General features: G+C 41.6%; 1 long non-coding RNA gene and 1 other non-coding gene across 4 annotated transcripts; one reads left to right on the top strand and one right to left on the bottom strand.

Annotated features, from left to right (window-relative positions):
* Window positions 1-26185: 26185 nt before the first annotated feature.
* LOC136400383 (uncharacterized) lies at window positions 26186-28326 on the bottom strand. Of its 3 annotated transcripts, none has more exons than XR_010750296.1 (4): window positions 28259-28273; window positions 26879-28163; window positions 26458-26774; window positions 26186-26417 (listed from the first exon to the last, which is right to left on the bottom strand). It is a non-coding gene; the product is annotated as an uncharacterized lncRNA (long non-coding RNA). The 3 variants fall into 3 exon arrangements; XR_010750297.1 differs by having other exon boundaries at window positions 26186-26397; window positions 26438-26774; XR_010750295.1 differs by lacking the exons at window positions 26186-26417; window positions 28259-28273 and adding an exon at window positions 28312-28326 and having other exon boundaries at window positions 26610-26774.
* Window positions 28327-38428: 10102 nt separating this feature from the next.
* On the top strand, window positions 38429-38547 carry LOC136401499 (5S ribosomal RNA). Its single transcript, XR_010750533.1, has one exon. It is a non-coding gene; the product is annotated as a 5S ribosomal RNA (ribosomal RNA).
* The last annotated feature ends 33542 nt before the right edge of the window (window positions 38548-72089 follow it).

A 72089-nucleotide genomic window follows, 5' to 3' on the forward strand; every position in this document is an offset into this window, starting at 1 on the left:
ATCATACCTTTGTGTGTGGGACTTACAGGGGTTCCTGAGATCGTTTTTCTGTCTCTAGTTGTAGAACTTGTTGAAATTTTGGGGAGAGGTATTGGGAGTGTTCCTCACAGCACCATTTCTCTGATGTCACCCTCAAACTTATAATTATATATATATGAAAATAAAATGCTATTTTTACAATACAAAATGCATACAAAGATCTTGCTCAAAAAAATACAAAAAAAACACACAATTTTTCAAATGAAGAAACTGTATGGTGAGGAGAAATTGGGCAAAGTACAATATAAATACTTTTACATTTAAGATGACCTGAGTTAAAAATATTTCAAGAAATAGAGAGTACAACCTGATCTGTGGTGGTGCAATGAATAGGCATTGACCCTGAATGCTGAGGTTGCAATTTGAAACCCCAAGGTCGCCAGCTTGACCATGGGGTGATCAACAAGACCCAAACATTGGCTTGAATGCAAAGGTCATGGTCTTAAAGCCCAAAGTTGCTAGGGGCTTGAGGCCCTTCTTCCCCCCTCACCCACCCATCCTCGTGCAGGCAAATACAAGAATCAATCAACGCGGAACTAAAATGAAGAAATGATGACTCAATGCTTCTCTCTCTCTTCCTCTCTCTCCCTTCCTATCTTTAAAAAAAAGAAAAGAAAGAGTACAATATAACTATAAAGGAAATAAGTATAAGTAATTGCAGAAGCAAAAATATGTGAGCAATTAACCTCTTACAGTAAACCAGGTAAATTTTCACTGAAGAGACGATACTTAAATACAGTCTTGAAGAATTAATATGCACTTACTAATATGCAATCGTTTATTTGGCTTGCCTATGTTCCTCAAACCCTTCACATTTCTAAGGAAAGTTGTCAATACCAGCCCTTGACAAGTTTCTGGGAGATGACTTCTGAACTCTTGGAATTTTATACCTAATCACTTCTTGGCCTTTTGCCTAAACTCAACTGTAGTATGTGTAAAATATTACACCCGGTAAGAATGTTTCTATATGCCTGAGGTCTTGGGACATGCTGTATTCAGTTAGATCTCTGGGGTGATTTAAGTTCAAGGAGATAGTGTCAGTTCTGTGGAGGCTGAACCCTAATGTGACTTACCACTCCCCCCAAAAAAGACCATAGATATGAAGGCTCAGGTGAGTTTTCCTGGTTGGAAATACTGCTATAAATTGTCCCCACATTGTACTAATAGAATTAAGCATCTTCATGTGCAACTCTACTGAAAGGAGATACTTGAAAGCTTGTGCTTGCTTCCTCTTGGACTTCACACCATGCACCATTTCTCTTTGCTAATTTCAATATGTGTCCTTTCACTGTAATAAAACACAACTATGAACATAACAGTTTTCTGAATACAGTGAGTCCTAGCCAATCATTGAGACTGAGGGTGGACTGGGGACCCCTAACACAACTAGGAAAAAAAATACAGTATGTAAACTAAGAAAAGCAGAGGTAAAATTTTCAAATAAAAGAATTGAGTCTATAATAAATAAAAATATAATTAAATATACATTTCCATATATCATACATATACATGTATATATACATATACATAAATGGAAAAAGTTAAGAAATTTGCAACATCTAAATTAAGGAATAATTTTGTTGAAAAATACAAATGATGAAAAGACAGTCTGTTCTGAGCATAAAAACACCCAATATTACAAAAGTATCCATTTTACCTATATAAATGAGTGACTTGATAAAAGTAATATCAGGTGTTTTGGAACTTTTAAACTTAATAAGATGATTCTCAGAGTTTTTACATTTTTACATCCATCTGGCAAGCTGACATCACTGTAAATGACAACAAAAATTCATCTTTTTCTCATTTCAATTTCCTATTGAAGTAACATTACGGAATTTAGAAGATACACAATACTCAAAACAATTCAGGTAGAAAAGGGGGCAAGGCACACAAATCAGAATTTAAGTAATTTCAAGAAGTTTACATGCAAAAGAATATCTGAATATTGCAGAAGAAACCCAACCAGAGTACACAAGGAGTGGCAGAATACATCTTAGAAAGACTCTTATTTGCCATAAAGATTTTTATAAAGAAGCTAAATTCAGAAATTTGAGGTATAAAATGAAGTCCCAAAGAGACACAAGGGAAAGAAAGTAAAGTCTGTAAACATTAGCAAATCCTACCTTTTTTTAAATTTAGTGAGAAGAGGGGAGGTAGAGACAGACTCCTGCATTCACTGTGATCAGAATCCACCCAGAAAGGCCACTAGGGGCAATGCTCTGCACATACAGGGCCTTTGCTACATTGCAACTGGAGCCATTTTTTAGTGCCCCAGGCAGAAACCAAGGAGCCATCCTCAGCTCCTGGGGACAACTCACTTTAATGAAGCAGGAGGGGAGGAGAAAAAGTGAAGTGAGAGGGGGAGATGTGGAGAAGAAGATGAGTGCTTCTCCTGTGTGCCCTGACCTGGAATTGAACTAAATGTCTATATGCCGGGTCAATGCTCTACTGTGCCAACCAGCCAGGGTCACCATTTGCATTTATAAATAAGTATACCATTGTAATAAGTGTAGATCAGATGAATTTGCCCCTAACTTAACCTATCTCAGTTTGCCAGTTGTCATGGTTAAGTTTTGATGATTATATAAAAATGAAACCCAAAATCCAAAACCAAGGTTTCTGACCAGTTTTATGTATAAAGTCCCTAATAACTGATTCCTTTACTTCAAAGCTCAAGTTTTGAGAGTTCCATTCATGCCTATTACATTAATTTCTTTTAACTGCCAATTCACTAAAATATATTATTATGGAAAAAGATAGTGAGGAAGACTTTTTTTTTGAAAGACAGAGAGAGGAGAGAGAGGGAGGCAGTGAGGGAGAGAGAGGGAGGGAGAGAGAAAGGAAGAGAGAAATGAGAAGCATCAATTTGTAATTGTAGCACTTTGGTCATTTATTGATTACTTCTCATATGTGCATTGATGGGGGCGGGCTACAGCAGAGCGAGTGATCCCTTGCTCAAGCCAGCAAACTTAGGCTTAAGTCATTGACATCTGGGCTCAAGCCGGAGACAATGGGATCATATCAATGATCCCATGATCAAGCTGGTGATGCACTCAAGACAACTACCTTGGTGTTTCAAACCTGGACCCTCAGTATCCAGGTCAACACTCTATCCACTGTGCCACCACCAGTTAGGCAGAAGACTCTTCTTAACAGACCAAAACACACAAATCTACAAACTACTTTATCTCCACTGTGTTAAAAAAATTTATTTTCAGTAAATTTACTGGTGGCTTTTCATTCAAGATGGACAACTAAGCAGATGTGGAAAGACCATCTGACTTCCAACTCAAACACAGAAATGTCTACTATATAACAAATGATAGTTAAACAAATATATAATTAAGTCTGCATCCAAGGAGGCAAAGTTTCAAAGTTCCAAAAACAAAAGGAAAACTCACAGCCCAAGTGGTGAGGCACTGATGTCAGTGGATCACCAGGGTTATCGGTACTACTGTTGGAAATAGGACAAAGCTTTAAAGGTAAAACTAAACTCCCTTCATAAGCCACAGGGCAGGCTAAAATCCTTGTCATCCCTGCAGTCATCCACAAGAAGTCAGAATGCCAAACAAGCTTCATGTATAGATATATAATCAAAGTTTATCAGCACAGTACAAAGAAACTGATCTTGATTAGTAAGAAGCTGATCTACGAGCTTCCAAGCACATAAACTTAGAGAAATTTGGAAGAGTGACACAGCACACCTAGAGGGTATAAAATAGCCACACCCTTTCTCACACACCTTGTCTTATGCTCCTCTCCATCTGGCTGTTCTTGAGTCACATCCTTTTCAACAAACAGGTAAAGTTCATGTAGGGATACAACCTCCAACCCTGAATCTTTATATCCTGGCACCAGTTTTCCTGAGACTCAGAAACACTGAATGGAAAACTGGGAGTATATCTAACATAACTAGAAAGAACCCAAGTAACCTAGCCCATAATTCTAGTCATTTTTCCCAAGGCTGAAGTCAACACTTCTGTTTTCTATTTTATGTTATTTAAAATTCATCTTTAATCAACTCAGAACTCCAAACAAAATGTCCACAAAGCAGAAGTCATTAGCTATGCCTCATATCTCTTTTGCTTCTTGTATTGCCTATTTAAGTGAATTCACAGTCATTCAACAACAACCAAAAGAAAAAAAAAAGCAAGCAGCTTTTCTAAAACCATATACAAACACAAAACCATCTCATTAAAACAACTTCAAACCCAGGGTACAAATGGGGTTTCCACTGAGAATAAGTTGTAAATAAAACTACAATGCTAATGAAGAAACCACTATTATTAGAGTGATTCAACAAACACAACAAAACAACAAGTAACAACCTAAATCACAGAAATAAAGCAGTCTGAAAAAGACTTCAAATATGTGTAAAATGTTCAGGATTATGAAAGAATAATCTATGAAAGTTGGTAGATATGAAAAAGAATCAAAAAGAAAATATTCTCATTGAATAAACTCAAAACACAGGTTAAATAGTAAGCAAGAGATAAATGAAAATAAAATTATCAAGGTAGAAGATAGATATGAAGAAATTATATAGAATTTGGCACAGAGATAAGGAGAGATGAAAACTACAAAGGAAGTTAAAGAACTGAATGAGAAACTCCAGCATATGTCAAATAGAAGTTCTAAAAATTCATGAAAAAAATGAGGCAAAGATGCTATTTAAAAAATAATGGCCAAAATTTTCACAACTGAAGAAATAAGTCCTCAAATTGTAATTCAAGTTTTAAGCAGAATAATTAAAAATAAATCCACACTTAAACAAAACAAAGATGGAGCAAAACCCCTACTAGCAAATAACTGCTAGTATTAAAATAAAATCAAGACTAACAGCAGAACTGGTTAGTAAAAAAAAAAACAGCAAAATAAATAGCAGGCAAAATCCAAGATGGTGGCAAAGTAGGTGTATGTTACACTCACCTCCTGCCAGGAGTTACAACTAAATTTAAGGACAATCATTCTGAATAACCAACTCTAGACTAAATGAAGAGTAATCTTATAACCTCCTGAGACACAAAGGTCACAGTCTCACACCAGGCTCCCCATCCCAGAGTTCCAGAGCAAGCAAGAGAAGTCCCCATAACTTTTGGTGTAAAAAAACAGGAGGGGTTGAGGTTGAGGTTGAGTATTGAGGCAGAGGAAAAAGAGGGCTGCTGGTGTCCCAGAAAGTTTCTCTTAAAGAGTCTGAACACCCCAAACATTTACTTAAACTCACACCTTCTGAGTTCCAGCACTGGGGCAGTGCTAGAAAGGCACAAGAGACGTAAGGGGAAGAAATGAATTGGACAGCATCAAGGCAAAAGCTGGAGAAACAGCCTTCTCCCAGGCAGAAGTGCTGGCAGAGATTATTATTGTTTCTTTGATAAACCCTTCTCCCACAGAGAGTCCAGCAGATGGCATATCTGAATCTTCACCAATATGGTCACAAGTTTGCCCTGCCCTGCTGATTTCCTGAGGCCACTCCACCCAATTTGTGGGCCCAGCCTAGGTGTTTCAAGTGGCTTCTCCATATGAATTTCCTGTCTTGGTTCATGCCTCAGATTTTTCTAAAATCTCAAACAGACAGCACCTGGCCTCAGCATGCCTATACATCTTGCTAAGTAGCCCCAGGTCCTGCACTAGTAGCAGCCAATGGTTTGCAGCTTTGTCTCTTGCCCAGACAACTCCAAGTCCAGCACAAGTAGCAGACATCTGCAAATCACTTTCTATTGTGTGTGTGTGTGACACAGATAGAGAGAGACAGAGAGAGGGACAGATAGGGACAGACAGAAAGGGAGAGAAATGAGAAGCATCAACTCTTCGTTGTGGCACCATACTTGTTCATTGATTGCCTTCTCATACGTGCTTTGACTATGAGGCTACAGCAGACCAAGTGAACCCTGGCTCAAAGCAGCAACCTTGGGCTCAAGCTGGTGAGCTTGCTCAAATCAGATGAGCCTATGCTCAAGCTGTGGACCTTGAGGTTTCTAACCTGGGTCCTCCACATCCCGGTCTAATGCTGTATCCACTGCACCACCACCTGGTCAGGCTGAAAATCACTTTGCAGCTCATACCAGGTGGCCCTTGGGAAGAACACAGGTGGTGGCTGATTTTGGCCTAAACCTCCCAGGGATCCCCAGGGACAGTACACCCAGTGGACAGCTTCAGACCATATGGAAGCATTACCACCCAGCCACATTCACAAGTTACAAACTAAAGGGGGAGACTCAGCAGGCACCAGAGCCCTATTGATGTTACAGTAAGTCCTGCTCTGTTGGGTGGGCTTCTGCATAGCTTATCCTCCACAGTAGGAGGTCAGTGGCTGCAGTCAGTTCTTGCAGCAAATTAGATCTACCTGTGGGTAACTCCCTTCTCCACTGACATGCCAACAACAATCAAAGCTCAACTGTAAGATAGCATGACCTGTGATGGCACAGTGGATGAAGTGTCAACCTGGAATGCTGAGGTAGCTAGTTTGAAAACCCGGGCTTGCCTGGTCAAGGCACATATGGAAGTTGATGCTTCCTGCTCATCCCCTACCTTCTCTCTTTCTTTCTCTCTCCCCTCTCTAAAATGAATAAATTAAAAAAATTTTTTTTAAATAAATAAAAGCTCAACTATAAGAGGAGACTGTACACAGCCCACACAGGAGGGGGAGGTGCATCCGAGTGCCTAGCTTGGGTGATCAGGGAATCTGTGCATCTAGACCCTATAGAACACCTACTACATTAGGCTACTCTACCAATCCTGAAAGATGTAGCAGCTCTACCTAATACAAAGAAACAAGCAGGGAGGCTGCCAAAATGAAGAGACAAAGAAACATGTCCCAAATCAAAGAACAGAACAAAACTCCAGAAAAAGAACTAAACAAAATGAAGAGAAGCAATCTACTAAATACAGAGTACAAAACCCTGGTCATTAGTATGCTCAATGAACTTAGAACTTCAAACATAAAAATGACCATTTTGAAATAAAGGATACACTAACTGAAATTAAGAATAACTTACAGAGAATCAAAGTAGATGAAGCTGAGACTCTAATTAGAGATTTGGAATATAAGGAAGCAAAAAATATCCAATCAGAACAGCAAAAAGAATCCAAATAAATAAAGATTGTGTAAGAAGCCTCTGCGACAACTTCAAGTGTACTAACATTAGCATCATGAGGGTGCTGGAAAGAGAGGAGAAAGAAATTAAAAAGATACTTGAAAAAATTACAGATAACTTCCCTAACTTGAGGAAGAAAATAGACAAGTCCAGGAAACATAGCAAGTCCCAAACAAGATGAACCTAAAGAAGCCCACACCAAGACACATAATTAAAATGAACAAAATTAAAGAATAGAACAGAATCTTAAAAGCATCAAGAGAAAAGCTGTTAATCATATAATAGTTCTGTTTTTAGTTTTTTGAGGAACAACCATACTTTCTTCCATAATGGTTGTATTACTTTACATTCTCACCAACAGTAGATGAGGATTCCTTTTTCTCCACAGCCTCTCCAACACTTGCTATTACCTGTCCAGTTGATAATAGCTAGTCTAACAGGTATGAGGTGGTATCTCATTGCAGTTTTGATTTGCATTTTTTTAATAACTAATGAAGATAAGCATCTTTTCATATATCTGTTGGTTATTTGTATTTCTTACTGGGAGAAGTGTCTGTTCAGGTCCTCTTTTCATTTTTTTTATTGGATTGTTTGTTTGTTGCCGAGTTTTATGAGTTCTTTGTATATTTTGGATATTAGGCTCTTATCTGAGCTGTTGTTTGAAAATATCATCTCCCATTTAGTTGGCTATCTGTTTGTTTTGTTATCAGTTTCTCTTGCTATGCAAAAGCTTCTTAGTCTGATGTAGTCCCATTCATTTATTTTTGCCTTTACTTCCCTTGCCTTTGGAGTCAACATCATAAAATGCTCCTTAAAACCAAGATCCATGAGCTTAGTACCTATGTTTTCTTCCAAGTACTTTATTGTTTCAGAGCTTCTATTTAGGTCTTTGATCCATTTTGAATTAATTTTAGTACAAAGGGACAAACTATAGTCGAGTTTTATTCTTTTGCATGTGGCCTTCTAGTTTTCCTAGCAGCATTTGTTGAAGAGGCTTTCTTTTCTTCATTTTGTGTTGTTGGCCCCTATTTGAAAATTATTCCTCTCCTGGGTATATACCCCCAAAACTTAAAAACGTTGGTACATAAAGACACATGCAGCCCCATGTTCATTGCAGCATTGTTCACAGTGGCCAAGACATGGCAACAACCAAAAAGCCCTTCAAAAGATAACTGGATAAAAAAGATAAAAAAGTATATATGTGGTACATATATACTATGGAATACTACTCAGTCATAAGAAATTATGACATTGGATCATTTACAACAAAATGGATGGATCTTGATAACATTATATAGAGTTAAATAAGTAAATCAGAAGAAATTAAGAACTGCATGATTCCATACATAGGTGGGACATAAAAACGAGACTAAGAGACATGGACAACAATGTAGTGGTTACCCATGGTGGGGAGGGAGGAGAGGGAGGCAGAGGGGGAAGGGGAGGGGTACAAAGAAAACTAGATAGAAGGTGACGGAGGACAATTTGACTTTGGGTGGCAGGTATTCAACATAATTGAATGACAAGATAAGCTGGAGATGTTTTCTTTGAACATATGTACCCTGATTTATTAATGGCACCTCATTAAAATTAATAGAAAAAGAAAAGCACTTAGTTACCTACAAAGTAGCTTCCATAAGATTGTCAGCTGATTTCTCAACAGAAACTTTGCAGACCAGAAGGTATTGGCAAGAAATGTTCAAAGTGATGAAAAGCAAGAATGTAAAACCAAGACTACTCAATTCAGCAAAGCTATAATTTAAAAACAGAGGACAGATAAAGAGTTTCCCAGAAAAGAAATAGCTAAGAGGTCATCAACAGTATTATATGAAATATTAAAGGGTCTTCTTTAAGAAGAAAAAGAAAGATGAAAATATAAACAATAAATTAGCAATACATATCAACAGGTAAATCTAAAAAACAAAGTAAACAAACAAGCAGAATAGAAACAAACTGATAGATAGAAAGAGCATTTTGATGGTTGCCAGATGAGAGGAGAGCTGAGAGGATGGGTGAAAAAGGTGAAGGGATTAAGAAATATAAACTAGTTATTATAGAAGAATCATGGTGATGTCAAATACAGCATACAGAATATAGTCAATAATATTTTAATAACTATGTATGGTGTTAGAGAGGTACAAGATTTATCAGGATAATCACTTAGCAAGTAATGTAATGTCTAATCACTGGGGACTCCACCTAAAACTAATATAATAATATATGTCAATTGTAACTAAAAAATAAAAACAATTAATTTGAAAAAAATGCATATAAAGAAATAAAGAACACAGGTATGGATAAATTACATAGGTGAATATACAACACAGTCTAGACCTATTATTTTTTTCTTTAACTGATTCAAAAAAGAAAACTGCATAAAACAATAATAGTACAAAGGAGAAGACAAAAAATGGAGTTATAGTGGAGTAAGGGGATATCACCAAATCATAACTCAAATTGACAGAAATCAAAGTGTATCAAAAATGGTAAATACATGGAAGTTACTATAAAAGATTCTATTTTTTCCCTTACTTTTCTACACTTTCTTTAAAACCATAAGAGTTATCAATAATAAATATAATGGTATTGCTGGATTTATAACATATATACTACTCACAAGAATTGGGGGATATGTAAAAATGAATATGAACCAATAAAAAAGCATTTGATTTTTTTAATTAAACAAGAACATCAAAAAAGCAAATGACAAGTCAAAGAAAGCTGTTTGATTACACAAATGACATGCAAAACCAACTGTTATCTTATTGGTAAAAATGCATTATACAAAAGGCTGAAATTTAGTGGAGTATCTGCATGTTCCCTGATCCTCTAATTTTTGTGAACAGTATATAAATAGGCCAAAGTAGGGAGGAGGAAAGGAGCCATACTAAACAAAGTTTCTATATCTTACTGAAATCAAATCAGTATAACCTGAAATAGACTGTGATAAACTAATATACATAATATATACTGAAATTCCTACAGCAATTACTAACATTAACACTAAGAGTTAAAAAAACACCAAAAAACCCCTTTAATAGAACACTAGAAAAGATCTATTTAATACAGCCCTGACCGGGTAGCTCAGTTTGGTTAGAGTACCATTCCAATAAAGCCAATGTTTCTGATTCTATCCCTGGTCTGGACACATAAAAGAATCAATCAATGATTGCATGAATGAGTGGAGCAACAAGTCAATGTTTCTCTCTCTCAAATCAGTCAATAAATTAATCTTTTTAAAGAAAGAAAACATCTAAGACATAAGAAGATAAATAAGAACCAAGGAACAACAAAAAAATATCTGAGTTACATTAGAAAACAAACACATATCTGATAGTATCAATAATAACAGTAAAGAATGAATTAAACACTCTATTCAAAAGGCAGAAGTTGCCAGACTAGGTATAAAAATATATTAATTATACACTTCTACAAGAAACACACTTTAGATCAAAGACACAAATAGGATGAAAAAAAGATGGAAAAAATCTACTGCTCACAAAAATTAGAGGATATTTCAAAATGAATATGAAGCTATAAAATATCCCCTAATTTTTGTGAGCTGTGTATGTCATAGAGCCTGACCAGGTGGTGGTGCAGTGGATAGAGCATCAGACTGGGGTGTGAAGGACCCAGGTTCAAAACCCTGAAGTCACCAGTTTGAGCACGTGCTCACCTGCTTGAGCGTGGGGTCGCCAGCTTGAGCATGGGATTATAAACATGACCCTATGGTCGTTCACTTGAGCCCAATGGTCACTGGCTTGAGCAAGGGGTCACTTGCTCTGCTGTAGACCTCCTCCCCTCTCATTAAGGCACAGATGAGAAAGCAATCAAAAAACAACATGATGCTGCAGTGAAGAATTGATGCTTCTCATCTCTCTCCTTTTCTTCTGTCTGTCCCTCTCTGTCTTTCTGTCCCCCCCCCCCCAAAATGTCATGGAAATAGTAGCTACACTGGAGCTATACTGATATATGATTAGTTTTTAACAAAGAAAACTAAACATTTTATGATGATAAAAATGTCAATTTTCAAAAAGATGTAATTATAATCATATGGTACTCTTAATAAGACAGCTCCAAAATATATAAAGAAAAAACTGGTAGAATTAAGGAATACATAAAACAAAGCATGAACATAAATACAAGAGTGGAGGAAGAAACCATAGAAGCTCACTATCTGTGAGACAATATCAAGTGGTTTAATATACAACCAACCCTTGAACAATTCAGGGTTAGAGGTATCAACTCTTGCACAGTTGAAAATCATATATAACTTTAGACTCTATGGCCCTTAGTATCTTCAGATTCAACCAACCAGATTCAAAATAGTATTTTCAATCCACAGTTAGACATCTTCAAAAGGAAATGTGAAAATACTATTTTCCACCCAGAGCTGGTTGAATCCATGGATATGAAACCTGTGAATAGGAAGGGCCAATTTGATTTATTGAAAATAAATCCACATATAAGTAGACCCATGCAATTAAAAACTGTGTTGTTCAAGGATCATCTGTATGTATAATTGGAGGAGTCCCAGAGGGAAAGTGACAAAAAATAATCAGAAAACTATTTTTCTTTTTGTATTTTTCTGAAGCTGGAAATGGGGAGAGACAGTCAGACAGACTCCCGCATGCGCCCGACCGAGATCCACCTGGCACGCCCACCAGGGGCGACGCTTTGCCCACCAGGGGGCGATGCTCTGCCCCTCTGGGGCCTCACTCTGTTGCGACCAGAGCCACTCTAGCGCCTGGGGCAGAGACCAAGGAGCCATCCCAGCGCCCAGGCCATCTTTGCTCCAATGGAGCCTCGGCTGCGGGAGGGGAAGAGAGAGACAGAGAGGAAGGAGAGGGGGAGGGGTAGAGAAGCAAATGGGCGCTTCTCCTGTGTGCCCTGGCCCGGAATTGAACCGGGACCTCTGCACGCCAGGCCAACGCTCTACCACTGAGCCAGCCAGCCAGGGCCCAGAAAACTACTTTTTTAAACGGCCTTTTTTATCAACTAGAACAAAACAATAATCCAGAGATGTGAGGCTCTCAATAATGTCTGAGGATAATACCTCTAAACAAAACCATGCCAAAGCACATCATAAAATCAAACTACTAAAAACCAATAATAAAAAGTAAATATTAGAAGCAGAAAAGTAAAAAGCATTACATATAAAAGAACAAAGATAACAATGACCTATCATCAGAACCTATGTAAACCAGAGACTAATGGAGTAACATCTTTAAAACAGTGAAAGCAAGAAAACCCACACACATGAATTATCAAACCAACCCAAGTGATAAACTTTGGGAGGAAAAAGTAACAGCAGAGATTGCAGATATCAGTAAATAAATATAAAATGAATGTTTAATGTAACAAAAACAAAATACTATTAATATAATGAAGGAAAAAATATAAAAATAATTTCAAAGAGAACAGTAATCTAGAAACAAAAACAACTAAATGATAAAAATTTAAAGTATTCAAATGAAAGGAGACCATGATAAAAATAAAAGTATATTGAAATTTTTCATATACTTTTTAAATGGGATTAAAAAAGAAAAACAAAAAGGAAATAATGATACAATTTAAGAGCTATTTATATATTCCAGGTTTTTAAAAATACATTGTTTGGCATGTCCTTAGACTACTGAGAAAACGTAATGTTGTATTTTGTTATCAAAACGAATAAAAAAACTTCCAATTTAAAAGGCAATAATTTTTACAATCCATATCCAGATTATGATCCAATAAAAAAATTTTAAAAGTTAAAATACAAACTGAAATAGAGATTAGCATACCATTTGGAAAAAACAACCATTTAAAAAAATCCAAATCAAACTTCTTTTATGGAAAAGTAATGTTTAAATAACAGACCAGCCAGCATTCCATCATTATTTAAGTTCATCTAGAATGAGAGTATAGATGGAAAATCTCAATTCATTTCATAAAGCCCATTATTTTAATATTCAGAGTTGACAAAGACAATAGAAAAGAAAAAAACTGCAGACCATTCTAATATTGATTCTATATTTCTAAATATAATGTGAGTAATTAACCTAGTAATCTGTCAAAAAAAATATGATTAACCAAGCTTTACATCAAGAATTCAACTATTCGCCTGACCAGGTGGTGGCGCAGTGGATGGAGCGTCGGACTGGGATGCAGAAGGACCCAGGTTCAAGACCCCGAGGTCGCCGGCTTGAGCGTGGGCTCATCTGGCTTGAGCAAAGAACTCACCAGCTTGGACCCAGGGTCACTGGCTCCAGCAGGGGGTTACTCGGTCTGCTGAAGGCCCGCGGTCAGGGCACGTGTGAGAAAGCAGTCAATGAACAGCTAAGAAGTCGCAACGCGCAACGAGAAACTGATGATTGATGCTTCTCATCTCTCTCCGTTCCTGTCTGTCTGTCCCTGTCTATCTCTGCCTCTGTAAAAAAAAAAAAAAAGAATTCAACTATTCAACAGCAGAAACATTAACAAAGTAATCCTATCAAAACAACTAAAGGAGAAAGCCATATGGTTATTATATAAATACTAAAATGGCATATGATAAAATTTAGATATTAATTAAAAGTCTGAGAAACTTAAATATGAAAAGAATTATTTGCCCCCCCCCCCAAAATCAAACAACATTCAAACCAGCCAAACATTTAAAACTTTTAAAGTCAGAAACCAAGCACCACTTATCAAAGAGGCAAATATAACAAAATAAATAATGACACAGACTCTGGAACCAGACCAATTAGGTTTCAATTCCAAGCCCAACCCCTTCTGAGTTATGTGGCTTTAGGTTAGTAGTTTCTTAACACTGGAGTCTCAATACAAATGGGGGTGATAATAATAGTACCTATCTTAAGATATGTTGAAAAACTGCATATGTTAATAACTGTAAAATTTGACACACAGTAAGTACTCAAAAAGTGTTAGCTATTATTAGTTACCATTTGTATCAAAAATTTTAGAACATCGCTTTGTAATTAATGGAACTTTTCACAATAAGAAAATGTGCTATATCTACACTGTCCAATGTAGTAGCCAATACAATAGTTGTCAATTGAGCACTTGGAAAGGGGCTTTGAATGTACAAAAGAAAAAATAAACAGCTAGCCAACTTCAGCTAATGAAAGAATGGAAAACAAATCCTCTTTTCAAAGCACAGATCTAAAACTGGACAAAACGGTCACATACACACAACAGTGCTCACTCTATAAAAATCACTAGAATTTCAGGTAAAAACAGTGGGAGGCACTGGCCTTTCACCTGAGGATGATCTTATGATTCCCCACTCCCACCCCGACATGGCAGCCTAACCAGTGGTGGTACAGTAGATAGAGCATCAACCAGAAACACTGAGGTGCCTGGTTGGAAACCTTGAGGTCACAACCTTGAGCATGGGATCAGCAATATAATCTCAAGGTTGCTGGCTTGAGCCCAAGGTTGCTGGCTCAACATAAGCACCCCAGTCAAGGCACATATGAGAAGCAATCAATGAACAACTAAAGTCAAGCAATTATGAGTTGATGCTTCTCATACCTCTCCTTCCTCTCTCTGTCCTTCCCATTATCTCTCTCTCTTTCTCTGAAAAAAAAATTAAAAATTTTTTAAATTAAAACTTAAATATGCTTACCAATATAGATATAAAAATATATAAGGTGATAGATGCTTTAATTGAATAGATAAAATTCTTTCACAATGAATATGTATATCAAATCATGATGTAAACTTTTTACTGAATTAGAGAAGAAGAGGGAGGGGAAGGTGGAAAAGGGAGAAGAGGAGGGAAAAGGTGTAACAGGGAGAGGGGAGAGGAGGGAGAGGGAAGGAGGGAGATAGAGAGAGAGACTCGTTGTTTCACTTACTTACATTTATTTGTTGATTCCTGTATGTGCCCTGACCAGAGATTGAACCCACAACTTTGGCATTATCAGAATGATGCTCCAACCAAATGATCCACCCACCAGAGCTAAACTTTAAATATCTTAAAATTTTGTCAATTATACCTCAATAATACTAGAAAGAAGAGGAAAAATCCTCAATATCTCCACTGACCTGAACTTAAATAAAAAAAACTTTAATTAAGCCAACTTTATTTTTTACATAAACTACTAAAAAATCTCCTACCACCTGCATGTCAATGGGTAGTAGTAACAAGCAGCTGAACTTCTACCCCTACTTAGCAATAACAAAAATAGGTGGTAAGAGGTGGGGCAAATTATCACTTAGCTTTCTCTCCCCTTTTCTGGTATGCTAGGGTCTCTAAGGGAGCCAAGATCCCACCACTCTCCTGCAGCAGAAAGCTGGCATGAGTAATTCCAATGCTTCTTCATCCCTGGTGTCAGAGGGACTCTGTGGAACTGAGCTTATGTGCAACAAATCTGTATGAGTTAATATCCCATTTTTGTTGAGAAAAACCAAGAAGGAGATAAAATTCCATCTCATCCATTTGCAGCAAGGCGGTGAGAGTAAGCACTCCACTTATTCTGGGATAACGTCAGCAGGGCCCAATGAGAAGCTGAACATATGCACCTACCTGGCCAATATGTCTTCAACAAGAAGACTGCTTACTAAAAAAGATTAAACAGAATTTCTGGGGTCCAGCCCCAAGGAGAATCCAGGGGTCCCAGAGGAAGAGATGGTTTTAGCATGAAACCAGTGAGAGAGCCGAATTCTTTAGCATTCACTGCCAGGCAAGTCCACCAATGGCTAGTATAGCTTTATTTTTATACACACACACTAATTACAATCACATGGTATACCGAATACATTGATTAATAATTGTTTTTGTTTCACTATGGTTACATATTTCTAGGCAATGGTTAGTATATTTCTATAAGCTATAAATCAGGTGGTAAGTCATTCTAAGTACAGTTATAAAATAATTTGAGCAGCAACAACAATTTGGTCACAAGCTTCTAAAAGGTCAATATTGATTAATAGACTCTATTTTATCTAAGGGTCTATTGTCTAGTCAAATTTTATTTGTCTACTTTATTTATATACTAGTTAAGTTCTAACTTTATTTTTCTCAGAGTGTTCCACCACCTGCAGGTCAGGTATGCAAGAAGAAAGAAAAGTTTCTCTGCTTGACCACGTGAAAAGGCTAGGGAGGTAAAGTAATGGATTAAGTGAAGGCTGAAAGGTGCTTTTGTGTATAGTTACTGTTTCCTACCTATTCATAATTCACAATCTATTTTTTCTAACATGATTTATAGGAGGGAATTTTTCTTTGGACTTAACCCTTTTTTGGGGATATCATAGTCAGTCTCTTATATACATGAGCCCAGGTAAAGGGGCTTTATAGGCTTCTTTGTGGAACTCACACCCTCTGTCTCATTTTTAGAGAAATTACTGTGAATTTGCAGGGAAAGCATGGTGCTATTATCCCTGTGCCATAAATGATAGCACATACACACAGAAAAGGGTGGATAAAAAACCAAATTAATTCAAAATGTTAAAGGGGGAAGTATCATTGTGCCTCTTCTTTCTATGACTATGTCAACCAGCGGTTGTTGATCTTCTTTGCTGTGACTATTTCAACCAGAAGCTGTTGATAAGCTTCTGACACAGAATCTCAACTATCAGAATATAATATCTAAAATGTACACAACACTCAAAAATCACTGTCAAACAAAAAACAGAAAAGTAATTAAATGAGAAAAGACAGTTATTCTAAGAACACATAGTAAAAAAAAAATTCAACAAAATCTACTAAATATTGGTTTTTAGAAAAATTTCTGTGGTACTGAAGCCACAACCTACCCCCCATTGAATCATCATTATGAACACGACACTCCAGGTAGATATGGCCAAAAAAGCCTCCCCCACCAGCTCCACAGGTAGCAGGCCACCAACATTTCTCCTCCCACACAGCGCTGGATTGCAAAAGCCAATAAATCTAAGGCAGTGTGTCCAAGGAATCAAAACTCCCTTCCTCCATGTAGTCCCAACACATAGTGCACAGCTGTCATTTTTTTTAGGCACAAAAAGACAAAAATGCTGGGGTAACTGGCTCAATTGCTTATAGGGCAGTGGTCCCATGCCTAATGAGAAGCAAGCCATTAAGATCAGAGGCTCCTCTACAACTACATTTGGGTGCTGAAGTTGGCTCTGTGGAGCCTCCACCTCAGGTAATAAAAATAGTTCACTTGCAAGCATGGCCCCAAATGGCCAGAGCATCAGTCCCAGACAGAAGTTGTCCAGTGAATCTCAGTCCAAGCACATGCTAGAGTCTGTCTTTTTATCTCCCCTCTCTTACTTGGGAAAGAAGAAAAAAAGTAAATTTAATGTGATGACATTGATCAACAAGAGCACACAGAGTTTCAGTGAACCTTTTTTTCTTTCTTTTTTTTCAAGAGGAGAGGAGATAGAAAGACAGACTCCCACAGGTGCCCCAACTGGGATCTATTCAACAACTCCCACCTGAGGCCAATGCTCTGTCCCTCTGGGCCATTCTTGCAAATGAGCTATTTTTAATGCCTGAGGCAAAGGCTCCATTAAACTGTCCTCAGTTCCCCAGAGTGAGACACTTAAACCAATGGAACCATGGTTGCAGGAGTGCATGAGGGGAACAGAAAGAGAGAGCGAAAGAGAAAAGGGGGAGGAGTGCAAAAGCATATGGTCACTTCTCCTGTGTTCCCTGACAAGGAATTAAACCTGGGACATGTACACCCTGGCCTGATGGTCTACCACAGAGAAAACAGGTCAGTGTCTTGTTGAATATTTCTATTGCCCTTAAGCTTCTGACTGCACAGTGGGCTTACCACCTAAAGTCAATTTGTTTTCCATCATTATATATTTGTCCTCCATTTCTCCCTTTGACCCACCCTCTCTCCCAAATAACCATTTTATTCTTATCTATGTCTATGAGTCTCAGTTTTATATCCCACCTATGTGAGATATATATTTCTTTCTTTTTATGCCCCTACTTCAAGGACCTCTTGCTCTAATAACCACTTTATATTTATTTCTGTCCATAAGCCTTAGTGTTATATCCCACTTATGTGTGAAATCATATAGTTCTTAGCTTTTTCTGATTCATTTATTTCACATACAATAGCATAATGTTCTTAATGTTCATCCATTTCTTTAAAAAACAATAAATTATCAAATTTGTACAAAACTACAAAGGACCCCCAAATAGTCAAAGCAGTCCTGAGAAGAAGAAAGAAAGATGAAGGTATTATATTACCTCACTGCTAAGTATACTACAGAACCATGATAATCAAAACAGCATAATACTGGCAAAATAAATAAATGAGAAAGTAATTCAGTAATTAATTGGACACAGAAAAATGAAGCAGAATCAAAAGCCCAGAAATAAACCCCTTATATATGGGCAAATACATTTCTTTTTACAAAATAGTTTAAGACACACAATAAAGGGGGGGAAAGCCTCTTGAATTAACAGTGTTAGATTATTTTAAAGCCACATGCAAAACATGATACTTGACTACAGTTTCTCACTATGCATAAAAATTTATTTAACATAAATCAAAGATTTAAATATAGGATCTGAAACAACAAAATACAGAGAAAAATAGTTAGATTCTAAATACCTAAACCTCAGCCATAAAGAACTTTTTATAAATTTGATTCCAGGGAGAAGAAAGGTAAGTGCAAAAATAAATGTCTAGAACATTATCAAATCTAAAAGCTTCTGCACAGCTAAAAAAAACTGACAACAATAAGGAAAAAGGCAACCTATTTAAAAAAAAGATGATACTCATAAACAATAGCTCTGAAAGCAGGTAATATTCAAAATATATAAAGAACTCACAAGGCTCAACAATAAACAAACAATTCAATTAAAAAATAGAGAACCTAAACAGACACTTCTCTCATGAAGACATACAAACAATAAAGAGATGTACAAAAAGATGCATATCAAAACTATGAGATGCCACTTCACAATTGATAGATTGGCTGTTATCAACAAAAGAGGTAATAAAAAGTTTGGAGTGGTTGTGGAGGAAATAGGACCCTGTTTCACAGTTGGTGAAAATGTAAACTGGATCTGACTTGTGGTGGTGCAGTGAAGAAAGTGTCACCCTGGAACACTGAGGTCGCCAGTTGAAAACACTGGGTTTGCTTGGTCAAGGCACATATGAGAGTTGATGCCTCCTCCTCCCCTCTTCTTTCTATCTCTCTCTCTCTCTTCTCTCAAAAATAAATAAATAAAATCTTATTTAAAAAGGAAAATGTAAATTGCTATAGCCATTATGAAAGACAGTATGGTGTTTTCTCAAAATGTAAGTATACAGTTGCCATATGCCCTAGCTGTTGGTTTTTGGTAAATGCCTGTTGTCATGTTAAGGAAGTTCTTTTCTAGTCCTAGTTTGTTGAGTGTTTTAGCACAAAACCCCCATTTACTCCTCTTTGTTCCACCTCCTTCCTTTGGTATCCACTTAACTTCTGTCTATGTCTGTTAATTTAAGTATCTCTGCCACATATATGTGCAATCATATAGTCCTTAACTTTCTCTGACTTCCTTATTTTGCTTCTTAAAATAGTCTCTTGGTTTATTCATGTTGTTTATTGCATATGCATAAGTATGACTCAGTAGTATTTAATCATACATAGGTATTACATCTTTTTTGTTCAATGTTTTATTAAGGGACTTTTTGGCCTGACCAGGTGGTGGCACAGTGGATAGAGCATTGGACTGGGATGCGGAGGACCCAGGTTCAAGACCCTGAGGTCACCAACTGGAGCGCAGGCTCATCTGATTTGAGAAAAGCTCACCAGCTTGGACCCAAGGTCGCTGGCTTGAGCAAGGGGTTATTCAGTCTGCTGTAGCCCCACAGTCAAGGCACATATGAGAAAGCAATCAATGATCAACTAGGGTGTCACAACAAAAAACTAATGATTGATGCTTCTTATCTCTCTGCGTTCTCATCTGTCTGTCCCTATCTATCCCTCTCTCTGACTCTCTCTCTGTCTCTGTAAAAAATAAAAAAAAGAGAGAGACTCTTTGGTTGTTTCCATGTATTGGCCACCATGAAAAATGCTGCATTGAAAATGGAAGTGCATTTGTTTGCATATAAATGATTTTTAAGTATTTCTTTAGATGGTCATGTGCTTTCCCCCCTTCATTCTATTAACACAGTAAATTATATTAATAGGTTTTTGTATGTGAGCCATGCCTGCAGTTTGGAGTGTGGTGAGATAGATGGGGGCAGGATGGACTGTCTCCATTGTGCCCAGAGTGGTGGCAACATAGGGCAGAAGGAAGGGGGTGTATGGGCGGAGTGTGGTTTCCAGATGAATAGTTCACATGCTATAAATATGAAACTTATGTGTTTTTATGAAACAAGGTCACCCCATTACATTAAATTTCTACATAAAAGGGGTAAAGCATAAATATTTTTAAAATATTAGAATGGTTAGGCCTTGTATTAACTCATAGAACAATTATTATCTTCAAGTAGAATACAGGCCATTTTAGGCCTTCCTGAGCCCACTACTCAGAAACAGCTCTGAACATTCCTAGAATTAAGTGGATATTGCCAGTTATAGAATGTAAAATATAAAAAAAAGGCCAGGCCTCTCTATAAGGTTTTAAAGTAAAATGATCAACAAGGGTCAACTAGTTTAAGTTAGGAAAGAGAATAACAGAGGGCTTTTGAAGTACTAAAAGAAGCTCTCACCAGCCCTAAGCTGACCAAAGTTAGAAAAGCTCTTCCAATGACATATTACAGAAAAAGAGGGAATAGCATTAGGCATTGAACTCAGACCTTGGTTCTTATAGAAGAGTCCAAAAGTTAGAAATTTGCTTCAGTAATAGTAGCTTTTTAGTTTTAATGACTAGATTATGGAAGAGTTAAGAAACAGTTAATCTGCTTGCTATTCTCTGCTAATGGGTCCCTGGCAAATTAACTCTGGGTTTTGTTACTTTGGGGAAATTTCTGTTTTTACCTGACAGAATATTGTATCCTGTCACAGGAGATTTGTATTCGGCTACAAAGGTGAGAAGACCCAAATGAAAGAGTAATGGTTCATGCTATGTGCACTTTCATCCTTCCACTACCAATACGTAAATCATCCTAAATTAGGCATGATGTAAGGTGCCCTGGCGATTCATAGAGCCCTTGAAAATGACAACAGAAGATGCTTAGTAAATAGGTGCTATTTCCTAGATGTTCCTGAAATGGCAACAGAGAAGAGCATTTACTGAATGTACACAATGGAGTGTGTGCAGTGTTCCCATTCAGAGAGCATGAGTCTTGTCTCAGCAACTCTGAATTCTCTGAGTGTTTGTAACTTTTTTTTGAGAGAGTATAGAACTCTGGCATATTGTATCTGGACCTTGTGATTGTGAGGATGTGTCCCACTTGAGAAAGGAAGGAGTCCGGTCATGTCTAGTTTGAATTCTCTTGAGTATGTGGCCTGGTCTCTTAGAGTTGGGGACTTTTTCACATCAGCTCAGGGTTCTTGTAGTGAAATGTGGACCCATCTGAGATTATGGTTTACTTCTACACCATCTTTTGGTCATGTACCTGTGCAAAAGTGCCCACCCTGAGTCATTTGGGGGTCCTGTGATGTTAGCTCTCAATCATCACAGATAGTGACATAAATAAAAGCTGTAGTGACTGGACACTCCTCTCTTTTAGGCATGACCCTTTCCACCATTACACATGAAAGAGTGGGACATGCAATCACTAAAGCTTTTATTTCTGAGTGTTGGAAAAAGGGTCCTGCCACATCAGCACTGGATTGATATATGATTATCAGATCTTTGCTTCTTAGGATTGAGAAGATTGTTTCCTATAGTAATCAAAGACCTCTTTGGAAAAACAGAAATCAGTAACATAATTTAAAAAATCATAGTATCTTTGCTTTACAGCCAGAAAAAATTATATATAATATCTTATCTGGTGCTACACAGTATAGAAAAAGTTTATTTTTTTAACAAAGTAAAATAGAACCAAATTTTCATCTATATCAGGTTCATGTTTGTATCTCTTAAATTAATTAAATTAATTTTAATCTTACTCAGCTTATCTATATATAAATTTTTTTTCTCTTATTTCTCCTCAAAAATCTTCTAGCACTTTTTCTTTTATAGTCAGCTTTTGTCCTTTAAAAAAAAGTCTTTATTATTCTGAAACAACAATCCTTACTTTAAGACAAAACTAATTCCCTTTCTCTCAAAAATTTATCCCAGTATATCATACATTTTAATTCAATTAGATCATATCTTTGTTTTATTTTATACAGAGTTCATTTTGTTATTGATTTTTCTGTAGCTTTACTGATATATATTAGTATTCTAAACCTTTAAGAAAATTTTAATTCTGGTAAAAACTAAAATTAAGTAATTGTATCTGTTATGCCAGTATTCTTTACATTAATATTCATAAACAAATTCAATCTAGTTGTTGGTTGAGCTGTATTTACTCGTAGCACAATTATTTTTAATATTTTACAAGACATATTTACTAATTGTTGCATATATGCTTAGTTTGTTTGTAATATAAAGCAAAGCATAAATAAACTTATTAGGCCCTGGCCAGTTGGCTCAGTGGTAGAGCGTCGGCCTAGCGTGCAGGGGACCTAGGTTCGATTCCTGGCCAGGGCACATAGGAGAAGCGCCCATTTGCTTCTCCACCCCTCCCTCCTTCCTCTCTGTCTCTCTCTTCCCCTCCTGCAGCCAAGGCTCCATTGGAGCAAAGATGGCCCGGGTGCTGGGGATGGCTCCTTAGCCTCTGCCCCAGGTGCTAAAGTGGCTCTGGTCACGGCAGAGCGACGCCCCAGAGGGGCAGAGCATCGCCCCCTGGTGGGCAGAGCGTCACCCCTGGTGGGCGTGCTGGGTGGATCCCGGTTGGGCGCATGCGGGAGTCTGTCTGACTGTCTCTCCCCGTTTCCAGCTTCAGAAAAATACAAAAAAAATAATAATAATAAACTTATTAATTCCAATTCTCACACAAACTCTCACTGCCTTACACCACAAAAAAATCTTTTAAAAAACTCACAATGTTATATACCAGAACATTTCTCTGCTGGTCCTCTGTATATTGACTCCTTCTGGTCTTACCTTTTTCTCTCAGTTCCATGGCAATGCCTCCCAAGTGGCTGCTGGAGCAATTTAAATTGCCTCAGCATGACCAGAGGAAGCAGACACTATCTCAGGTGCATTTTCTGATAAGGTAAAGCTTATCCTAAATGTGCACCATGATAAAAATGTGCAAGTGCCATGTGGGTCAGAGAGGCAGCTCAGGTACCCTATGCCTGCTTAAGGGGCAGATTAACCTACATCTCACTCAGTTTAGTGGCTGACTCCTTCTAGCAGTTTCTGCTTAAATCCATTAAATTTGTGAAACATCAAGCTGAACTGGAGCAACATACACCATGATTTCTAAAGAAGTCAAAACACAATTGGAAACTATAAACCTCAGAAAATGAAGTGTTACAGTATTCAAATAACTCCGCATTAAAAATGGGCATATAGAGGTGACGTCACGGAAATGGCGCCGTGAGCAGCGCGTCCGACAGATCTCCCCAAAATCTCAACAAATTTATCAACTAGAAACAGAAAAATTGCCCTGGCCGGTTGGCTCAGTGGTAGAGCGTCGGCCTAGCGTGCGGAGGACCTGGGTTCGATTCCCGGCCAGGGCACACAGGAGAAGCGCCCATTTGCTTCTCCACCCCTCCGCCGCGCTTTCCTCTCTGTCTCTCTCTTCCCCTCCCGCAGCCGAGGCTCCATTGGAGCAAAGATGGCCCGGGCGCTGGGGATGGCTCTGTGGCCTCTGCCCCAGGCGCTAGAGTGGCTCTGGTCGCAACATGGCGACGCCCAGGATGGGCAGAGCATCGCCCCCTGGTGGGCAAAGCATCGCCCCTGGTGGGCGTGCCGGGTGGATCCCGGTCGGGCGCATGCGGGAGTCTGTCTGACTGTCTCTCCCTGTTTCCAGCTTCAGAAAAATGAAAAAAAAAAAAAAAAAAAAAAGAAACAGAAAAATTTATCCTCGGAGCATCCCGGAGTTCCACACACACACTGAAAGCGAAAGGACTGTTGCCGAGGAGGGAATATGCCTGTGGTGAGTCAACCCACATGTGCAGCTGCCCGCGCTGCGTCCCGGGGAGTGCCGGCAACCACCGGCGTGCTCTGAGAAGCCGCGCACGCGCGCGCCCCGAGCCGCATCCCGGGGAGTGCCGACCACCACTGGCGTGCTCTGAGAAGCCGTGCGCGCACCCCGTGCCGCAGTCCGGGAGGGGCGCCAAACCTGTCTTTCCTAGTCAGGAGATTCTCTCCGTGGATGGGGCACCTCACCCAGCCATTCGAGCTAACAATCAAGCGTTGGGGGAGGGGCGCGCAGGCAGCCTGAAATACTCTCTGGAGCACAGCTGCGGATCCAATCACTGAAATTAGCTTAACTCACGAAATCTACGCACCCACGGGGCTCTAATTGATAAGATCTCTCCCAGTTCAGCGATCCAAGACAAGAGGCATAATATTTTTCAGTGCCTTTCGCTAAAGGGGCGGGGGCAACTTCTGATTGACAGAGCCTCCATATTCAGGGATATACCTAACAAGAGGGACTTGGCAGATATTAAGATCTATATAGCAAGCAGTGAATAGTGCATCTTCTTTCCAGCCAAAACAGGCTACAAAGTGTGGAAAGCCTGGGTTGAGTGGTCCAACTGAATGGTAGGCGCTGAACAGTCACCTTGACAACAATTGACTCCCAGCCCCACCTGATTACGCTGGAGGCTCTGACTGCCAGAGCCTTACCCAGAGCCTTGAGCTGAGTGAGGATAGAGTGGGGATTTCCCAGCTCTTTGAGCCTCTTACTCCCCAGACAGAAGCAGTGGCAGCCTCATAGCTGGATCAACAGGCTGCTAATTCAGGAAGGGGAGATTAGGGGAGAGACTCCAGGAAAGCAAACTCTCTCTCATTGTTGGACTCTACAAATGCCAACAAGCCTTGACTACCAGCGAGACTAAAGCCAAATATATGACATTGCCATAGAATCCCATCAACTGCAAATCCCTACCTAAGCGTGACACAGGGGCAGAACCTGGGGTACAGAGTCACTAACCAGGAAGAGGGAGAGAAAAGAAAAAGGAAGAAGTTAACCTCTCAAAATCAAGAAAAATCCACAGACTTTATAACTTGTTTCACTAATTCTTTGTTGTTGTTGTTTCTCTCTTCTTTCTTATTGCGTTTATTTGTATTTCCTCCATGTTACATCCCAGGAGACAGACCACAGCCAATCTCACTGGAGCCTCCATCTGTTACATCCTGGCGAGATAGGCCACAGCAGACACAAAGTGAATTTTATAAGTTTTATTGCAGACCTGCACAGGGACTGCAGGCAACCCATGCAAGGGAGCACTGCAGCCCCCCAAACCTGCACAGGGATGCAGGTAACCCACACAGGGGAACACTGCAGCCCCCCAAACCTGCGCAGCCAACAAACTGCGCAGGGACTGCAGCCCCCCAAACCTGCACAGGGACTGCAGGCAACCCATGCAAGGGAGCACTGCAGCCCCCCAAACCTGCGCAGGGACTGCAGGTAACCCACACAGGGGAACACTGCAGCCCCCCAAACCTGCGCAGCCAACAAACTGCGCAGGGACTGCAGGCAACCCACACCTCCATTTGGAGACTGGAGCACTGCAGCCAACCAAACCTGCGCAGCCAACAAACTGCGCAGGGACTGCAGCCCCCCAAACCTGCACAGGGACTGCAGCCAACCAAACCTGCGCAGCCAACAAACTGCGCAGGGACTGCAGCCCCCCAAACCTGCACAGGGACTGCAGCTCCGAGCTTCTAAAATGGCTCCTTTTTATAGGGTGGCTATCTAGGATGAGCAAGCATCATACAGAAGCTGATGTGGCTGTTAGTCATTGGCTAGGGAGGTCGTGCGCAGTTACAGGGGGGGTATTACTCAGTGGAGAATTTCAAACATAAACTTCTGATAAGGGTCTCTGACTCAATGCAGGATGTTGCTGAACTCTTTGTTCTCAGCGTCACAGGGACCTTGTACACTCTTGGCAGCCCCAGCATGTCAGTACTCCCTGAATCTAACATTCCCCCAATCTCTTTTGGGTATAAATCAAATCCTTGATTCTTCATCAGTGGGGAGAATGGTATAAGGCTAGGGCTCATGAGAATTTTCTACTTTAGCTGTAGCTATAAGCTAATTGGGTCAGGGGTCCTCCCTAGTATGTGCTGGCACGCTGATAGTGTGCCCTTAGTACTACAAGCTTTACGGACTAATTTCTTTCTGCCTTGCATTTTTCTTCTCTGTACTAACTTCTTACAACTTGCACAAACCTTCTGCAACTTACACAAACCTTCTGCAACTTACACAAACCTTCTGCAACTTACATAAACCTTCAACTTTTATGCACTTTCTTATCCAGGAATAACTGGCCTTCATAAGAACTTACTTTTTCCTTTCCTTTTCAAAAGTACCTCTACACCTTATACCTTCTATTATCAAAACCATACAATTCCTTTTTAATTCATCAGAACTGTTAATTCCCAAAAACCTTAACCTTCAGCAAAGACTAAGTTAGTACTAAGTAATCCTCTTTTAAAGATTGCTTTTTGGAGGTGTCCCTTTCATAAGTAGCCTATTGGACACATGACCAATATTCACAGATTATTCTATAGTGGTAGCTATGAGCACATACATAACTTTCATTTACCTTATAGCTTCTCTCTCAGCCAAGGGACTTACACCCCTTTCTGTATGACTCATAGCAGTACATGCATCAAACCTCTTAAGATGACTTACTTGGCTTTCCTTTACCTTAGTTTCCCTCCCTCCCCAAAGTCTCCATGTGTGGACCAGTTAACTTCTGGTTTGTGGCTGAAGCAGGGCATGCTGTCCTTCTCAGGGTCAGCTTACAAGGGTTGGCGAGGTCAGTCTTCGCTGTCCACAAAGGTGTCTCTGCTGGGAATGCAAGCTTCAGCTGGCTGCAGTGGACCCAGGCGGGTATGCCTTCTACCTTGGCAGTAGTGGGGGTGCTCAGGATCATGGTGTCTGGACCCGTCTAGGTGGGAGTCAGTCCTTGGGTGATGTACTGCTAGAAGTGCCTCTTGGACAGTCTTTGAACAGTTTGCTGAGTAACCTATAAAACCTGTAAGTACTTAGGGAAAGGGTGTTACATTTCTACACTTTGCAGTTAGAGTTTAAGTCCTAGTGACTACTGCTTCTAGCTGGAATTAGCAGCAGGTCCCAGCCTATAATAGGCATGGGGCATTGAGATAAGAGAAATAAAGGAGACACTAAACATAAAGCAATAAAACAAGACTGTCAATACCCACAGTAGAGATCTTTGAGGGATAAATAAAACTTAAATATTCAAGCAAGGCATAGTAGATGGCCCTTGTGTTTACAAGAAATGAGATTAGCTTATCTGCTACTTGGAAGAAATACCTTAGGCTCGTGAACGATGTCCTTAGGCCTTCAGTGGCAATTCCCAGCACGCTGGGCAAGGTCAGGTCACAGGTAGCTGGAGCAGGGCTAGAAGAGACTGAACCCTCCCTCCATGGAGCAAGGGGGCAGCTTACCTTCTTATGTCCCTCTTTCCACAGCACAGACGTGTCCCTTGATGGGGCCGGGAAGCCTGGCAGGCTTCAGTTCAATGACCTTTCTTTCCACTCTGGAGCAGGGCCTTGATGAAAGCTATGAAGCCCCTTAGGGCGCTGGAGCCAAAAGTTGGTATTTCCTGACTTCTTTTGGGCCTTATTTGCCTTTTCTGTTACTTCCTTGGTCATTATAGACCTTAAAAGCCATGCTCAGAAGATCTCACTGAGGGGCTTGACAAACAGTCTCAAGACTCCAAATGTTTCAAATCAGCCAAATTCAGTTTCCAAATGGCAACTGCCAGAGGCTGGCCAGCTACCAACGTCTGCTGCAGCCCACTCCATGAGGAGGGGTCTTACATGGTCTATCTCGCTGGGGGCCTCCATCTGTTACATCCCAGCAAGAGAGACTACAGCAGACACAAAGTGAATTTTATAAGTTTTATTGCAGACCTGCACAGGGACTGCAGGCAACCCATGCAAGGGAGCACTGCAGCCCCCCAAACCTGCACAGGGATGCAGGTAACCCACACAGGGGAACACTGCAGCCCCCCAAACCTGCACAGCCAACAAACTGTGCAGGGACTGCAGCCCCCCAAACCTACATAGGGACTGCAGGCAACCCATGCAAGGGAGCACTGCAGCCCCCCAAACCTGCGCAGGGACTGCAGGTAACCCACACAGGGGAACACTGCAGCCCCCCAAACCTGCGCAGCCAACAAACTGTGCAGGGACTGCAGGCAACCCACGCCTCCATTCAGAGACTGGAGCACTGCAGCCAACCAAACCTGCGCAGCCAACAAACTGCGCAGGGACTGCAGCCCCCCAAACCTGCACAGGGACTGCAGCCAACCAAACCTGCGCAGCCAACAAACTGCGCAGGGACTGCAGCCCCCCAAACCTGCACAGGGACTGCAGCTCCGAGCTTCTAAAATGGCTCCTTTTTATAGGGTGGCTATCTAGGATGAGCAAGCATCATACAGAAGCTGATGTGGCTGTTAGTCATTGGCTAGGGAGGTCGTGCGCAGTTACAGGGGGGGTATTACTCAGTGGAGAATTTCAAACATAAACTTCTGATAAGGGTCTCTGACTCAATGCAGGATGTTGCTGAACTCTTTGTTCTCAGCGTCACAGGGACCTTGTACACTCTTGGCAGCCCCAGCATGTCAGTACTCCCTGAATCTAACACTCCACCTTGGTCCTTTTATTCTCTGCCCATCTTATGCTACCCTTTTCTTGAACTACACTACCCATGAGTGTTACATTTTATTTCTTTTCTTCATCCTTACTCTCCCTTAGGGTTACACTCCAAAACCCTTAACTCTCACTCTCTCCCCTTTTGTTTTCTTTTGTTTTTTTTCCTTTCCTTTTTTTCTTCCTTCATTTCTCTCTTTTTCTTATTTTTTCCTTTCTATTCGTTCCTTCTTTTCTCCTTTTACTTTTCCTCTCATTTAATCCTCAATCACGAACAAATTATTTAATTTGGGACTCAAGTTTTTTTGTTTTTGTTGTTTGTTTTTTTTTCTTTTCTGCTTTTGTTCTTGGTTTTCCTTTATTTGTTTGTTTTTGTGGCATTTTGGGTACTTTTTACATTGCTTTTTAACTCACTAGCATTCCTCCCAACCCAAAGTCTCCATTGTATTTAGTCTTCACTCCACTTAATACAACAGATTTTTACTTATTATTTTTATTTTTTTCTTCTTTAAATATTATTTTTTCTCTCCTTTTTTCTGTTTCCCTCTTATCCCTCTCATTATATCTCTTAGTCGACCATCACTTAAAAGCAAATCATTTTATGCTTGTCTAAGATATCCTCCTTTTTTTTTTTCTTTTTTTTTTTCATTTAGTAGGTCCCTACTCCCTTTTTTGCCCCTTGAACTCTTCACCCCAAATCAGGCCCTCCGTTATAGGCAGTTTTTGTTCCATTTAGCATAATATAATTCACAGGTCATCATGATATTTACCTAAAGAGGTGAGAGGAGGGGAGGAGAAGAAAGAAAAAAGGGAGAAATAATAAATCATTACTTTTTTGTGTGTGTGGAGTGTTTTTCCTTTTTTTTTTTTTTTTCCTTTTTTTTCCCCCTTTTTATTCTTTCTTAATTCTAATTAACAATATCAACAAGACCACCTTCAGATGCCAATAAGAAAAAGGAAATCGAATATTATGGATACAAAAGATAGAGAGGTAACACAAATAGATGTGGAAAAATCTATGGAGAAAAGATTTAACATACTGGAAGCCTTGGAGCCAAATGACAGAGAATTTAAAATAGAAATCTTAAAAATACTCAGAGATATACAAGAAAACACAGAAAGGCAATTTAGGGAGCTCAGAAAACAACTCAATGAACACAAAGAATATATGTCCAAGGAAATTGAAACTATAAAAACAAATCAAACAGAAATTAAAAACTCAATTCACGAACTGAAAAACGAGATAACAAGCTTAGCTAATAGAACAGCCCAGATAGAAGATAGGATTAGTGAAATAGAAGACAAGCAACTTGAGGCACAACAGAGAGAAGAAGAAAGAGACTCAAAAATAATAAAAAACGAGAAAGCCCTACAGGAATTGTCTGACTCCATCAGAAAGAATAACATAAGAATAATAGGTATATCACAGGGAGAAGAGAAAGAAAATGGAATGGAGAATATACTCAAACAAATAATAGATGAGAACTTCCCAAGCCTGTGGAAAGAACTAAAGCCTCAAATTCAAGAAGCAAACAAAACACCGAGTTTTCTTAACCCCAACAAACCCATTCCAAGGCACATCATAATGAAGATGACACAAACCAATGACAAAGAAAAAATTCTCAAGGCAGCCAGGGAAAAGAAGAATACAACATATAAAGGAAGACCTATTAGATTATTATCAGACTTCTCAGCAGAAACTCTACAAGCTAGAAGAGAGTGGACCCCAATATTCAAAGCCCTGAAAGAGAGAAACTTTCAGCCAAGAATACTATACCCATCAAAGCTATCCTTCAAGTACGAAGGAGATATAAAAATATTCACAAATACAGAAAAGATGAGAGAATTTATCATCAGAAAGCCCCCACTCCAGGAAATACTAAAGGGGGTTTTCCAACCAGATTCAAAGAACAAAAGAAAACAAAACCACAAGTAACAGCTCCACCAAGAAAACAATAAAACCAAACTTAAACTGTGACAACAAAAGAAAAAAAAAAGGGGGAGAAAGGATGAAGATTAACAGTAGCAAAGGACGATGAAGTGCAGAAATACTCATAAGAAAGGGTACTACAATGAATATGGTAGGTACCCTTTTCATTACTTAATGGTAACCACCCTTGAAAAAACCACCACAAAAACACTTGACTTAAAAAAGGTAGCAACAGAAGAAAGAAGTATGGAATACAAACAAACAAAAACAAACAATAGAAAAACAAAAGAGAAGAATCAAACAAGATACAAAACTAACAGAAAGCAATTTATAAAATGGCAGTAGGGAACCCACAAGTGTCAATAATTACACTAAATGTAAATGGATTAAACTTACCAATAAAAAGACAAAGAGTAGCAGAATGGATTTAAAAAGAAAATCCAACTATATGCTGCCTACAAGAAACTCATCTAAGCAACAAGGATAAAAACAAATTCAAAGTGAAAGGCTGGAAAACAATACTCCAAGCAAACAACACCCAAAAAAAAGCAGGTGTAGCAATACTCATATCTGATAATGCTGACTACAAGACAGAAAAAGTACTCAGAGACAGAAATGGTCATTTCATAATGATTAAGGGGACCATCATCAAGAAGACATAACAATCCTTAATATATATGCACCAAACTAAGGAGCACCAAAATATATAAGACAGCTACTTATTGACCTTAAAACAAAAACTGACAAAAATACAATCATACTTGGAGACCTCAATACACCGCTGATGGCTCTAGATCGGTCATCCAAACAGAGAATCAATAAAGATATAGTGGCCTTAAACGAAATACTACAACACCTGGATATGATAGACATCTACAGGACACTTCATCCCAAAGCGACAGAGTATACATTTTTCTCTAGTGTACATGGAACATTCTCAAGAATTGATCAAGACAATATCAGCAAATTTAGAAAAATTGAAATTGTACCAAGCATATTCTCTGATCATAAAGCCTTGAAACTAGAATTCAACTGTAAAAAAGAGGGGGAAAAACCCACAAAATTATGGAAACTAAACAACATACTTCTAAAAAATGAATGGGTCAAAGAAGAAATAAACGCAGAGATCAAAAGATATATACAGACAAATGAAAATGAAAATACGACATATCAGAATCTCTGGGATGCAGCAAAAGCAGTGATAAGAGGAAAGTTCATATCACTTCAGGCCTATATGAACAAACAAGAGAGAGCCGAAGTAAACCACTTAACTTCACACCTTAAGGAGCTAGAAAAAGAAGAACAAAGACAACCCAAAACCAGCCGAAGAAAGGAGATAATAAAAATCAGAGCAGAAATAAACGAAATAGAGAACAGAAAAACTATAGAAAAAATCAATAAAACAAGGAGCTGGTTCTTTGAAAAGATCAACAAAATTGACAAACCCTTGGCAAGATTCACCAAGGAAAAAAGACACAGGACTCAAATAAATAAAATCCAAAATGAAAGAGGAGAAATCACCACAGACATCATAGATATACAAAGAATTATTGTAGAATACTATGAAAAACTATATGCCACCAAATACAACAATCTAGAAGAAATGGATAAATTCCCAGAACAATACAACCTTCCTAAACTGAGTCATGAAGAAGTAGAAAACCTAAACAGACCAATCAGCAGGGAGGAAATAGAAAAAACTATTAAAAACCTCCCCAAAAATAAAAGTCCAGGCCCAGACGGTTATACTAGTGAATTCTATCATACATTCAAAGAAGACTTGGTTCCTATTCTACTCAAAGTCTTCCAAAAAATTGAAGAAGAAACAATACTTCCAAACACATTTTATGAGGCCAACATAACCCTCATACCAAAACCAGGCAAGGATGGCACAAAGAAAGAAAACTACAGACCAATATCTCTAATGAATACAGATGCTAAAATACTAAACAAAATACTGGCAAATCGAATACAACAACATATTAAAAAAATAATACATCATGATCAAGTGGGATTCATCCCAGAATCTCAAGGATGGTTCAACATATGTAAAACGGTTAATGTAATACACCATATCAACAAAACAAAGAACAAAAACCATATGATCTTATCAATAGATGCAGAAAAGGCTTTCGATAAAATACAACACAATTTTATGTTTAAGACTCTCAACAAAATGGGTATAGAAGGAAAATATCTGAACATGATAAAGGCCATATATGATAAACCATCAGCCAACATCATATTAAATGGCGTAAAACTGAGGACTTTCCACCTTAAATCAGGAACAAGACAGGGTTGTCCACTCTCTCCACTCTTATTTAACGTGGTGCTAGAAGTTCTGGCCAGAGCAATCAGACAAGACAAAGAAATAAAAGGCATCCATATCGGAAAAGAAGAAGTAAAGGTATCACTTTTTGCTGATGATATGATCCTATACATCGAAAACCCAAAGGACTCCACAAAAAGATTACTAGAAACAATAAACCAATACAGTAAGGTCGTAGGATACAAAATCAACATACAAAAGTTCATAGCCTTTCTATATGCCAACAATGAAATATTAGAAAACGAACTCAAAAAAATAATCCTCTTCACGATTGCAACAAAAAAATAAAATACCTAGGAATAAACATAACAAAGAATGTAAAGGACCTATATAACGAAAACTACAAGGCATTGCTAAGAGAAATAGAAAAAGACACAATGAGATGGAAAAATATTCCTTGTTCTTGGATAGGAAGAATAAATATAATTAAAATGGCCATATTACCCAAAGTAATATATAAATTTAATGCAATTCCCATCAAAATTCCTATGACATTTTTTAAAGAAATGGAACAAAAAATCATAAGATTTATATGGAACTATAAAAAACCCCAAATAGCTAAAGCAATCCTAAGGAAAAAGAATGAAGTTGGGGGCATTACAATACCTGACTTTAAACTATATTATAGGGCCACAATAATCAAAACTGTATGGTATTGGCAGAAAAATAGACACTCAGACCAATGGAACAGAATAGAAAGCCCAGAAATAAAACCACATATATATGGTCAAATAATCTTTGATAAGGGGGCCAACAACACAAAATGGAGAAAAGAAAGCCTCTTCAACAAATGGTGTTGGGAAAACTGGAAAGCCACATGCAAAAGAATGAAACTCGACTACAGCCTGTCCCCGTGTACTAAAATTAATTCAAAATGGATCAAAGACCTAAATATAAGATCTGAAACAATAAAGTACATAGAAGAAGACATAGGTACTAAACTCATGGACCTGGGTTTTAAAGAACATTTTATGAACTTGACTCCAATGGCAAGAGAAGTGAAGGCAAAGATAAATGAATGGGACTACATCAGAATAAAAAGTTTTTGCTCAGCAAGAGAAACTGATATCAAAATAAACAGACAGCCAACTAAATGGGAACTGATATTTTCAAACAATAGCTCAGATAAGGGCCTAATATCCAAAATTTACAAAGAACTCATAAAACTCAACAACAAAGAAACAAACAATCCAATAAAAAAATGGGAAGAGGACATGGACAGAGACTTCTCCCAGGAAGAAATACAAATGGCCAACAGATATATGAAAAGATGCTCAGCTTCATTAGTTATTAGAGAAATGCAAATCAAAACTACAATGAGATACCACCTCACCCCTGTTAGATTAGCTATTATCAACAAGACGGGTAATAGCAAATGTTGGAGAGGCTGTGGAGAAAAAGGAACCCTCATACAATGTTGGTGGGAATGTAAAGTAGTACAACCATTATGGAGGAAAGTATGGTGGTTCCTCAAAAAACTGCAAATAGAACCTTATGACCCAGCAATCCCTCTACTGGGTATATACCCCAAAACCTCCGAATCATTGATACGTAAAGACACATGTAGCCCCATGTTCATAGCAGCACTGTTCACAGTGGGCAAGACATGGAAACAACCAAAAAGCCCTTCAATAGAAGACTGGATAAAGAAGATGTGGCACATATACACTATGGAATACTACTCAGCCATAAGAAATGATGACATTAGATCATTTATAGCAAAATGGTGGGATCTTGATAACATTATACGGAGTGAAATAAGTAAATCAGAAAAAAACAAGAACTACATGATTCCATACATTGGTGGAACATAAAAACGAGACTAAGAGACATGGACAAGAGGGTGGTGGTTACCAGGGGTGGGGGGAGGGAGGACACAGGAGGGAGGGAGGGAGAGATTTAGGGGGAGGGGGAGGGGCACAGAGAAAACTAGATAGAGGGTGACGGAGGACAATCTGACTCTGGACGAGGGGTATGCAACATAATTTAATGACAAGATAACCTAGACATGTTTTCTTTGAATATATGTACCCTGAATTATTAATGTCATCCCATTAACATTAATAAAAATTTATAAAAAAAATGGGCATATAAAAATGCTTCATGTCACAACTCAGTAGAAAAATGAAAATTAAAACCACTATGAGACATTACTTCACACCTGTCAGAAGGGCTTTCACTAACAAATCAATGAACAACCAGAGATGGTGAGGGTGTGGAGGAAGGGTACCCTTCTCCAGCATTGCCTACATGCAATTTTTCATTTTCTGCTCCCCTTTTCAGACATCCACAATTCCACTTTAGCATATACGGCTGCAACACAGAAAGACTATAAACACATTGATGCACTGCTAAAATCCGGAAGACTCCCTTGGTCCTACCACAGTTCTGTGACATGAGTTTTCTTATTTTGTTTTTTTTGTTTTGTTTTGTTTTGGGTTTTTTTTTTGCATAAGCCAGACAAACAAGAGAGGTAATTTAGTAAGTTTTTCAGAGTAAATCCAGTTGAACTCTCAGCCAAATTCAATTCTTCATCAGCAAATGGCTATGTTTTGGTGCCACTAACAACTTATTAAAGTTGGAAGCCCTGGTAATTAGAATCACCAGCAGCTAATGCTGTTTAACTTTGCTCACAATTCCTTTCACCAAGGGAAAGTAAACACACAAACTTCTTTCACTATGCAGCACACAGTCCTTTTGCCCATCCAACTTCACTCACTCCAATTCTCACTTCCCGTGAATCATTCTCCATTCTGTCCTCAAATCTGGCAAATTCTCCATTCCCTAAATATCTATTCTTATTATATGTAAAGTCTGCCTTACACCCTTCCCCATTTATTTCTAGATGAACACCTCCCAAATCTTACACACAAACATCATAGGTTCAATACTCTCCATTCCCAACCTCTTCAGAACATCTCTCACAAGGGTCCAGTCATCCTTCCAAAGACATGCCACAACCATTTTCCTCTTTAAACCTGGTCTCTCCATCACCAACCTGTCATGAACAAAGCCTCACTCTCACCTCTGATTTTATAACACCTTTATTTGGCCCAATCTTAGCCCTTGTTTATAATTTTCTCTATGCCCTACTCTACACACTCTCACAGTTGCCACCACCCATGACACTCCTCAAACATACTGCTCCTTTACCTGGCTGAGTTTCAATCACTTCCTAGTCTTGAAAATTTTAAGCTGGAATTTACCACCACAATCCTTCCACTTTTCTTTCCCAAGCTCTTGTGGCACTCAAGCCATTTCACAGAATCCCCCTTCTCACTTCAACTGTCTCACTGCTGCCATGTTGAAAGAGTTCATCAGCATCAGCTGCAGTCAATCCTTTTATCCATGCCTTCAGCACTTAATAGGGTGGGAAGAAAATAAAATAAAGGTCAGGTGTGTTGGGAGAACTAGACCTAATGAATGGTTCAACTGGATTTTCTTCTTTCTTTCTTTCTTTCTTTCTTTCTTTCTTTCTTTCTTTCTTTCTTTCTTTCTTTCTTTCTTTCATTTACTTTCCTTTTCTTTTCTTCTTTTCTCTTAGCAAGAGGCAGTGAGATTAAAACAGGGAACAATATTAAGCTGTTTCTGTACATTCCCTTACTGGGAATCAAACCAGAAACCTCTGCAATTTTGTATGATGTCCTAACCATTCCAGCTATTTGTCCAGTTCTTAATTATTTATTTTTATTGATTTTTTTATAGAAACAGAAAGAGAAAGGGAGAGAGAAGGGAGGGGTAAGCAAACTTTGTTGTGCCACTTAATCATTCATTAATTGGTTGCTTCCCCTTTATTGCCCTGACAGGAGATCAAACTGGTAAACTTCAAATTTCAGAACAATGCTTTAACCCACAGAGATGTGGGGAAAACTGATTCATTAGGCTTGCTCCCTGGTTTCCTGGCTGTAAGCACTTTGCACAATTATTGCACTAGCATATGGAGAAAAGCCACGTGTGTGTCTATAAAAAGGTATGGGTGCCTTCTCTCAGGGCTGATTCGGCTAGATTGCTTTCCTACCACTGTGAGGTTTGGTTTCCTGATTCCCCCAGCTGCCACCAATAGGAGCAGTTTTCCTGATCCCTCCCCCTCCACTGAAAAAAGCAGGATTTTCTTTGGTTATTTTCTCTCTTGTCTCTGTAGGCCTCCAATAAATGGGTATGGCTTGACACTTTTTGAGTCCACAGTTTCTCTACCATCTGCCTGAATTCAGTAAAAACCTGCTTGGCTTCAACCAACAGACTTACATTTGGCATAGAGGGCAAGATTTGGATCAGATCAGTGTGGAGATGCCAACAACCTTGAAGGGTGGGGTAGAGGAGTTGTCTTTGTTCTGTAGCATATGGATCTCCATGGCTGTATTTTTGGGTGCCATCGACTGGGTGCTTTTTACAGCCCTGGATAAAAAAAAATGAGAGCTCTGTGTGAGAGGCTGCCTGAGGTCAAAAGCTCCAGTATGAGCTGCAGACTGAATGCCAACAACAGCATGAGCTAGAACAGTCACTGGAGAAAGAGTTTCAGATTCAAAAACTGCTAGTCAGGCTAGAGGCTGAGAACCAGTGATGGCTTGAACTGGAATGAATGTTGGAAATGGGGGTTGACCTCTCTCAAGAACTGCAGTGTGAAATGCAGGCTGAGCACCAAAGGTGCCTGGAACTGGAACTGGGCTGTCGCCTATGATTGCACATGCTGAGCTGCCTCACTGCTCCTCCATGCCACCAAGCACACCAGCTGCCCAAGAGCAGGGTCTTACCACTCCCCTTAATCACTGGGCACTGGGTGTGCAACTAACTTCAGACTCCTCTGCAAACTGGTCTTGCAGCGTGACCTTGGCTGCCTAGCTGGGAGAGGCAGATCTCCCACATTCCAGAGAGCACGCCTTCAACTGGGGTCGAGGTGTCTCTTCCACCCCCACACAAAGTTGGGTGCTCACAGAGCCGCCACTTTGGCCACTCGTTACCTAGCAAGCGGAGGAGGCCTGGGAACACATCCCTGCACAGCTGCCCAGGCAGCTGACACTGGCCCTTGTCCTTCCATCCCCAGCCTTCCCCCGACCACACCTCTGCAAGTTGCTGTGACACTGAGACCCCTGACCCTTGCTCCAGTTCCCACCATCTGGGTGGGTGGGCACACCTTCATTCTCCAGGAATAATGACAGGACACTGAGGAGGTTCTCTTGGCAGCCCACAGGAAATGGTAGCAGAGCTTGTGGTAGTGCCTAACATGGGGCCTGGCATGCCCAGGCACCTAGGACGCAAAGCAGTGCAGACACCTGGAGGCCAGGCATTTCTTCTTGGGCCACTGGAGGTGGCTGTCAGGCATCTATGGCCATACCACCCTGAACACGCCTGGTCTCCTCTGATCTCAAAAGCTAAGCAGGGTCAGGCCTGGTTAGTACCTGGATGGGAGACCGCCTGGGAATACCGGGTGCTGTAGGTTTTTGCCTCCCCTCACCCCCTTTTTTCCTGTTGCCTTGGCCACTGGGTCACATATCCTACACATGCCCAAGGCACAGCACTTCGAGGTGGCCTTGGCCACTTTGCGAAACCTGGCAGTTCACTCAGGTGTTTGCTGGTTGCCCATGAGCACCGGGCCTGAGCTGCTTCCTCCCCTCCTCTGCCCCATCATGTACATTAGCTGCCCAGGAGTCGGGTCCTGCCATTCCCATCTATCCCTGGGCGCCTGGTGTGCAGCTAACTCCAGGTTCCTCTTCAAACTGGTCTGGTCCCTGATGCGGCGACCTCAGCTGTCCAAGGGAAGTTGAGGCGGGGGAAGAAACCAGTGCCGTGCAGAGCTTGTGCTAGTGTGAACGACACAGGGGGCCCAGACATGCCTACTCACATGAGGTACAGAGCACTGAGGAGACCTGGAGGCCAGGTGTTTCTTCTTGGGCCACCAGAAGGCTGCCGTCAGTGGTCTGTGTCATATCACCGTGAACTCGCCTGATTTCACGTGACCTTGTGAGGGTACGCAGGGGCAGGCCCCATTAGTACCTGAACAGGAGAACCGCCTTATAATACAGGGGCGTTTCAGGCTTTCGCCTCCACCCACCTTTTCTTTATTTTTAGGTTTGTGGGTTTTTGTTTTGTTTTGTTTTTTCTTTTTGCTTTGGTCATAGGGTCGCGTGTCCCCACACATGCTGGGGGCACATGGAGAGAGCCACTGCATCCGAATGCATCCAGCCTACTTGCAGCTGAGAGCCAAGGAAGGGCCCTCCACTGCCTTGAGTGCCAGCTCACTCACTGAAACAACTGAAAGGCTGTTTGTGGCATTGACCCCAGAAGCAGGGTAAGCATGGACACAGTGGATAGTGTCAGACTGGGATAACAAAGGACCCAGGTGCAAAGCCCCAAGAGATCTCCAGGCTGAAAACAGGCTTGGAGTCATTTTGTCTCTATCAGTGCACAATGTCACACCTGGCCCAAACTTGATCTATGTCTGTGTTTTTCTTCATCTTCCTTTGCCGCCACTCAGGTCTTCAATTCCCCACGCAGGTAGAGGCAGGTATAGCACTTCGAGGTGGCTCTAGCCACTGCCCCAGCCTGATTGTCCACCCCTACCTGGGGCTGTCGCTTACGAGCACAGGTGCTGAGATGCCCCCACCTCTCCTCCATGCCAAGAACACACCAGCTTCCCAGGACCTGGGTCCTGCCACTCCCTGTATCACTGGGCACCAGGTATGCAACTAACTCCAGGCATCTCCACAAACTGGTCCTTGCTGCGTGACCTTGGCCACCCAGCAAGAAGAGGAGGATCTCCCACCTTCCAGAGAGGAGGCCTTCACTTGGGGCCAGGCATCTCTTTTGCCTCCATATAGAGTTGGGGGCTCACAGCGCTGCCACTTATGCAAATGGAGGAGTCCTGGGAACACACTTCTGCACTGCTGCCCAGGCACCTGACACTGGCCCTAGCAACAGGGATGAAACAGATGGCACAGGGAGCTTGTGGGAGTGCCTAACAGGGGCCTGGCATGCTCAGGCATTAACAGTGTGGGTGTTGAAGGCAGAATGTTGAGGAGCCTCCTGGCCAGGCTTTTCTCATCAGGTTGAGTGGATGATTGATGGCTTAAGTGTTGTCTTTTTCTGCATCTCCCTCTTTCTCTTTCTTTGCCTTTCCTTTCTAAACTGAATAAAAAAATGAAAAAAATCTAAAACAAAAATAAGAAGTTTCTTTTTATTTTTACTTTTTAATTCTAGGCCTTTAATATAGCTTCTGCTGTGTAATCCCTCATGAATTTTTTTTTTAATTTTTATTAATGTTTAATTTATTGTGTTTGGATTCAAGTTTCCCATTGAACATAACTCCCTCACCCCAAACCCCTGTGTCCCTTTTTATACCTCCTTTGCCCCCCTTCCCTCTAGGACTTGCTGTCCTGCTATGTATATCTGTGTTATGTATATATAGTTTCACCAATCTTCCTACCCTCTCTGATTCCATCTCTTCATCCCCTTCTCTCTGACTGCTGTCCCTCTGGTCCCTGTGACTCTGCCTCTGCCTCTATTCATTCCTCAGTTCACTTTGTCCATTAGATTTCACATATATGTGAGATTATATAATATTTTTCTTTTTTTGCTTGGCTTATTTCACATAGCAGAATAATCTCCACGTCGATCTATGCTGTCACAAAAGGTAAGATTTCCTTTTTTCTCACTGCCACATCTGGGTCAGATGTGAGGAGATTTTTCATTAGCATACCACTCTAGCAAAGGTTTTTAGGTCCTGAAATAATGCATTCTGCAGCTGGCCCCTGAATGTGCCAGCCCTGGGCCTCCCAAGCAGGAACCTAACACAGACCAGTGGGAGACACTGCCCGTAACTGGCCCCCTTTCAACTTGGGACCTTCATCAATTTCTGACCTCATGATTCTTTTTGCTGCAGAGTTTGAAAATAATCTTTTAGAACCTTCCCTCCCCTGCCAGGTTTTGTGAAAACTTTTGCAGAATCGCCTAACATTTTAGAAGTTTTTAGCCCTGGCCGGTTTGCTCAGTGGTAGACCATCGGCCTGGCGTGCTGGAGTCCCAGGTTCGATTCCCGGCCAGGGCACACAGGAGAACCGCCCATCTGCTTCTCCACCCCTCCCCCTCTCCTTCCTCTCTGTCTCTCTCTTCCCCTCCCACAGCCAAGGCTCCACTGGAGCAAAGTTTGCCCCCGCGCTGAGGATGGCTCTGTGGCCTCTGCCTCAGGCACTAGAATGGCTCTGATTGCGGCAGAGCGACGCCCCAAGATGGGCAGAGCGACGCCCCAAGATGAGCAGAGCGACACCCCAAGATGGGCAGAGCGTCGTCCCCTGGGGGGCATGCCGGGTGGATCCCGGTCGGGCGCATGAGGGAGTCTATGTCTGACTGCCTCCCCGTTTCCAGCTTCGGGAAAATACCAAAAAAAAAAAAAAAAAAAATTTAAAAAAAAAAAAAGAAGTTTTTAGTATTTTGTTTTTTAGCAAATATTTTAAATTTTAAAAAAATCTTGGTCAATGTATTAATTATGGAGTCAAAGAAGTTATTGGGTTTTTTTTTTCAAGAATCTTAAATTAAAACTATAATTTTTTTTCAGGCTTACTAATGTGCAGATCTTCATTGCTTTTTAGTTTTTCACAGTTTGGTGGGAGCACTGATTCTTAGCCTATCTACCTGCTGATGGAGAGTGTCTTTGTTCATTATGGCTTAAAGCCTAACCTGTGGTTCTCTGGAGAGAGCCCCTGTCTCTGAATTCTTCTGGCCTATGTGCAGCTGGGAGCAGAGGAAAGGCCCTGCTTATCCTTGAGTGACCTGGCAGGGCAAGGTCACTTAAACAACTTGAAGGCTGTTCATGGTATTGACACCAAAAGCAGGGCAACAGGCACACAGTGCTACCACAGACTAAATATGTCCTCATATGCTTGTAGGATAGAGTGTTTCATAGTTATCAGCTCTACTCCCCTAGCACAATAGCCTGTTGTTTAAGCATATAAAATCAATGAGTTTTCCAGGCTTGGTGTCATTGTGTCTCCATCAGAGCACAATGTCCCACCTTACCCAAACTCTATCTATGTCTTTGTGTTTTTCTTTTATCCTCCATTGCCCCCACTCAGGTCTTCACTTCCCTGTGCTGGTTGTGGCAGTTTTCTGTATACCCATCCCCCCATGTTTTCATAGCTTAATTGAGCCCTGTAACTTCATGCTCATCATCTACACCACGATGAAGCACCATGATTGTGCATTCATGTTTAACAATGAGGCCACCTACTACATATGTCAATATCAGAGCCCTGAGCAGATAAATTTCTGCAGAGAGCTGCTGTCCAGTTGAACCTGAATCACAAGCCTCAAGGTTTCCACTGTAACTCCAGTGGGAGCAGGTCCAGGTTTTCTGGGTCTCTTAAATCAGGGAAGCCACTGCTTGGTTGCCTTCCTTTACTGAGCCCAGAAGTAGAATGTTTCCCCACCAGAGCCCTGGTAGGTGATAAAAACCACCTACCACCTTCACCTTCTCCCTGAATGGTTTTCCTGGATTTGGCAGAAAAGACAGAGGACCACAGCACTGTGGTTGTTCAGGGAGGGGGCTAGGTGAGCTGGTGTACTGACTCCGTTTTGGTGGTTTATAAAACATGACTCAGTGGCTTCTACAACAGCAATTAGTGTTACATGTGAAACAAAAAACATTATTAATGGCCAGGAGAAATGTCTTTCTGCTGAGTGATGCTGAAGGAGGTGGTTTTATGTTAAGGTCTGGAGTTCTTTCTCTGTGTCATTGGCTTCCTTGGTCTCAGTCTTGCCTTTAAATGATGCTTTAGAAAGTGTTTTGGTGGAAAACCTCAGAGAGGTGACAAGGGTCTGTGCCTCCCTGATCAGCAAGCCTGTGGAGAGAAAAGAAAATGAAGGTGGCACAATCAGGGTGCCAGGGCCTTAGGCTCCTTGGCATGTCTTGATCACCAAGTGGCATGTGCCCATAGGCTCTGCTCCCACTAGCCCTGGAAGACTCTGATGTGGGGCAAACAAAGGCAGCCCAGGCTTTGGCCAAACTCACCATCACCTCTAAGCCAGAGATGATGTTTCCTGGGAGGAGGGTGTATGTCTTCCTGCTCCAGCTCTGGCCCCTCTTCCACTCATCACTGGGTTCTAATGGCCTCTGATCTGGGCTCTGACTCCTTCTTAGGACCAACAGAAAGTGGCTGGAATAGGGAGGGCAGCCTTCTGTTTGCATGGACTGCCACCTGCTGAGTTAGTGGGGTTGGTGGGGCCTAGGATATGTAGTCTTGACTAGTAGAGTGCATTTCGCAGATCTGTGAAGTAGTCTGGTCTCTTGTCTCTGTTACACCCCAACTGCTCAGTCCTTTAAAAATCAAGATGCTCATAGCTTGAATAAACTTGGCAGGGATCAGTGAGAGGCTTCAATAAGATTTCCTGAGATGTGAGGCCTGGGCAGGGTGTTAAGGTATAGATTATTCCCACTGAAGTACATTACACTTTGAAAAGCACTTTCTGGTCATTGCTCTGAGTCTGTATCATTTAGCTGAGTGGACCATTCCATGAGAACAATTTACTTAACCATAATAGTGCAAGTTATAGAGTCATACGGTCTGTGTTTGAATCCTGGTTTCTCTGGTTACTAGTGTATAACTTCAAGCAAATTACTTAATCTCTCCATACCTCAGTTTTCCCCTCTGTGAAATAGGATGGTTATAGTATCTACCTCATGTAATTGTGATGAGGAGAATTAAATGAGAAAATACATGTAAAAGTACTTAGTACAAAGGTGTCTGGCTTCAGACATGTGCCCAATCAATGCACATTAGCAATTACTACTAATTGTGACATTTACTACAAACTCACTCCTCAGCCTTGGTTTTCTCATCCACAAACTTCTTATGATAGTCACACCTGCACCTTCAGCATCGGGCTGTGTGAAAGCTAAGTCAGCCTAAGAGCTGGGTCAGGGGAAGTGCTCAAATTGTAGGTGTTAACATCACCATCACCAGCAGCATTGTCTCCTAAATTCTAGTTCAGACCATTTTTCATGGTTTTATGTTGTCTTCTAGGCCTGGTTAGAAGTCTGAAAACCACTGGAGCTCACAGCTAGTGCAAGAGGGTGTTTGGAAAATTCTCAGCCCAGGGCTGGCTTGAATGAGAACATGGTGGTGGAGGCTCTGATGGTGCCAACACTGCCATCCTTGGTTCTGCAGGCAGGAGATTCTAAAAAGGAAGGCTGTGCCCTAGATTGAGGTCTACATGTTCAAGGACCATGAGCTGATCTGTCACACAGCCACAGAGTGCATATGTAACTTGGCCATGAGCCCCTGGATGGGCTTTTCCCCAGGTGAACTCATGTACTTCATTATCTGGTCACAGGTATAAGACCAGTCTTTGAAGCCAAGGGCAATGACTGGCTGCAGCTGCTGGTGCTGTACAGTGGGGAAGACAATTAGCTGCTGTGCTAGGTGGCTATTGGGGCCTGGCTATGCTCACTTTCTCTGTGCAGCTACACCCCAAGTGGTCAGTCCCTCTACTCTTTGAGGGAGTGGAGGTGGGCCAGGACTCACTCAGCAGTGGTAGTGGTTGGTAGGGGGAGTCCAGGGTGGATGGGTGTGCCCCTGCCAGGTTCAGCCTGTTTCTCAGTGTTCACTCTATCCTGTTTCCTACAGACCACCCACTGGCTAGAGATCCTGCAGGCTCTGCTTCTGAGCTTCAACTTGGTGCTGTAGCACTGGAACACCATGGTGGTGTTAAACATGATGGAGGTCCCATGAGAAACCTGCTAGCATCCTGATATAAAGCCAGGTATGAGAGGTCCTTGTCCATACTGGCAAGCAGCGAGGTGGGCCCTGTCATGAGGGCAGCTGTGGCTTTTCTGAGGAAATCAGTGGAATTTGGGCTCATAAAAACCAACCAAGATGGCGAATAAGGGGCTGTCTTGTGCACACAGTGTGCATTACAGCACAAGGAACTAGGATATGCAGCTTTGGCCACTAAGTCCTACACCTCCCAGCCCTCTGGCCTCTTCTCCCCAGCTGCACTTTGATGTCCTTTGTCTTGAGTCAGGGGCCATGCTCATCACATGCCTGCTCTGCCATCACTGCCTCCAGGCTCACGCAGCAGGACTTTGCCTGTACTACTGTAGACATCTGGGAAAAGAAAAGGCACCTCCTAACTCAGTGGAGAGCTCCAGCTTTGAGAACACATCCAGGAGCCTCACCAGCAGTAAATATTGTCTGAGCCCACCAGCAGGACTGCCTCAGAATGTCTAATATAGGTGTGTGGAACTCAAAATTGTGCCCTGTCTGTGGTCTGCAGAAAGATTGGTCATGGGTCACTCTCTGGAGCAGGATTTGGACAGGATGATTGCACAGGTAAGTCACATACACAAAGAAATCACGTGGATTCCTCACCTCATGCCACTGAGTCACTGCTTAATCCTGTTGGAGGCTTGGGGGTAAGCCTAGAAAGTTAACTAATATACAAATTGGTTTAGACTCCTAGGTGCTAGCCAAGCTCATTGGCTCAATGGGATAAATAACACGTCCCAAGCCAATGAGAGGTACCACCACAGATGCGCCCGCCTCTTCCAGCTGCTTCCCAACAGGCAGCAGTCCTGCAAGTGATGGTGATTGAGATTGGAGGTGGCAATTTATTCCTGTTCCAGACCCTCTTCTTTACTTCTGCAGTGGACATACACTCACCGGATGTACCTCCACATAGCACCCAAGGTTGCAGTGGCACAGTGAAGGACTTGGGACTGGTTCCAAGAAACTTGGACTGGACAGCCAGCCACAGCAGGGGCCCTAGGTACAGAGGTAAGCACCACCCTCCATGGGGAATTGGCCCTAAGGCATTGTGGCAGCCAATGGGCACCTCACACAAGGTGCAGGACTTCCATTCTTTTCCACTGGCTGGTGTCAGCTAGGTCCTGGTCTAGCTACTACTTCCTGGGAAGCTGCTTCATGCTCCTGCCTTTTCTTTCTCAAGACTGCCCATGGGAACGAGCTGCCTGAGGGGGCATAGGGCACAGGGTCAAGGTCAAAGTCAGTGGCCTCCTTGAGTTGGAATTAGACACAAAACGGGTTAGGAATATAGGAGTCAAGAAACTTTAATCTCAGGAGAGACCCAGAATTTGACTTCAAAGGCTTAAAAATGCCTGTGAAATTCTGACTAACTTCAATGCTGAACTGAGAAAGTGCATTGATTGCTGTGTGAGCACTAGACTGCCTCTGTCTCACCATTGATGTGTGAGCTCCTGGAGGCAGAAAGTCCCCCTCTTTGGCACAGAGTAAAGGATTAATAAATGCCTGTGGAATAAATAAATGACTAGATGGATCCAGTTGAAACTGTGTCCAACTGGACAGGGCACTGAAAACCCAATAAGTATCCGTGGTCATATTTATCAACTCAAAGTACTGAATGTAGTAAGCTAGTATGGTGTGCCAGCCCTTGGACCCTTTATCTGCATCTATTCTAAACAATTCCACAAGATAGGTACAAACATCCCTTTTCCTACCCCCACCTTTGTAAATATGAAAATTGAGCTGAACTCAGAGACTTAATTTAAGTGAATTAGCTGAGGACACAAGGCCCTGTTAGGTGCAGAAGCAAATGTGAACTCTGGAGCTGGCTGTTCCCGTTACCTTCTCCCCATTGCTCACTGGTGGGAACAGCAGTGTATGCAGTTGGTGGGCCTGGAGTTTAGCTTTCTGCCCCTCTCAGTTCTAAGCTGTATGATTGTATAGGGTTAGTTTCTCTGGGTTACTTTTTTTGTCAAACGGGGACAATTCCCCATACCAACATTTCATGGGATAATATACCTGACAGTGGAAGTTTGGAGTTGAAGGGGCTCAGATTCCAGCTCTATCTTTGATGTAGAAGGCACTTAAATCTTTCAGGCCTACATTGTGGGAGACGGAGCTTGCTGAGTCAAAAAGGGGGACAGGAAAATTGCCCCACTCTAGACAGGTGAGAGTTCTCCTAAATCTGGTAGGACTTTAGCCAAGACACCCACTCAGTGAACCTCTGGAATGGATATCTTCTGGCACTGTGCTTAGGAAGGTGGCACTTTTCCCATCTTACAGGTAAGGCAGTGGGTGTCTGGCAAGGAACCCTCTGCTAGGATCTCGAGTTTGTCATGTTGCCTAATCAGCCGGGTAGGGTTTAGCCGATTGCGCCCAGAGTCCTGGTTTAACTTTGGTTTTAGTGGCTTCATGCAGGTGCTGTGCTCCTGCCTTGGTGTCAGGTCCACAACTCTGAGCAGCAGTGCACACCAGACTCAGACGGGGAAATCTGCAGCCATGAACACCAGATGGAGCTACATGGCATTCCTAAGACATGAGTGTCTCCCTCCTTTCCACTTCAGGCTGGCCCCTGGCCACGTGTTCTTGTCTCCTGCTCAGCCAGATCTCATCTCCCGCAAGTGCTGGTCGGTGCAGATGGCCAGCTAGGCAGGCAGCAAGGTGGATGGCTGCCAGGATGCATGGCCCTCCAAGATGCTGCATTTGGTGCTGTGTGCGGCGCGAATATCTGGGCTCAGGCAGAACTGCAGTCCTGGGTGCCATGCTGAGTGCAGCTTGGAGAGCCTTACTGGGCCCAGAGAGTGGTGTGGGAGTCTGAGCTGTTGGTGAGAACCAGCCTAGGCTGCTGCCCCTAATGCCCTGCACCTGTGTCTATGTGAGCCCGTGGCTTCCCCTGAACTGGCCAGGGAGCTGCAGATTCATCTGCTGAAGCTGGATGCAGAGCATGCCTGGCTACTGGATGGATCCAGCCAGGTGTAATTCTGGGGCAGGGGCAGGTGAGTGTGACTGCAGAAGGAAGTAGAGGGAGACCCCTTGATGTGACTAGAACTGAATAGGGGTTCCCTTGCTCAGGCATGGACAGTTGGTCCATGGGACTCTGGAGGCAAGGCTGGAGCAGTGGATGTTGGAGGTTCTGGAAGGCCTGCTCATGGCTGAGGTGGCTTCAGGTGGCTAACACTTTGTGTGTGTGTGTGTGTGTGTGTGTGTGTGTGTGTGTGTGTGTGTGTGTGTGGTGAGTGACCGGTGCTTCTCCAAAGAAGCTCGGGTCTTGTAGCCTGCAAAACTTTTTTCCCTTTCATTCAGTTTTGAGGAGGGGCCTAGGCAGGCCTTCTTTCAAGCTCATCCCACATTATGACTCAGCTCAGTCACTCATGACTCCTAGATGCCTCTGAAGTTGATACCCTCTGCAACCTCCATCACTTGTTCACTTTTGGACTGTTCTTATATTGTTACTGATCCAACTACCTCATCCATCTGCCTCCAGCAAGGGCTGTTTTTTTAAAATACCCCATAGGGAAGAGTAAAGGTGTAAGGGGCAGCCTTGCCAAATGGTGGAAAAGGCTTTACATTTCTAGGTGGCCATGATGTGTGGCTTACAGTAGATACTTTTGTCTTTAGGGAGGATAAAGGTGGTGAATGTGAGCCTTGGTGGTGCCATGGGAGGACACCTGGGACCAGATGAGAAATTCCACTTTGGATTGTGAATCCATAGCCTGGCAGATGATCCAGATTCCAGGGCTGTTTAGTGGGGCTTGAAGCTGATGGTTTTGTCAAAGGTCTGCATCTGGGCCTCTGACTGCTACTTACATTGCCTGGGGCCCGAAAAACATTTGTATGCCAACACTGATGCCCCCCCTTATTTTTATTTAGTGGGAATGGGTTGGAATACTGGCTTCAGAATTACTGAACTGCAGGCAATAGAGCAGATGCTGAAAAGAGCCACGTGGCAAGTCTCACATTTAGGGGCCCCAAAAGAATTTGAGGCCATAAGTTTGGTGTGATGGTTGAAGCCCAGATGTTTCAAACCAGACTTCCTGAGTTCAGATCATTATTCTGCCCAATGTGACCTTGGGTGGAGCATTTAACCTCTCTGTGTCTCTCGTTTTTTTATAAATAAAGTGGAAACATTGTGTAAAATGAGACTATAGTCATATAACTCTGTGTAGGCTGTTCTGAGAATTGTAAAATTTATATTTGAGGAAAGCTTAAACACTGGCACAGATTAAAATCCTTGATAACATCAGCTACTATTGTTAGTGAAGTTTTTGCATTGGGACTGTTGCTACAACTGACAAAATGTAGTGATATGGAGGCAAGGAGGGTGGGAGCTTCAAGCTGAGGCCTTCCCCAGGACCAGAGGCAGGTGGGACTGAAAAAAGGGGCAGGATGCAGGGAATTTGAACAGAGATCATGGGAGGACTTTCAGAGACACATTTCTGAAGTGTGTGCATGTGTGTGGTGGGAGGAGAGTGGGGACCAATTTAGTAACAGTATAAAAGTGAAAATAAAGAGGAAGGTCCAGCAAGAGACTTCCTTTAAAGAAAAAGGTGACCTGAGGGCACTTCAGGGACAAGGAAACCTGTTAAGACAAGGATGCTGCTGAGTCGTGAGGGAGGAATTCTCTCTTTAGATGCTAACTTGGGCAGAGAAGAACTCAGTTGTCACCAGTGAGCTAGTGCAGTGTAAGGGAGTTTGGAGAGATTCAAGGGGGTTAGGAGGTGGATGGAGGATTACAGCCTCTTTAATGGGCACTGCTGGAAAAACAGGTGTGTTAGGCTTGTGTGCTGGTTTCCTCGCTGCAAGGACTTTGCATGATTAGTCCTTTGTTTATTCACTTACCTGTCTCTGTGAGCCTCCAATAAATGGGTATGGCCAGATGCTTTCTGGCTCCACAGTTCTTCTACCATCTGCCCTAATTTAATGTGCACCTGCCTTGCCTCAACCAACAGCATTACAGGCCCATTTAATCTCTCTTTCAGAAACTGGGAACATTTATCTGGGGCTGGAATGAATCAGGAAAGCTGGCTTTGCCCACCAGAACCTGGCAGAGGATAAAAAGAAAGTTGCCAAGGAATGTGAGTCTCAACTCTTTCTTTTTTCCCCATTGATTTGAGAGGGACAGAAGAAGGGGGGGAGAGATGGGGAAAGAGAGAGATAAACACACATCATCTCATTGTTCCACTTAGTAGTTTCATTTAGTTGTGTACTCATTTATTTATTTCATTGGTTGCTTCTCATATGTGCCCTAACTGGGGATCAAACCCATGACCTCAGTGCACTAGGAAGATGCTCTATCTATGGAGGCATTTGGCCAGGGCTGAGTCTCACAATTTAAAAAAAAATTAACTTCAGAGATAGAGACAGAGAGATGTGCCCTGACCAAGGATTGAACCTGCAACTTTGTTGTTTCAGGATGATGCTCTAACTGCCTGAGCTAACTGGCCTGGGCTGAGTCTCAACTCTTGACTTCCACACATTTCTATTATTCCCAACTCCTGACCATATGCTGAACTGAGAGCTTACAGTGCTCAGAAGGGATGTTTGACATCCTTGAGATACCAGGACCCTAAGCACCTTACGGGAGTGGGGGCATGGCAAGGCTGGTACCCACACACCTGTCCACTCCAGCTCTTTCCAACGACATAGGGGTTGGGAGTATCAGATTTGAAGCTAAATAGTATTGTGCTTTTAGGGCTGTTGTATTAGAATAATTGTGTCAATGCTCAGTAAGTGTTAGCCATCAGTACCATCATCACTCTTATTGCTTCTCTGAAGCCACTGGACTGAATAAAGATGTTTCTGAAAGTGAAGGGAAGAGCCGGGGCTAAGGATGAAGCCCCTGCCCCCTTCATAGCCATGCAGCCCTTCTCAGCTTTACTGGACCACCCCTTAGGTTCAGACTCAGTAAAGGCCAGCTGTGGATCTCAGATAACAGAAGTAATGAGTGAGTGGGACTGGGAGGGGGGCAAGTTCAGGAAGTCAGTACACCCTGCTCTATAGCTGGTGGCTACAGAAAAGGGTGTGGTCCCTAAATCACTACTAATGTAGGCATTCTGGACAGGTTTTGAGAAGCTGCCTCTCAGCAAGTGTAGCCCCAACCTCCCTTTGAGTGCAGCTGTTTCACTCAGGCCCCAGTGGTTCTTTTTTTGGGGGGGGGGAACCTAGTGTTGTCCATCCCCTGTGCACAGGCACAGACATGTCCCCAGCCAGCTCTTCATCTGAGAGTAGGGCTTTCCCAGTCCAGCTGTTAAGATTCCTAAACTCAATAGCTGTCAGATGTACTTGACATATAGGAAGGTGAAATTTTTCCCCCTGGATTTTTTACCACCCCAAATGTGACAGTTGAGAAAAGACAGAGAGACTGTGTTGTGTTCTGCCAAGCAAATCTCATGTGTAAATCTTCCAACTTTGTTCTTTTTTAAGACTGTTTTGGGTGTTGGAATCCCTTGCAACTCTATGTCAATTTGAAAATATGCTTTTACATTTCTGGAGTGCTTGGGATTATGATGCCATTGTAAATAAAAATTTAAAATTTTATTTTATAATCATTTATTGCTAACATACAGAAATGTAATAAATTTTGATTTAATCTAATTTTATTTTTTTATTTACAGAGACAAAGAGAGTCAGAGAGAGAGATAGACAGGGACAGACAGACAGGAATGGAGAGATGAGAAGCATCAATCATTAGTTTTCTATTGTGCATTGCGACACCTTAGTTGTTCATTGATTGCTTTCTCATATGTGCCTTGACCACGGGCCTTCAGCAGACTGAGTAACCCCTTGCTCGAGCCAGCGACCTTGGGTCCAAGGTGGTGATATTTTATCTTATATTCTATAATTTTGCTGAATTTATTAGCCCAAATTGATTTTTTTGTAGATTCTTTAAAATTTTCTATATATAAGATCATGTCATCTGTGAATAAAGATAGTTTTACCTCTTTCCTTTTAATGTGGGTACCTTTTGTTTACTTTTACTGCATAATTGCTCTGGTTAAAAATTCCAGTGTTATGTTGAATAGGAATGAAAAAGTGAGTATCTTTGCTTTTTCTTGATCTTAGGGGAAAAGCTTTTTGTCTTTTACCATTGACATAATTTTATTTTTATTTTTAATGAAATAGACAGAGAGAAAAGGAGAAATGTGAGAAGCATCAACTCATAGTTTTGTCACTTTAGTTGGTCACTGATTGCTTCTCATACATGCCTAGATGGTATGAGGAAGGGGTTCCAGCTGAGCCAGTGACCCCCTTGCTTAAGCCAGCGACCATGGGATCATATTGATGATACCACATTCGAGCCTTTGAGCTTGCACTCAAGACTAAGATCTTAGGATTTCAAACCTGGGACCTCAGTGTCACAGGTCAATGGTCTACCCACTGTGCCACCTTTGGTCAGGCTTGAGTATGATTTCAGCTGTTGGTTTTGGTAAATGCTTGTTGTAATGTTGAGGAAATTTTTTTCTAGTCCTAGTTTGTTGAGTGTTTTTATCACAAAAAAAGTTGGAGTGTGTCAAATGATTTTTCTGTATTTCTTTAGTTTAGATGGTCATGTGCTTTCCCCCTTCATTCTATTAACACAGTAAATTGTATTAATAGGTTTTTATATGTGAGCCATGCTTGAAGTTTGAGTGTGGCTGGATCTGTGGGGGCAGGGTGGACTGTCCCCATTGTGCCCAGAGCAGTGGCACCATAGGACAGAAGAAGGGGGGATTTGGGGGTAGTGTGGTTTCCAGGTGCCAGGCCATTACAAAGCACAGCAAAGAGAGCACACAGGGTCAGCAGCAGTGTCAGCTACCAAACAGAGACCAAGGAGTCTAATATGTGCTTGAGTCAGGGGCTGGCAAAAAAGTTGCTAAGGCACAATTCACCACCAAGGCAGGTTCTGGAGGCCTCTCCAGTCTGCTCAGGGTGCATCACTGGCCATCTCATCCACTGCCCTGGGGAGGTGAAACATGAGCACATATTTTAGGGCAGGAAAGATGGTAACCTAAGCCTGGGCAGGGCAAAGCCAGGGGAAACCCTGGTTGAGGTTTGTAGTAGTCCTGACCTGCCAATCAGTCATCCAACCTAGGTATAGGGGCAAAAGATGAATCGAACCATCATGTATCTGTTTCCCTCAGGATAGGTGGCACTCTCACATGTATAACCAAGCAGTTTTGTAAGTAAAGTAAGTGACTAAAGGTCTTGGGGCTGAGAAAATCTCAAACTATTCTCAAACTTTAAATGATTAAAAAACCAATTTCTTGGAGTGAAGCCAGGTGTGGAATGCAAGTACCTAGTGGGCCACTTTTGGTAAGCAGAACTAGTGCTGCAGGATAAACTGAATGCCAGGTTAAGGCACCCAATGCTGACATTCATCAGACCCCAGAAAGTGTGTTGGTTGATATAGACAGCATGATGGTGACCATGGAGGTCCAAATCCACTAAGGAGTGTGTAATAACTCATACACTGAATCAATTATCCTGAAAATGGATGGCACTGGAGCATGGGGCTCATACACAGCTGCTGCAGGCAGTCCAGGATGTGAATGACAGATGACACTACCCAGAAGGATGAGAATGGGGAGCAGCGAGTCAGGCTGTGGAAAACAGGTCCCTCCTTCCCCACGTGCCCCCCACCTGACAGAAGTTACCCTTCTGCAAGTAACAGGGCCACTGTAGTAAGCCTTGAAGCCTAGGTCTCAGGCCTGGGTGGAGCTGTCACAGGTGCAGATCTTGGTGATAGTAGCAAATATTCAAATGAGAACCTTAGAGGCTAAGTGAAAAAGGGTTCCATGTGAACAGCAGTTGAACATGGGTCAGTCACTTCTGAGAGGTAGACGAGCACTGATTCAAAGGGACATGTGATGGCCTCAGTTGACCTCAGCGAGTTGAAAGAGAGTCAGGTTCAGATCCCTGAATCTGGGATATCAGAAATGGATGCCGTGAGGGGTCTGATGCAGTAATGCATTTGATTCTGGAGAAGCTGGGAAGTCTGGAGAGAGTTTTCTTTTTTTGTGCAAAGCCATGGAATGGATTCACCTTGAGAGAGGGCCCTGTGCCTTACTTAGAAAGCATCACAGTTCTGGTGTTATCTAAGGAGCTCTCACAGGCCCTTGAATATCTAGGGTAGAGGGTGTAAATTTCACATGGGTCTGTATCAATATCCACAACAAGCCTCCAAGGTGAATAACCTCTGACATGTTGGAAAACTGTAGGTAAGGGAAGTTGGCAAGCCAGATCTGAAATTTTGAGATAAGAATTTGCTCTAAGGGCTAAAGTGGGGCTGAGCTCTAGGGTAGCTGGAGGAGGTGCCACTGCACCCCCCCCACACACACATTTTGGGCACCCCTGCCCTCCTCTATCCATGTCATGCAGATTTCACCTTCCCCCTCACCCTGGGCCCTCTTGGAGTTCAGTGGTGGGAGAACAGTGCAGGGGGTGGGGGAAGGAAGCAGGGCCCCTGCAGGAGTGAAATCCCTGTAGGGCCATGTGGGCTTGCAGCAATGTGGATTCTGGACATGTGCAGGTCCCTTCCTGTGGGTCACCCCAACTTTGGCAGGCATCATGGCCCCAGAAAGGTATCCTTCCCCATCCTCCCCCAATGCCCTTGCCTTTCTTGCTTCTGCAGAGGTCCAGCATGCTGGTCTCCCCAATGTTGAAGGGTCTGCTCTTGGACTGAGGTTCTATGCAATGCCTTAGCTGGTGCATAGTGTTCAACTTAAAACTAATCGAACCAGGAAAATCCTACTTTTATTTAAAGCAAAGCATTGCAAAAACCCATGGTAAGTCTTCTATCCAGTGCTCTGAATGTCTAAATGAAGAAATCCAATGAAGCATGGGTAAACAGCAGGAGTAACTATGACTCTCTTAAGGTAGCCAAATGCCTCATCATCCAATTAATGATATGCATGAATGGATGAATGCGATTCTGACTCTCCATACCTACCCTCCAGTGGAAACCTCAGTCAAGAGGATGGGCTTGGCTGAATCAACCTGGAAGGATTTTGTTGAGGTTGGCTCAAGTTTTTCAGGAAAAAGAAACATGAGGGATGTTGAATAAATAGGAGTCCCTTGATGCTCTCCTGTCCTTGTAAGGGGGTGAGTTGATGTCCAAGGTCTTGGGGGCCACCGGTAGAATACCATACTCTTACTGATTTCTCACTAACTCAGTGAGGCAGGGTGGGGGTAGGAGGCAAGCCCTGAGGGGCTCTGGCTTCTGGAGTCAACTGGCGGGCATGCCTGGCAAGCATGGCTGACTAGGGGAACATTGCCAGGTGGGGTGTTTGACTGGGAGGGAACACCTTTCAAATGGTAATGCAGGTGTCCTAAGGTGAGCTCAGGGAGGACTAAAATCTCTGGTGGAGCAGCAGGGCAAAAGCTCACTTGATTTTGATCTTCAGTACAAATAAAGACCATGAAAGTTTGTCCTCATGATTTTCTGACCTTTAGGGCTTTAAGCTAGAGGTATCAAAAAGGTTACCACAGGGGTAACTGATTTGTGGTGGCCAAACATTCATAGTGAATGTTGTTTTTCAATCCTTTGATGTTGGCTCTTCTTGTTATTATGAAGCAGAATTCACAAGTGTTGGATTGTTCAACCACTAATAGAGTCTGTGAGCTGCATTGAGACAGGTTAGTTTTACCCTACCAATGATGTGGTGTTGCCATGGTAATCATGGTCATTATAAAAGAATCTATAGGTTTAAATATTTGGGGCATGTGCTTGGCTGAGGCACCAGTGGGGTGAAGCTGCCATCTGTGAGATTATGACTGAACTCCTCTAAGTCAGAATTCTGCCCAGGCAAAACTATAGGGCAGTGCTGTGGAGCCTCAGTTGGCTTAAGATTACCTTCCCCCATATCCCTAAGAGCAGGCCACTGGGCACATTCCTCACCTGTGTCTTGGTGTGCTGCCTTTGCACTAAAACCTTTCTGTAAGCATAGATAAAGGTGAAATGGTTACCAGAGAGAGGTATATGAGGGAGGGGAATGAAGAGGGACAAATATATAGTGATGAAAAATGATTTGACTTTGGTTGATGGGCACACACTGCAAATCACCTGTTCAAATGTTATAAAAATGTTTACCTGAAACCTATGTACTTTTATTGATCAATGTCAACCCATTAAATTTAATTTCTAAATTAAAAAAAAAAAAGACCAGACATCAGAGAAATGGCGCCGTGAGGAGCGCAACTGACAAATCTCCCCAAAATTTCAACAAGTTCATCAACCAGAGATAGAAAAATCTATCCTTGGAGCATATGGAAGTTCCACACACTGAAGGGCAAAGGTGGGATTGAGTGAAAAGTTGACTAAATATATAATCAACCCTGAAGGAAATAACTCGGACAAAGAAACACTCTGCCTTCCTCACTAACCTGAGCAAAGGCTTCTTTCACTTGGAACTGAGAGACAAGGGGAACTAAGGGTAGAAAGGAGGCTAGGCTGCGGCACGGACATTCGTTCAAGCCGAGGAAAGAGTGTGCCTGTGGTGGGTCAGCCCACGTAAGCAGCCGCCTGCTCCACGAGCAACCCAGCCGCCTATGCGCCGCGAGCATCCCAGCCGCCCGTGCCACGAGCAGCAGCTGCCAGCAGTGTGTGGGGAGTGTGCCAAAGTGAACTTCCCTACTCCTGAGCTTCTCTAGGTAGACGGGGCACCTCACCCAGCCATTCAAGCTAACAATCAAGCTTCGGGGAGGGGCATGCAGGCAGCTTGCAGTCCTTTCTGGAGCAGATCTGTGGATCCAATCGCTGAAATTAGCTTAACCCACAGTCTGCTCACTTCCCAACTGACCTACATGGCTCTGATTGACAAGATCTCTCTCAGTTCAGCAAGCCAAGTCAAGAGGCATGATATTTTTTAGTGCTTCTTGCTAAAGGGGTGGGGGCAACTTCTGATTGGCAGAGCTTTCATACTCAGGGATATATGCTAAAAAAGATGGACTTGGCAGATGTTAAGACCTCCTGTACTGCAGGCAGCAACTGGGGCATCTTCTTCCCAGCCAAAACAGGTTACAAAGTGTGGGGAGCCTGGAGAGAGTGGTCCCACAGAGTGCTAGGCATGCTGAACAGGACTGGAGGCTCATAGAAAGTCACCTGAGAGCAATTGGCTCCCTGCCCCGCCTGATTACACTGGTGGCTCTGACTGCCAGAGCCTTACCCAGAGTCCTGCATTGAGTGGGGATAGAATGGGGATTTGCCAGCTCTTCAAGTCTCTTACTCCCCAGGCAGAGGCAGTGGCATCCTCATAGCTGGATCATCAGGCTGCTGATTCAGGAAGAAGAGACTAGGAGAGAGGCTCCAGGAAAACAACTCTCTCATTGTCAGAGCCTGCAAACGCTACCAAGCCTTGACTACCAACGAGACTGAAGCCAAATATATGACATTGCCGTAGAGTCTCATCAACTGCAAATCCCTACCTAAGCATGCCACAGGGGCAGAGCCTGGGGTACAGAGTCACCGACCAGGAAGAGCGAGAGGAAAGAAAAAGGAAGGAGAAGTTAACCTCTCAAAATCAAGAAAAATCCACAGACTTTATAACTTGTTCCACTATTTTTTTTGTTCCTTTCATCTTCTTGCCTTTATTATTATTATTTCTATTTCCTCCACCTTGGTCCTTTTATTCTCTGCCCATCTTATTCTTTCCTTTTCTGGAACTACACTACCCATAAGTGTTCATTTTATTTCTTTTCTTCTTCCTTACTCTCCATGAGGGTTATACTACAAAACCCTTAACTCTCTCTCTCTCTCTCTTTTTGTTTTTTTTTCTTTTTTCTTCCTTTCCTTTTCCCATTTTTCTTATTTCTCCCTTTCTATTAGTTTCTTCTTTTCTCCTTTTACTTTTCCTCTCATTCAATCCTCATTCACAAATTATTTAATTTGGGACTCAAGAGTTTTGTGTGTTTTTTTGTGGCATTTTGGCTGCTTTTTACTTTGCTTTTTAACTCATTAGCATTCCTTCCAACCCAGGATCTCCATTCTATTTAGTCTTTGCTCCACTTATTACAATAGTTATTTTTTTCTTTTTCCTGTTTCCCTCTTATCCGTCTCATTATGTCTCTTAGTCGACCATCACTTACAAGCAAATCATTTTATACATCACCCAATTTCTTTTTCTTTTTTGCATTTTGTGGGTCCCTACTTCCTTTTTTGCCCTTTGAGCACTTCTCGCTAACTCAGGCCCTCCATTATAGGCAGTTTTTGTTCCATTTAGCATAATATAATTCACAGTTCATCACAAGATTTTTCTAAGGAGGAGGGGAGAGGAGGGGAAGAGAAGAAAGAAAAGAAGGGAAAAAAATTATTATTGGTTTTTTTCTGGATTTTTTCCAAATTTTTTTCTTCCTCAATTTTTTTTATTTTTTTAACTTTTTTTTACTTTTTATTCTTTATAAATTCTCATTACTGCTATCAACAAGACCACCCTCAGATTCCATTAAGAAAAATAAAATTGAATATCATGGATACAAAAGATAGAGAAGTAACACAGATAGATGTGGAAAGATCTAAGAAGAAAAAATTTAATATATTGGAAACCTTGCAGCTAAATGACAGAGAATTTAAAATAGAAATCCTAAAAATACTCAGAGATATACAAGAAAACACAGGCAATTTATGCAGCTCAGAAAACAACTTAATGAACACAAAGAATATATCACCAAGGAAATTGAAACTATAAAAACAAATCAAACAGAGATGAAAAACTGAACTGAAAAATGAGGTAACAAGCTTAGCTAATAGAACAGGCCAGATAGAAGGTAGGATTAGTGACATAGAAGACAACCAATTTCAGGCACAACAGAGAGGAGACATTCAAAAATTTTAAAAATTAAGAAAGCCTTACAGGAATTGTCTGACTCCATCAAAAAGAATAACGTAAGAATAATAGGTATATCAGAGGGAGAAGAGAGAGAAGATGGAATGGAGAATATATTCAAACAAATAATAGATGAGAACTTCCCAAGCCTGTGAAAAGAACTAAAGCCTCAAATTCAAGAAGCAAACAGAACACTGACTTTTCTTAACCACAACAAACCTACTCCAAGGCACATCATAATGAAAATGGCACAAACCAACGACAAAGAAAAAATTCTCAAGGCAGCCAGGGAAAAGAAGAATACAATATATAAAGGAAGGCCTATCAGATTATCATCAGATTTCTCAGCATAAACTCTACAAGCTAGAAGAGAGTGGACCCCAATATTTAAAGCCCTGAAAGAGAGAAGCTTTCAGCCAAGAATACTATACCCATCAAAGCTATCCTTCAACTACAAAGAGGAAATAAAAACATTCACAAATACAGAAAAGATGAGGGAATTTATCATCAGAAAACCCCAACTCCAGGAAATACTAAAGGGGGTTTTCCAACCAAATTCAAAGAACAAAACAAAACAAAACCACAAGAAAAAGCTCCACCAAGAACACAAGAAAACCAAATTTAAACTGTGACAACAAAAGCAAAAAAAAGGGGGGGGGAGAGGACAGAGATTAACAGTAGCAAAGGATGATGAAGTGCAGAAATACTCATAAGAAAGGGTACTACAATGAATATGGTAGGTACCCTTTTCATTACTTAATGGTAACCACACTTGAAAAAACACCACAGAAGCACATGACTTAAAAAAGGTAGCAACAGAGAAAAGAAGTATGGAATACAAAGAAACAAAAACAAATGATAGAAAAACAAAAGAGAAGAATCAAACAAGATACAAAACTAACAGAAAGCAATTTATAAAATGGCAATAGGGAACCCACAAGTGTCAATAATTACACTAAATGTAAATGGGTTAAATTCACCAATAAAAAGATACAGTGTAGCAGAATGGATTAAAAGAGAAAATCCAACTGTATGCCTACAAAAAGCACATCTAAGCAACAAGGAAAAAAACAAATTCAAAGTGAAAGGATGGAAAACAATACTTCAAGCAAATTATATTCAAAAAAAGCAGGTGTAGCAATACTCATATCTAATAATGCTGACTACAAGACAGCAAAAGTACTCAGAGACAAAAATGGTCATTTCATAATGATTAAGGGGACACTGAATCAAGAAGACATAACAATTCTTAATATATATGCACCAAACCAAGGAGCACCAAAATATATAAGACACCTATTTATTGACCTAAAAACAAAAACTGACAAAAATACGATCAAACTTGGAGACCTCAATACACCACTGATGGCTCTAGATCAGTCATCCAAACAGAGAATCAATAAAGATGAATTGGCCTTAAACAAAATGCTAGAGCACCTGGATATGATAGACATCTACAGGACATTTCATCCCAAAGTGACAGAGTATACATTTTTCTCTAGTGTACATGGAACATTTTCAAGAATTGACCATATTTTGGGCCACAAAAATAATGTCAGCAAATTCAGAAAAATTGAAATTGTGCCAAGCATATTTTCTAATCATAAAGCCTTAAAACTAGAATTCAACAGCAAAAAAGAGGTAAAAAACCCACAAACATGTGAAAACTAAACAGCATACTTTTAAAAAATGAATGGGTCAAAGAAGAAATAAGCGCAGAGATCAAAAGATATATACAGACAAATGAAAATGACAATACGACATATCAGAATCTCTGGGATGCAGCAAAAGCAGTAATAAGAGGGAAGTTCATATCAGTTCAGGCCTATATGAACAAACAAGAGGGAGCCCAAGTGAACCACTTAACACCTTAAGGAACTAGAAAAAGAAGAACAAAAACAACCCCAAACCAGCTGAAGAAAAGAAATAATGAATATCAGAGCAGAAATAAATGAAATAGAAAACAGAAAAACTATAGAAAAAATTAATGAAACAAGGAGCTGGTTCTTTGAAAAGATCAACAAAATTGACAAACCCTTGGCAAGACTCACCAAGGAAAAAAGACACAGGACTCAAATAAACAAAATCCAAAATGAAAGAGGAGAAATCACCACAGACATCATAGATATACAAAGAATTATTATAGAATACTATGAAAAACTATATGCCACCAAATTCAACAATCTAGAGAAATGGATAAATTCCTAGAACAATACAACCTTCCTAGACTGAGTCGTGAAAAAGCAGAAAGCCTAAACAGACCAATTAGTAGGGAGGAAATAGAAAAAACTATTAAAAACCTCCCCAAAAATAAAAGTCCAGGCCCAGACGGCTATACTAGTGAATTCTATCAAACATTCAAAGAAGACTTGGTTCCTATTCTACTCAAAGTTTTCCAAAGAATTGAAGAAGAAGCAATACTTCCAAACACATTTTATGAGGCCAACATAACCCTCATACCGAAACCTGGCAAGGACGGCACAAAAAAAGAAAACTACAGACCAATATCTCTAATAAATACAGATGCTAAAATACTAAACAAAATACTGGCAAATCAAATACAACAACATATTAAAAAAATAATACATCATGATCAAGTGGGATTCATCCCAGAATCTCAAGGATGGTTCAACATATGTAAAACGGTAACGTAATACACCATATCAACAAAACAATGAACAAAAACCCATGATCTTATCAATAGATACAGAAAAGGCATTTGATAAAATACAACATAACTTTATGTTTAAGACTCTCAACAAAATGGGTATAGAAGAAAAATATCTCAACATGATAAAGGCCATATATGATAAACCATCAGCCAACATCGTATTAAATGGCATAAAACTAAGGACTTTCTACCTTAAATCAGGAACAAGACAGGGTTGTCCACTCTCTCCACTTTTATTTAACATGGTGCTAGAAGTTCTGGCCAGAGCAATCAGAAAAGAGAAAGAAATAAAAGGCATCCATATCAGAAAAGAAGAAGTAAAGGTATCACTTTTTGCAGATGTTATGATCCTATACATCAAAAACCCCAAAGACTTCACAAAAAGATTACTAGAAATAATAAACCAATACAGTAAGGTCACAGGATACAAAATCAACATACAAAAGTCCATAGCCTTTCTATATGCCAACAATGAAATATTAGAAAACATACTCAAAAAAATAATACCCTTCACAATTGCAACAAAAAAAATAAAATACCTAGGAATAAACATAACAAAGAATATAAAGGACCTATATAATGAAAACTACAAAGCATTGTTAAGAGAAATTGAAAAAGATACAATGAGATGGAAAAATATTCCTTGTTCTTGGATAGGAAGAATAAATATAATCAAAATGGCCATATTACCCAAAGCAATTTATAAATTTAATGCAATACCCATTAAAATTCCTATGACATTTTTTAAAGAAATGGAACAAAATATCATCAGATTTATATGGAACTATAAAAAAGCCCAAAGAGCCAAAGCAATACTAAAGAAAAAGAATGAAGCTCGGGGCATTACAATACCTGACTTCAAACTATATTATAGGGCCACGACAATCAAAACAGCATGGTATTGGCAGAAAAATAGACACTAAGACCAATGGAACAGAATAGAAAGTCTAGAAATAAAACCACATATATATGGTCAAATAATTTTTGATAAAGGGGCCAACAACACACAATGGAGAAAAGAAAGCCTCTTCAACAAATGGTGCTGGGAACACTGGAAAGCCACATGCAAAAGAATGAAACTCAACTACAACTTGTCCCCTTGTATTAAAATTAATTCAAAATGGATCAAAGACCTAAATAGAAGACCTGAAACAATAAAGTACATAGAAAAAGACATAGGTACTAAACTCTTGGACCTGGATTTTAAAGAGCATTTTATGAATTTGACTCCAAAGGCAAGGGAAGTGAAGGCAAAGATAAATGAATGGGACTACATCAGCCTAAAAAGTTTTTGCTCAGCAAGAGAAACTGACAACAAAATAAACAGACAGCAACTAAATGGGAAATGATATTTTCAGACAAAAGCTCAGATAAGGGCCTAATATCCAAAATTTACAAAGAACTCATAAATCTCAACAACAAACAAACAAACAATCCAATAAAAAAATGGGAAGAGGACATGAACAGACACTTCTTTCAGGAAGAAATACAAATGGCCAACAGATATATGAAAAGATGCTCATCTTCATTAGTTATTAGAGAAATGCAAATCAAAACTGCAATGAGATACCACCTCACACCTGTTAGATTAGCTGTTATTAACAAGACAGGTAATAGCAAATGCTGGAGAGGCTGTGGAGAAAAAGGAACCCTCATTCACTGTTGGTGGGACTGTAAAGTAGTACAACCATTATGGAAGAAAGTATGGTGGTTCCTCAAAAAACTGAAAATAGAACTACCTTATGACCCAGCAATCCCTCTGGGTATATACCCCAAACACTCAGAAACACTGATACGTAAAGACACATGTAGCCCCATGTTCATTGCAGCACTGTTCACAGTGCCTAAGATATGGAAACAACCAAAAAGCCCTTCAATAGAAGACTGGATAAAGAAGATGTGGCACATATACACTATGGAATACTATTCAGCCATAAGAAATGATGACATTGGATCATTTACAACAAAATGGTGGGATCTTGATAACATTATACAGAGTGAAATAAGTAAATCAGAAAAAACCGAGAACTACATGAATCCATACATTGGTTGGACATAAAATCGAGACTAAGAGACATGGAAAAGAGTGTGGTGGTTACCGGGGGTGGGGGGAGAGGGGGCGCGGGAGGGAAGGAGGAAAAGGGGAAGAGGGAGGGGGAGGGGCACAAAGAAAACTAGATAGAGGGTGACGGAGGACAATCTGACTTTGGGGGATGGGTATGCAACATAATTGAATGACAAGATAACCTGGACATGTTTTCTTTGAATATATGAACCCTGATTTATTAATGTCACCCCATTAACATTAATAAAAATTTATTTATAAAAAAAAAAGACCATTGAGTAGGACCAGCCCTTTTTTCTAGGAAAATGAGTGTGGCCAGAAAAGGGGCCACCCCCTTGCCCATCATGCAAGGCATGTTCTTGGCAACATGGTGCTAAACCAATCCTAGATGATCTGCACCTGGGATGGAGTTCCCTAAGTACCAGTGTAGCTCCCTCTCTTCCACTTATTGAAAACCAACCCTAGACACAAAGGTTTGTCTTTCCACCCTTTCCTGCCACCACCCATGTAGTGCAGCAAGGCAAGAAAATATAGGGGCCAGCAGCAACAGTTCTCATATATCTTTTGGCATCTACTGCCCTTTGGCCGCTTGTCTTCCTCCTCCTCTTTGACTCTGCTGGGGCTTTAAGAAATGGGCTAGTTCAAGGGACAGAATGCAGGACAACACAAACGGGCCGAGATTGTGCCCCTTCCCCAGGGGTGCCACAGGTCTACCTCAGTGCCAGTGCATGGCCAGAAGCCCAATACTAGCTTTGAACCCACATGCCCTTTCCCCCTCCACTGCTTCTGGTTCACATTCTGGTCAGCCTGTAGTCCATGGTGCACGCCTAGGATGGTTTGCCTGTCATGATGGTCCACCAGTTGACAGCATCTCCTCCCTCACTGTCCAGGACTTAGATGCACAGTATAGGCTCCCAGTTTGACCAGCTTACCAGTCCTGTACTTTGCCATCTAGCTAACATGTTGAGTTTTTTACAACTATTTGTAGGCTACACATGGGTGAGGGAGGGGGAGGGGGCACTGTGGGGGTGTAATGGGGGTGGGTAAGAGAATCTGCAGAAGGGGCAGGGATGGACAGGAGGTAAGTGTTAACAGGGAAGGACAGGAGGAAAGTGCCAACACTTTATTTATTTTTAAGTACAGTTGATACACAGAATTATATCACTTGTATACAATACGTAAGGCAATTGCCCCACAAAGTCTGGTCAGTTCTTGTTACCATGCAATCTTATCACAATGTTATAAATTTCTCTATAAAAAACAGAGAAATACTATCATTATCATTGCAATTACCACCATTTCTATTCCATAGTAATTGTTTAGCATTATTTCCTGGTAGAGATAATGAAAGAAAGCAAACCCAATCATTTCTCTGCCCACAAAAGGTACCTCTTGACTAAAGATGATGCTGTAAGGACAGGCAGGAGGGTTGTGCTTCACTTCCAGAAAATTTCTAAATTTGCCTTGGACTGCTTACTTTCCCACCCAGGGTAAAAATTTTTTAAAGTTTTCTCAGTGGCTCTTCATCAGCACAAAAGGAGTTTCTTCTTGACCTGGAAACTGTCTCTCTCCCAGGGGTATCTGGACATAAAAGAAAGGAAGAAAGTGGGTGAGGGGGTATAAGTTTTCAAAGCCCCCTTTCACTGCCATAAATTGAAAGGAGGCCAGGCTCCTGAGCTGACAGCCAGGCATCCCCACGTGGTCACTGCCTAATCCCTTCTGCTATGTGGCTGCTTCTATACCCACCAAAGAAAAGAGGTCAACCAGATGGCAGGTTGACAATGGAAAGGACGTTAAGGACAGACATTAGCAAGGGAAGGGTGTAGGGAATGACCTGAGAGTGGAGTGGCAACTTACAGTGGGCAGGGTCAGGCAGTCGAAAGGTGCATGTTAAGTATTCATAATAGCAGTGGTCATTGTTTTTATTGACACATTATAATTTATAAATAACATAAAAATGTAAATATGTGATTAATCATTTCTCTTTCTGTCATCATTACTTTTGTTGTTGTTATATGTATAAACTTTCCTCAACCTATTGTAGAAAGGTATTTGGTGGCCTGAAGTGGAGACAGGTTCCTGGCTGGAAACCCCAAATCATATATACTGCTGGAAGCAACAGGCTAGTCCCCAAAAGTCAGAACTGACCTGTCAGCCTTTCATTTTTGATTAGTTCTTTTGCCTCCAACTGAGAACTTCCTGTCCTGACACCCTCCAATTTGGGTCCAATAGGGGAAAGCAAACATGCTCCATCTCATGAAATATGTCCCACATCCCTTTTCTAGTCAGCCTGCTCACCTCTTGCTGCCCCAGGCCATGCCATCCAGCTCTAATTTGTAGGGACCTTCCTGTTTGGTCACCATAAACTTTCCACTCTTGCCCCGGCCTTCAATTTCAGTCTCTGCCAAATATGCAAGCAGTGGGGTGGGGTGGGGCAAGTTGGGTAGGTCAGGGTGGCAGCCTACTACCTAGTATTACAGTCTATAAGTAGTTCTTGTTCTCTGTGTGGGTGATCTTTGTTTAATTCCACACAAGTTACTTTTTGGTAGTGTTTGGAAAAACAAATAAGAAAACACTGAGAATAATACCCATGCACAGTATCATTAACTAACCAGCTTCTTTGGTGTCCTGAACAGGAGATGCAACCTGCAATCATGGCATGTCAAGATGACACTCTAACCTACTGAGCTACCAGGCCAGGACCTTGGGGTTTACTTAGTCCCTTTCTCCTTTCCTTCCTTTCTCCCCCACCCCATTATGCCCTCCAACTTGACACAATCACCACCACTGAAGTAGTAAGTGATTCAAAAATTAATTCAACTCAAAAATTACACATTGCCTGACTAAGCAGTGGTGAAATGGATAGAGCATCAGACTGGGATGTAGAGGAACCAGGTTCAAATCCCCGAGGTTGCCAGCTCAAGCATGGGTTCATCTGGTTTGAGCAAGGGGTCATTCAGTCTGCTGTAGCCCTCCGGTCAAGGCATATATGAGAAAGCAATCAATGAGAAACTAAGGCAGCACAGTGAAGAATTGATGCTTCTCATCTCTCTTTTATGGTCTGTCCTTATCTGTCTCTCTCTCTCTGTCTCTGTCACTCAAAAAATTACACATTAATTCTTAGTGAAAAATACTGTGAAAGGCATGGTAGGTAGGCTATGCCTTTAAATGTCAAAAAGCTCTCCCTTGCCTTTTGAATTACAGCACATACACCTACTATCATTGACAATTTTCATTCTCCTTGAGAGGAAGAAAATAGACCATATTGCTGAACCCTAGCTTTTCACACTGTAGATGAGCTTCTTCCATAGATGCAGGTTTTGATTTGTTTGTTTTTCTCTTTTCTTTAAATGGTGGTAAAAATATCTTCTTTACTGTTTATGAGCACACAGTTCACTGGCATTAATTACATTTACATACTCCATATCATGTTTACTCTTTTGGTTCAATTTTTAAAACAACCGCAGGGTCATGACTTAGAGTCACAGTTTAGATAATAAAAGCCTCCCCTTCATTGAGTTGTCATCTGTGGGGTTCTTTCATGTTTGTTCACCTTCCTTCCTCTATTTTTTTTTAATAGTGCTGAAGGAGCAAACCAGATTTTATTGATTGGAGGGAAAGAAAGTAGAAGCAATTATTTGTTATTTCACTTAGTTGTGCATTCTTTGGTAGCTTCCCATATGTACACTGACCAAGGATCAAACTCGCCACCTTGGTGTTTCAGGATGATGGCTAACTGACCTGGGCCCCTGTTTTGTTTTTAATTGTATATATGAATCTATGTATGTATGTGTGTGTGTGTGTGTGTGTGTGTGTGTGTGTGTGTGAGAGAGAGAGAGAGAGAGAGAGAGAGAGACAGAGAGAGAGAGAGAGACAGATTCTCAGATGGTTGAGGGCAGTTTTCCTGGGTTGGGAAATGCAAAGGACTCTTTTTTTCCCAGACCAGCCAGTTTCTCAAACATCCTCCTTTTCTGCAGTTTGGAAGCTGCAGCCTAAGGCTGGTAAAGTTGAAGATACCCAAGGGAGGTTTCTTCCCCTCACTCTAGTTTTCCCAGGCCCTCTCAAGCCTGCCCAATTTGGGAATAGGAGGGTAGAGGTTTCATCCTAAGTGCTGAACCAGGCCTCTAGTCATCAGGAAAATCATACAAGGGTAAAGCTGAGTTGGCATGTCAGGCAGAGCAGCCAAGGTGGCAAGATCTACTCTGAGACTGCCTGCTAATATACTTCTCTGGCTGAGAAGAGGGCTGTGCATTTGGGGTGGTGGTGGGGTAGGAGAGGAGATTTGGACCATGGGATAAGAGTTGCTGGCTGCTTACCCTGAAAACTGCTGGGGGCACTGCTGGCATCTCTAACTCAGTTCTGGAAAGTTCTATTGTTGGTACTGAGGTCCCACTTATTAGGCATGAGCTAAAAATTGTTGCCAGAAACTTCCAGTTTCAGTTAAGATTACAAAAATAACTGACCTTAACAAAACAGAGACTAGCCTAAACCCAGGCCATATAGATGTTTGCCTCTGTAAAACCACACAAACGTCCCAAAAAATTGCAGCTGGGATTTTAGAGCCCTCCCCCAGGGGCCTGCTTTAGTGAAGACAGGAGGGACACTAGAGCCACTCCTGTCCCAGCCCCAGGCCACCAACAAAACCCTCCCCTCTTTGTGGTCATGTGTGTCATTATTTCAGACTGTGCATGAGCCCCTCAAGGCATGGGGACTGTCCCTTCCCATTCCCAACCTCTCCCCAGTACTAGTCTGCATGCAGCAGCACTTCTTGGCATCTGGGAGAAGAAGACTGAGGAGACCGGCCTTTCCACAGGCCTCCACATCCACCATCTGAATGGTAGTGCCTCAGGTAACTCTGCGGGTTGCCAGTAAGGCCATTTCTTCCCTATTACAGGGGCCACTTATTCAGCACTACCCAAATTCTCAGGACACTGTCTCCTTCCTGTGTCTCAATTATTGGGGTTGACTGTATTCCCTCCAACCCACTGAACATTCCCCCTCACCTCTGTCATCTAGGAATTTGTCTCTTTACCCCTTATTCTTCCTCAGGGTCCTACTCTCATCATTGGATGAGACATCCTCACCAAATTTCACACCATCATTACCATCTATATCCCTTCCCTCTCCTCTTTTGATAGCATCTTCTTTGGGCTTCTGTCCGACACTCCTTCTTCCAATCCCGATGCTCTTACTTCAACCCCTGATCCAACGCTAGATGACATAGAAGCCCAATTCTGAAATACCTCCCAACCTATTAGAGCCACCCATAATTCCCCTATATCCATTACTTAAAAAACCTCCCCATTACTCACCAGGACACAATACCCTATCCAGCAGAGAGAAGTAGTACTTAAACCCTTTATTTTCAAATTCCTTTGAGCAGGCATTCTCTGCCCAATCTGTTTTCTTTTCAATGCCCAATCTTACCTTTCAAGAAACCAGATTTTTCCTACAGATTCATCCAGGACCTTCACCTCAAATAAGGCTGTAGTTTCTCTCCACCCCATCATCCCTATCCCCCCCAAACCCTCCTTTTCTTAATTTCCCCACTTGTAATTTTTCACTGTCTTAGACTTAGAAGATGCTTTCTTCTCCACTCTGATACACCCCGACTCATAAGACCTTTTTGCCTTCACCTGGATGAACCCTGACACTCACCATTCCCAACAGTTCACATGGACTGTCCTCCCCCAGAGATTCCAGGACAACCCCTACCTCCTGGAAAAACTCCTGGCCACCTCTTTGGCCTGGCCCCACAGCACAAATTTCCCAATTTAACATGTGCCTCCTTATCAACCACCCGGCCTTCCTTGGCTACCAGGTTTCCTACAATAAGTCTCAGCTCTCCTCCTCAATTGTCACCTATCTTGGTTTTGTCTTTCCCCAGGCAAACAAAAAATAACCACTCAATGAAAACACCTATGGACTCTGCTCCTTTCCCCACCACTAAACGGGACCTCTTTTCTTTCCTTGGTCTCACAGATTATTTCCACATTTGGATCCCCAACTTCAGGCTCATTGCCAAACTCTAATTTAAGGCCTCTTCTGGCCCCCTGCAAGAACCTTTCTTACCTTCCTCCTTCACTAGAAATGCTTTTTCTCAACTCAAAGCCACCCTCAGCTCAGCACCCAGTCTTACACTTTCTAACCTCACCAAACCCTTTATTCTCTACATCCATGTGTCTCAGAACCTTGCTCTTGGCCTTCTTGGACAGAAATCAGGACCAGACTTCAAGGCAGCTGCCTACCTCTCCAAGCAACTAGACCCCACAGCCCGGGACTGGCCTCCCTCCCTCACGCTCTTACAGCTACTGCCCTACTTATCACTGAGGCCTCCAAACTCACCTACTCCCAACCCATTGCTGTCTACTTTCCTCATGCAGTCCTTAGCCTGCTACATAACAAGTCTTCTTCCTTTCTTAGCTTGGCTCATCCAGTACCAACTCACACTTAGTAACCCTCATATTTCCTCCTCAAATCCCCTGCCTTAAATCCCTCCACTCTCCTTTCCACCACTGTTCTCATATTCCACTCATGTATTATGGAACCAGATACCTGCCACTCCCTCCACGCCAATCTCTGAAATCTTCCCTAAACCTGCCTTCACCTGATTTGTTGATGGTTCTATTTATGTTTGAAATGGAAAATGTCACTCTGGCTATTCTGACACCTCAGCCTATGACCTAATTGAGGCATACCCCCTACCTCCCAACACCTCTGCCCAAATGGCTGAACTCTTTGCTCTCACCTGTGCCCTTACTCTAGCTAAGGACTAATATGTCAACATATACCATGAATACAAATATGTTTACCACATAGTCTATTCCCATGGCACCATCTAGGCTGAATATGGCTTTCTCACCACTCAAGGCTCTCCAATTCCACATACTTCCTTTATCCTCCACCTTATTGAGGCCCTACACTTACATACTACAATCACAATCCTCCACTGCCATGGACACCAGAAAGGCCCATGACTTAATGCCCTTGGCAATAGGGCAGACCAAGAGGCACACACAGCTGCCCTTCTTCAGGAACCAGTTCCCAACACCTACCCATTCCCTACATGCAACACTCATATCCTCAAAGAATAAAAACATCTTTTATAATGGGCCACTACTTACAAAGGGCCCTGATTCACTTCCTAGAGCAACCTCACTTTGCCTACTCTCTAGGCCCTTGATGTACTCACTTCTTTTTATAATTCTTCTCTCATTAGTCACTGTCCTCTACCTATCTTCCACAACCCCTCAGTACCCACTCTAACTTGTCTTCTCTCCTTGCCCAAATTACTCAATCTTGCCAGGTCTGCAAAACTTCTATCCTCCAAAGAGGCCTAAGGACACCCTCTTTCTTCCATTCCCACTAGGCCTGCAGACATATTTCTGGACAGGAGTGGCAAATTGACTTCACTCATATACGCCACATCTGTTCCCACTGCTACTTCCTCACCTTCTTGACACTTTCTCCTACTGTCTAGAAGTCTTCCCAACCTCCTCTGAAAAAGCCTCTGAGGTCACTGCTGTCCTCTCCCAACATATAATTCCCTGCTTCAGCCTCCCAGCTTTATCCAAAGCAACAAGGGCCCTGCCTTCATCTCTCAAGTTACTTGACAGGTGTCCCATCCCCTTGGCATCACTTAGTGCCTAAACATCCCTTACTAGACACAGTCCTCTGATAAGATTGAATGAGCTCATGGCACCCTCAAAATGCAACTCACCAAACTCTTCATTGAACTGAAGCAAGATTGGGTCTCTCTTCTCTCCACTGTCCTTACCCACCTTTATACAGAACCTTAAGCCTCGACTTTCCTCAGCCTTTCAAACGTATTATGGTTGCTCCTTTCTACTTGGTAAACTTCTCCCACGCTAATTTTCCAATAATAATTTTAATTTTATAAAATTAATAATTTTCCCCTCAGAGATGATCTCCTAGCTTTATCTCTCACATGACATCTCCTCTGACAGCATGCTGACTTCCATTTACTCAAACCAATGGCTAAAAGATATTCCCCCAATGCTCCTAGAGGTGAAAGATTGGGTTCTTTTAAAGGTTCTTCCAGAACAAGCACAACCCTTACACTCAAAATGGGAGGCTGATACCAATTAATTCCTACCACCCCTACACCTGCCAAATTACTAGGAGTCCCTTCTTGGACCCATCTCTCTAGGCTATAGAACACAAAAGAACCCTCCCCCAAAGGAGCCCGAAGGAGCAGAAGGGGAACCAGTTGAAGAACCAGAAGTGGAACCAACTGAAGAATACACCTGCACAAGGATGGAGGAAACCAGTCAAAGTTTTTAAAACACAACTGGACCAAATGAGGCCCAGAGAAACCATGAGAAGAGACCCAATGGGGGGGGGGGGCGAGGAGAACTCAACCACAGAAAATATATCACTCAGAACTGGACTGCTAATTCTACATGGTATCTAAGTCAGGGAAGTTCTATGATCCTTACTAGAGGGTCTCTAAGACTATACCCTAGACTCTTTAAAATGGCTAACTTAAAGCCAAGTGCTCTTAGCTATTCTAACGTTAGTCTGGGACAAGTTCCTCCAGGGGAACTTTCAAGACCACACCTATCAGGAACTGTGTCTATATCGTGAAACTGAGAAAACCCAGAAATGAAAACACCTTTACCCATACTTTTACTTATTATTCCCCTCCTTGCACCTTGATTTGGGGATTCTGGT

The sequence above is a fragment of the Saccopteryx leptura genome, chromosome 3 (assembly GCF_036850995.1).
Source record: "Saccopteryx leptura isolate mSacLep1 chromosome 3, mSacLep1_pri_phased_curated, whole genome shotgun sequence".
NCBI lineage: Eukaryota > Metazoa > Chordata > Mammalia > Chiroptera > Emballonuridae > Saccopteryx > Saccopteryx leptura.